The sequence below is a fragment of the Xenopus tropicalis genome, chromosome 3, assembly GCF_000004195.4.
Source record: "Xenopus tropicalis strain Nigerian chromosome 3, UCB_Xtro_10.0, whole genome shotgun sequence".
Lineage (NCBI taxonomy): Eukaryota > Metazoa > Chordata > Amphibia > Anura > Pipidae > Xenopus > Xenopus tropicalis.
In genome coordinates, this window is record NC_030679.2 from 143,833,932 (window position 1) to 143,903,323 (window position 69,392).

At 49.0% G+C, this 69,392-nt stretch overlaps 7 protein-coding genes across 18 annotated transcripts in view; 4 read left to right on the plus strand and 3 right to left on the minus strand.

Annotated features, from left to right (window-relative positions):
• The window catches only part of LOC100145782 (uncharacterized loc100145782), a 7,341-nt gene extending 7,211 nt beyond the window's left edge, over nt 1-130 (plus strand). The window contains 1 exon segment of the mRNA NM_001127146.1: nt 1-130. This exon segment is cut by the window's left edge and continues 234 nt beyond it. The gene's annotated coding sequence lies outside the window, so the exon portion shown is untranslated.
• Nucleotides 131-3,296: 3,166 nt separating this feature from the next.
• Nucleotides 3,297-12,557, plus strand: LOC100493138 (transmembrane 4 L6 family member 4). Of its 2 annotated transcripts, none has more exons than XM_002941236.5 (5): nt 3,297-3,608; nt 5,646-5,711; nt 6,095-6,258; nt 10,247-10,448; nt 12,203-12,557. In XM_002941236.5, exons 1-4 carry the CDS (start codon nt 3,411-3,413, stop codon nt 10,437-10,439), a joined length of 621 nt encoding a protein of 206 aa, XP_002941282.1. In that variant the 5' UTR covers nt 3,297-3,410; the 3' UTR covers nt 10,440-10,448; nt 12,203-12,557. The 2 variants fall into 2 exon arrangements, with proteins under 2 accessions (XP_002941282.1, XP_031755378.1); XM_031899518.1 differs by having other exon boundaries at nt 12,209-12,557.
• A 4,687-nt stretch (nt 12,558-17,244) lies between these two features.
• LOC733758 (uncharacterized loc733758) lies at nt 17,245-29,688 on the plus strand. 6 transcript variants are annotated; one of them, XM_031897999.1, is made up of 5 exons: nt 17,245-17,347; nt 20,390-20,525; nt 26,244-26,294; nt 26,572-26,769; nt 29,027-29,688. In XM_031897999.1, the coding sequence occupies exons 2-5, from the start codon at nt 20,450-20,452 to the stop codon at nt 29,236-29,238; spliced, it is 537 nt and encodes a 178-aa protein (XP_031753859.1). In that variant the 5' UTR covers nt 17,245-17,347; nt 20,390-20,449; the 3' UTR covers nt 29,239-29,688. The 6 variants fall into 6 exon arrangements, with proteins under 6 accessions (XP_031753859.1, XP_031753860.1, XP_031753863.1 ...); XM_031898000.1 differs by lacking the exon at nt 17,245-17,347 and adding an exon at nt 18,166-18,225; XM_031898003.1 differs by lacking the exon at nt 17,245-17,347 and adding an exon at nt 18,209-18,242.
• Nucleotides 29,689-32,308: 2,620 nt separating this feature from the next.
• lamtor4 (late endosomal/lysosomal adaptor, MAPK and MTOR activator 4) lies at nt 32,309-36,240 on the plus strand. Of its 2 annotated transcripts, none has more exons than NM_001114071.1 (4): nt 32,309-32,349; nt 35,345-35,428; nt 35,585-35,699; nt 35,961-36,240. In NM_001114071.1, exons 1-4 carry the CDS (start codon nt 32,347-32,349, stop codon nt 36,056-36,058), a joined length of 300 nt encoding a protein of 99 aa, NP_001107543.1. In that variant the 5' UTR covers nt 32,309-32,346; the 3' UTR covers nt 36,059-36,240. The 2 variants fall into 2 exon arrangements, with proteins under 2 accessions (NP_001107543.1, XP_031753463.1); XM_031897603.1 differs by lacking the exon at nt 32,309-32,349 and adding an exon at nt 32,382-32,590.
• A 1,664-nt stretch (nt 36,241-37,904) lies between these two features.
• On the minus strand, nt 37,905-47,283 carry map11 (microtubule associated protein 11). Of its 2 annotated transcripts, none has more exons than XM_031897676.1 (11): nt 46,833-47,283; nt 45,088-45,183; nt 44,675-44,804; nt 43,857-43,943; nt 43,646-43,766; nt 43,404-43,551; nt 42,631-42,710; nt 41,790-41,953; nt 40,092-40,246; nt 39,312-39,508; nt 37,905-38,949 (listed from the first exon to the last, which is right to left on the minus strand). In XM_031897676.1, exons 1-11 carry the CDS (start codon nt 47,235-47,237, stop codon nt 38,796-38,798), a joined length of 1,737 nt encoding a protein of 578 aa, XP_031753536.1. In that variant the 5' UTR covers nt 47,238-47,283; the 3' UTR covers nt 37,905-38,795. The 2 variants fall into 2 exon arrangements, with proteins under 2 accessions (XP_031753536.1, NP_001121523.1); NM_001128051.1 differs by having other exon boundaries at nt 37,924-38,949; nt 41,784-41,953; nt 46,833-47,248.
• Nucleotides 47,284-54,082: 6,799 nt separating this feature from the next.
• Nucleotides 54,083-69,392, minus strand: part of gal3st4.1 (galactose-3-O-sulfotransferase 4, gene1) — a 22,803-nt gene continuing 7,493 nt past the window's right edge. For 2 of the 4 annotated variants that reach the window (XM_031897789.1, XM_012953368.3), the window contains exons 2-5: nt 61,609-61,705; nt 58,812-58,924; nt 58,224-58,488; nt 56,565-58,072 (exon numbers count right to left, since the gene is read on the minus strand). In XM_031897789.1, the coding sequence (XP_031753649.1) occupies nt 57,119-58,072; nt 58,224-58,488; nt 58,812-58,918 (1,326 nt within the window). In that variant the 5' untranslated portion in view covers nt 58,919-58,924; nt 61,609-61,705 and the 3' untranslated portion in view covers nt 56,565-57,118. 4 annotated transcript variants of the gene reach the window in all.
• LOC116409572 lies at nt 55,767-57,071 on the minus strand. The gene is made up of 3 exons (XM_031898255.1): nt 57,063-57,071; nt 56,265-56,917; nt 55,767-56,096 (listed from the first exon to the last, which is right to left on the minus strand). Exons 1-3 carry the CDS (start codon nt 57,069-57,071, stop codon nt 56,078-56,080), a joined length of 681 nt encoding a protein of 226 aa, XP_031754115.1. The 3' UTR covers nt 55,767-56,077.

A 69,392-nucleotide genomic window follows, 5' to 3' on the forward strand; every position in this document is an offset into this window, starting at 1 on the left:
GAGGCTTATGGGAATGACACCCCCACAAAAGCCATATCTAGGGGACACTTTTCCTTTAAATTCTGTCCTGTGTGTGATGCTGAGAAATGTACTTAAATCAAATGCTAAAATAAACTTTATTTTGACCTCATTGTAAAAGTTTCAATGAAAAGAAAAATGACATTTGTACCCTAAACCCAACTTACTCATTCATCATGATGAATATGAGTATGGCATGGGAAGGAGTGGGGGCAGGGCAGGGGTGGAGCAGGAGCTGGGCAGGGGTGGAGCAAAGCAGGGCAAAGCAGTGGGGCAGGGAGTATGGCAGGGGAAGGAGTAGGGGCAGGGCAGGGGTGGAGCAAAGCAGTGGAGCAGGGAGTATGGTAGGGGGAAGGACATGGGCCAGTGAGAGCACCCATAGCACCCATAGGGAAAGGTGGGGTTCCTCATTATACAATCAAAGGTGGAGTCCCTGCAGTCCCAGGGGGGCCCGGGCTGAGGGGTCTGCTTCTTCCATTACAGCATATAAATCTCTGCTCTGTGCCGGTTCTCAGGTAGGAAAGCAGGGATTTATATGCGAGTGGGCACGGTGGCCAAGTCTGGGCAGAGGGGGGGGGGCCCGATGAACCTTCTCTGCACTGGGCCCCCTCAGAGATTTATTTGCAGGGGGGCTCGGCGCAGAGTAGTTGCGCCACTGACCAAAACAACAAAAAATTTCATGAAATTCAGCCTTCCCCCCTGGCAGTAAACAGGACGTCAGAAAGGAAGGATATAAATCAGCGGCAGCGTCTCTTTAAATCCCAGAAATAAAATACAAAAATGGGATTCAGCGTGAGAAAAGATGCGTGAAATGAGGTGACTCAGGCGGCTCCCTCACCCATAGAAACGGCTGCGTTACGCAGTGACTCACACCCCATTTATATGCACCGGGGAGGGGGGGCTAGAAACCTGTCGTACTGACACCCGCAATGGCACACTCGCTGACTGCCCCCCCCCCCCGCCATATTATTATATGTAAATATCCAGATCCATTATTCTAACTGTCCCCTACAGCCGAAACTGAGCCCCCAGTATTTATAGCAACATACTGCCACCTACTGGCCAAATTGGAACTGCAATAAGGGATAGCAGGGGGAAAAAAAGTGCGTATTAATTAACACATAACAAGATAAAGTGTCATTCTGTGGCTACTAAAGCAAATAAAGTGCTGTCTTGTATAAAAAAGGGCATTGACTCAAGGGATGAGAACATAATTTTGCCCCTTTATAGGTCCCTGGTAAGGCCTCACCCTGAGTATGGGGGGCAGTTTTGGGCTCCAGTCCTTAAGAAGGATATTAATGAGCTGGAGAGAGTGCAGAGACTTCAACTAAACTGGTAAAGGGGATGGAAGATTTAAGCTATGAGGTTAGACTGTCAGGGTTGGGGTTGTTTTCTCTGGAAAAGAGGCGCTTGCGAGGGGACATGATTACTCTGTACAAGTACATTAGGGGGGATTATAGGCAGATGGGGGGGTTCTTTTTTCCCATAAAAACAATCAACGCACCAGAGGTCACCCCTATAGATTAGAGGAACGGAGCTTGGGTATTTTGCTTGTTCTTGAACAAGCATAGTATCCAAGGCTATTGTGATACTAATATCTACAGTTAGTTATTATAACTTATTTTGAATAAACCCAATAGGGCTGTTCTGCCCCCAATAAGGGGTAATTATATCTTAGTTGGGATCAAGTACAGGTACTGTTTTATTATTACAGAGAAAAGGGAATCATTTAACCATTAAATAAACCCAATAGGGCTGTTCTGCCCCCAATAAGGGGTAATTATATCTTAGTTGGGATCAAGTACAGGTACTGTTTTATTATTACAGAGAAAAGGGAATCATTTAACCATTAAATAAACCCAATAGGGCTGTTCTGCCCCAATAAGGGGTAATTATATCTTAGTTGGGATCAAGTACAGGTACAGTTTTATTATTACAGAGAAAAGGGAATCATTTAACCATGAAATAAACCCAATAGGGCTGTTCTGCCCCCAATAAGGGGTAATTATATCTTAGTTGGGATCAAGTACAGGTACTGTTTTATTATTACAGAGAAAAGGGAATCATTTAACCATGAAATAAACCCAATAGGGCTGTTCTGCCCCCAATAAGGGGTAATTATATCTTAGTTGGGATCAAGTACAGGTACTGTTTTATTATTAGAGAGAAAAATCGTTTTTAAAAATTAGAATTATTTGCTTATAATGGTGTCTATGGGAGATGGCCTTTCCGTAATTTGAAACTTTCTGGATAATGGGCTTCCGGATAAGGGATCCCATACCTGTATATGGTTTATGTATGTGTATAGATAGGAAGGAAGGGTTGAACTTGATGGTTCTCAAACCAACTTAACTATGTAACTATGTACATCAATAAACCATTATGGTTATAAATATTTTGTAACCCCTTCTGTGTGGTCCGCAGTGCATTAAATGCAGTCTATAAAATATTGCACGTTGTATAATTGCCTGAGCCTTTGCGCCCATACATGCTCCTATTGCCCCAAGATGGCTTGGCAGAAGTCCTTGCAGGTTGGCCATTACTTACCTTCCTGCCCCTTCTTCTGCTTGTTTCAGAACTCAATCTCCTCGCTCATCTCGTGTGTCCCCCACCTCCTGAGATCTACATTATATGCTTTTTATAACGGGGCAATGTATGGGATGCCTCGGCTTGGTGTGGGCAAAGTCTGCCGCACAGGAATTTGTAGATAAGGAATTCCCTGGGAGGGCTCGGCAACCAGTGCTCCTACATTCCTCTTATATAATAATCAATAAGCACATTTCTGTATGTTCCCACTAAACCTGAAGCCCACCTGTCCCCCCGGCTCAAGCACCTCTCTTCTATCCACTGCTATTCTATAACAATTATCTTACTGATTGGGAGACCCCTCCATTGAGTGTGAGGGAATCTTTCAACCATTTTGCACCACTACCCTTTGCTATTTGCATTGCCCCTATGAGTGGCACGTTGGTGGTGGTGATACCCTTTGGCGTGCAAGGCTGGAACCTCAGATGATGCCCAGAGCCGTGTACTTTTCAATATGGGGCAAAGAGGCAGCTTCCAATGCATGGATCCTTAGGGGGGCAATTTTGCATCCCTGTTCTTGTGTCTGTTCTATTAAGACCATATAGGAGTGCCTGCCCAAGGCTTACACATATGTGGACATATAACTGGGTATTTGTTTACTAAGATGATGAGTTCAAACTTCACCCAGTTCCCGGCTGTGACTCATTATTGCCGTCAGAAAGGAGCTGGAATCTCAGCTTTTACCTTGTCACCTTATCGACACTCTTCTTGCCAGCGGCACTCTCGCTCTGCGCTCTCCTCTTGGCCAGTTATTCCTACATTCTTGATCCCATTTTATTTGGCCTCTCACTTCCAAAGGCTTTTCAATGTCCTGCTTCCCCGCTTGCACCCGGGACTGTTCCAGGTTTATCGGGGTGTCCCTGTACCCCTTCTGCGTCCTCAGCATCCTCTGTAACATCTTCTTGTTCTTCCCGGGATGGAGTGTAGAGGCCATCAATAACCCAGGAGAACATATGACCCCAGAAGTCCTTTATCTTGGGGGTTTCATGGGCAGTGGAGTTCTGGTAAGTGAAAATAGACATTAAAGGAGTGGTTCACCTTTCAATTAATGCCCCATTCCTAGCAACTTTGCAATTGGTTTTCATCATTTGTTTTTTATCGTTTTTGAATCATTTGCCTTTCTCTTCTGCCTCTTTCCAGCTTTCAAATCACTGACCCCGGCAGCCAAAAACCTATGGCTCTGTGAAGCTACAATATTATTATTATTGTTTCTTTTTATTAATTATCTTTCTTTGCAGGCCCTCTGCTATTCATATTCCAATTTCTTGTTTAAACCACTGCCTGGTTGCTAGGGTGAATAAGATCCTAGCAACCAGATAGCTGCTAAACCATATAGAGAGCTGCTAAGCAAAAAGCTTAATATCAATTTCTATATTATGTTAAAAGTTAATGTAAAGGTGAACTACCCCTATAATTTGGGGGGGAATCATCTTTGGTTGTGCCTGCAGTGCCGGATTGGGCTGCCGGGGTACCGGGAAAATCCGATCCCCCCAGGGCGCTCCTATGATCCCCCGACGCAGGTATGTTTCTTTTAGAAGCGCAGAGGGGATCAGAGGGTGTTGGGGGCCTCTGGGGGCCTCTGTGGGGGGAGTGAAGGCAGCAGGGGCCATTGGGGGTGCAGGGGCCCCTGAGGCAGAAGCCCCGGTGGGCCCTGCACCCCCCAGTCCGACCCTGTGTGCCTGACATTCTCTTAGGGGCTTTTAGGGGAGTAGAGTAACAGTTGTTGCATGTACAATGTATATAAAGTGTAACTTTGCCCTCATCCAGTTCTTATTCCAGCTTCTAGTTATAACAGTTGGGTGGAAAGCCCCATGTGGAGGATAGAGGGGATAGAAAATTCCTCCCTGAATTCAAAATGGCAACTGGACCAGTCCCTAAATCAGGGGTCCCCAACCTTTCTTATTCGGGAGCCACAGTCAAATATAAAAAGACTTGGGGAGCAACACAAGCACCATAAAAGTTCATGGAGGAGCCAAAAAAGGGCTGTGATTGGCTATTAGGGGCCTCTATGCACCCTATCAGCTTACAGGGGCTTTATTTGGTAGGAAATCTTGTTTTTATTCAACCAAAACTACTACTATTCAAAAATAACTCCCTGGTTTGGGGGCACTGAGAGCAACACCCAAGGGGTTGGGGAGCAACATGTTGCCCCTGGTTGGGGATCCCTGCCCTAAATGAACATTGTACTAATATCAGTAGCCCTGTATTTTCTCATCCAACCCTTTCTGGACACTACATATCTGTCCCTACAGTTCCGCTGCTTAGGGAGAGATATTACACACGGTGGTTCACCTTTGAGTTAACCTTTAATATGTCATAGGATGTCCTATTCCTAGCAACTTTGCAATTGGTCTTCATAATTTATTTCTTAGAGTCTTAATTATTTGCCTTCCTATTCTACATGTTTCCAGTTTTCAAAAACCTATTGCTCTGTAAGCTTACAATTTTATTATAATTGTTCCTTTTTATTCCTTATCTTTCTATTCAGGCTCTCTCCTATTCATTTTCCAAGCTCTCTTTCAAACCGCTGCCTGGTTTCTAATGTAAACCAGGTCCTAGCAACCTAGATTCCAAACTGGAGAGCAGCTGAACAAAAAAAAAAAACAAAAACCAGTTGCAAATTGGCTCAGAATATCATTCTCTCCATCATACTAAAAGTTAATATAAAGGTGAACTACCCCCTCATATAAACTACCCCAGATACACTGTATATAGCTCAACTGAGTCTTGCCCATGGCTATCCCTGCTGCATTGTGCCCGGTGAACACTTCTACAGGATATCAAGGTTAGTGACCATAAACACAGGGAAAACGTGGGCTTAGTAACCCCAGTGGGGCAAGTAAGCACAATGGTTTGGGCACAGAGACCCCCACAAGAAATATTATTGATCTAAGAGAAGTCCTTCTTGCCCAGGTGATGGTCCCACCTATTCTGGCCAATGCCCTGCTTCTGCCCTATTCCCCATAAACTGCCATTGGATGATGCTTTGGATTTGAGATTACCATTGGTTTTATGCTGACAGCCTCTTGTTTTCTCCATAGGTCCTGATTGCTGCAATCTATAACCACTGCATAGGGAAGCCTGGGAAATATAGCAGTCGGTTTATGGTAAGGCAGTCAACGTACACATAATGCATGTAAAGTCCCTAATCTGGCTATAAATCCACTTGAGCAAAGGTCATGTAATCAGCAATAACCCTAAGAACTTTGATTGCAGGCAAAGATATTCTTCTCCTTAAACAACAAGTCCTTTGTGGCTATGTTGCTCTTACCGCTACTCATGGAGGGATAGTTTTGCCTTTAGTATTTCTGATGTCTTGGTGTCACACACATGCATAAATACTTGGGCAACACTTGCACAATGGAAAAGACAAGCCTTACGACTTGGTGAACCCAGAATGTATATGAAAAGTATATTTTATCTACCTTGCCTCCTATCAGTACAACCCTGGTGCTCACCTATAGTCTCCATCATCCCCTTCTCTCCACAGATGTTCCTCTCTATCATAATCTCGGCCCTTGGGGTGTGTGGCGCTCTCTATGGTCTTGTTGTCTCGGCCCTGGGTCTGGCCAATGGTCCTCGCTGCCTCTACCTGTTTATAAGTGGACGGGTTCAGTGGACAATCCCCTTCAAATTGCCTCTGGAATTTTTAAAGTGAGTGCTTTATGTCTTGCTACTCGCCCAGTGAGTAGCAATTAGCCCTATGTTCTTCCTTGAAACTCACATAGATTACAAATTCCCTAAGAGATTATTTACAAATCAACCAATTAAAGTTCGGTTTTATGGATCTTCTTCTTTTATGTTGGGGAGTGCATAAAAAAATCCCAACATTGGGGGTTCTTCAAGTGACTGTTGACCAGTGAGTTGTCAAACTTTTTCAGTTTAAGCCCAACTTGAAGGTCCATCCTTTGGCCAAGACCTCCTGTGAAGGCCTAACCTTGGCTCATAAAATGATTATAGATTTAGGAAAATATTGGTGTAGGTTTTTCAGTTGTAACATCAAGACAACAAATACATATTCACCCCACCTCACATTAACTGACCATTAAGCTGGTATCTAGGAGAACAAATGCCCATTCTGCCCAGTTCTCAACACAACTGGCCTTCAAGCCTGTGACCAGTGAGTTGTGTTACGAGTGGGAGATGGGAAGGCGAGTCCTTGAGGTAGGGGCTGTTACAGGATGGAGCAGGCATAGACTAGACAGGACGGGACAGAGGGGGCATAGACTAGACAGGACGGGACGGAGGGGGCATAGACTAGACAGGACGGGACGGAGGGGGCATAGACAGGACGGGACAGAGGGGGGCATAGACTAGACAGGACGGGACAGAGGGGGGCATAGACTAGACAGGACGGGACAGAGGGGGGCATAGACTAGACAGGATGGGACGGAGCAGGCATAGACTAGACTAGACGGGACAGAGCAGGCATAGACTAGACTAGACGGGACAGAGCAGGCATAGACTAGACTAGACGGGACAGAGCAGGCATAGACTAGACTAGACAGGACGGAGCAGGCATAGACTAGACAGGACGGGACGGAGCGGGCATAGACTAGACGGGACGGAGCAGGCATAGACTAGACTAGACGGGACAGAGCAGGCATAGACTAGACTAGACGGGACAGAGCAGGCATAGACTAGACTAGACAGGACAGAGCAGGCATAGACTAGACGGGACGGAGCAGGCATAGACTAGACAGGACGGGACGGAGCGGGCATAGACTAGACAGGACGGGACGGAGCGAGCATAGACTAGACAGGACAGGACGGAGCGGGCATAGACTAGACAGGACGGGACGGAGCGGGCATAGACTAGACAGGACGGAGCGGGCATAGACTAGACAGGACGGGACGGAGCGGGCATAAACTAGACAGGACAGGACGGAGCGGGCATAGACTAGACAGGACAGAGCGGGTATTGACTAGACAGGACGGAGCGGGCATAGACTAGACAGGACAGAGCGGGCATAGACTAGACAGAGCGGGCATTGACTAGACAGGACGGAGCGGGCATAGACTAGACAGGACAAAGCGGGCATAGACTAGACAGGACAGAGCGGGCATAGACTAGACAGGACAGGACAGAGCGGGCATAGACTAGACAGGACAGAGCAGGCATAGACTAGACAGGACAGGACAGAGCGGGCATAGACTAGACAGGACAAGACAGAGCGGGCATAGACTAGACAGGACAGAGCAGGCATAGACTAGACAGGACAGGACAGAGCGGGCATAGACTAGACAGGACAGAGCGGGCATAGACTAGACAGGACAGGACAGAGCGGGCATAGACTAGACAGGACAGAGCAGGCATAGACTAGACAGGACAGGACAGAGCGGGCATAGACTAGACAGGACAGGACAGAGCGGGCATAGACTAGACAGGACAGAGCAGGCATAGACTAGACTAGACAGGACGGAGCGGGCATAGACTAGACTAGACAGGATGGAGTGGGCATAGACTAGACAGGACAGGACAGAGCGGGCATAGACTAGACAGGACGGAGCGGGCATAGACTAGACAGGACAGGACAGAGCGGGCATAGACTAGACAGGACAGAGCAGGCATAGACTAGACTAGACAGGACGGAGCGGGCATAGACTAGACAGGACAGGACAGAGCGGGCATAGACTAGACAGGACAGAGCAGGCATAGACTAGACTAGACAGGACGGAGCGGGCATAGACTAGACTAGACAGGATGGAGTGGGCATAGACTAGACAGGACAGGACAGAGCGGGCATAGACTAGACAGGACGGAGCGGGCATAGACTAGACAGGACAGGACAGAGCGGGCATAGACTAGACAGGACAGGACAGAGCGGGCATAGACTAGACAGGACAGAGCAGGCATAGACTAGACTAGACAGGACGGAGCGGGCATAGACTAGACTAGACAGGATGGAGTGGGCATAGACTAGACAGAACAGGACGGGACAGGACAGGCATAGACAAAGATCAGGAGTGAGGAGTGAGGAGTGAGGAGCAAGGGACAAGAACAGGAAACACAAACTAGGGACAAGCCACAGTGCTTAATGTTTACCAATGTTCAGGCAAAGTGTGTGAGGAGGGCTGGGCTTAAATAGGGCAGAGTCAGCCCTGATTGGCTGACACCACCTAGCCAATAAGGCTGCTGGGGTGAGGGCACAAATCCCAGAATACAGGTGAATTGAAACACCAAGCAATTACCTCTTGTTGGCTACTCTCCTGGCTCAATGGTTAGGGAGAACAGCCAACAACCAGAGGGTCCTGGGATCAAAGCCTAACAAGTTGTCAAACATTTCCAGTTCAAGACCCACTTAAAGGTTGATTCTTTGATCAAAAGTTGGGCTTTCACATGTATCTAGGAGAACAAATGCCCATTCTCCCCAGTTCTCATTACAACTGGCCTTCAGGCCTGTGACCAGGGAGCTGTCAAACATTTTTAGTTCAAGCCTCACTTGAAGGTTGATTCTTTGACCAAAACATCTCTTGAAGGCTCAACCTTAGCTCAAAAAATGATTATTAGAGATACAGGGAAATATTGGTGTAGGTCATTCAGTCATAGAGTCAAGACAACAAATACATATTCACCCCACCTCACATTAACTGACCATTAAGCTGGGCTTTCACATGTACAGTATCCTGGAGAACAAATGCCCATTCTCCCCAGTTCTCAACACAACTGGCCTTCAAGCCTGTGACCAGTGAGTTGTCAAACATTTTCAGTTCAAGCCCCGCTTGAAGGTCCATTCTTTGACCAAAATCTCTCTTGAAAGCTCAACCTTAGCTCAAAAAATGATTATTAGAGATACAGGAAAATATTGGTGTAGGTCATTCAGTCATAGGATTAAGACAGCAAATACATATTCACCCCATCTCAAAATAACTGGCCATTAAGCTGGGCTTTCACATGTACCTAGGAGAACAAATCCATATTCTGCCAAGTTCTCAGCACAACTCGCCTTCAGGCCTGTGACCAGTGAGTTGTCAAACTTTTTCAGTTCAAGCCCCACTTGAAGGTCAATTCTTTGACCAAAACCTCTCTTGAAGGTTCAACCTTAGCTCAAAAAATGATTATTAGAGATACAGGGATATATTGGTGAAGGTCATTGTCATAGAATTAAGACAACAAGTACATATTCACCCCACCTCACATTAACTGACCATTAAGCTGGGCTTTCACATGTATCTAGGAGAACAAATGCCCATTCTCCCCAGTTCTCATTACAACTGGCCTTCAGGCCTGTGACCAGGGAGTTGTCAAACATTTTCAGTTTAAGCCCCACTTGAAGGTCAATTCTTTGACCAAAACCTCTCTTGAAGGCTCAACCTTAGCTCAAAAAATGATTATTAGAGATACAGGAAAGTATTGGTCCTTTAGTCATAGAGTCAAGACAACAAACAACCTTTAAGCTGGGGTTTAACATGTATCTAGGAGAACAAATGGCCATTCTGCCCAGTTCTCACCCTAAATTGCCTTCAGGCTGAACCTTCAAGCACCACAGAGGTTCTAGTCCTACAGTTCGGTGACCACTGCTATAGACTATGAACATGCAATGCCATAAATCCCCTCCATGTGTCGTAGGAATGATTAGCCCTGGGCAACCCTCATTCCTTGCTCCTCATTTGTGTATTTTGTTCCAATTTCTCTCCCCAGTTTAGAAAGAAGTTACCTCTTCAACAGGAAAGCCTGGGATCGGTGCGTAGAACCCACTGGGGTGGTTGAATTTAACGTCATTTTCTTTTCCACAATCCTGGCCTCCAGCTGCATCCAGATAGTGCTGTGTTCCATTCAGATGCTGAACGGGCTGTTTGGCTGCATCTTCACCCCGCGCCTCACCAAATTCTAAAACATAAATGTAAGTGTGGGCTGTATATAACCATCTTTGGTATTATTATTACATATCATATGCAAACCTACACAAATGCTAAAGCTAGACGTACATTTTTAAATTAGGAGCGTACCAAACCCAACATTTTTGGATTCTACCAAATCCTCCAAAAAGCGATTCGGCCAAATTGTCATGTTCATTTGTCTTTGGACAAGTTTGAGTTTGGATTAGTTAGATACAATGTTTTGCATTTTCAGAACACAAGGTAAGGCAACGTTTCATACAGAAGTCCTTTTACTATGGATACTGGTCATTGTGTCGAGTGAACGGGTTTAAAAAAAATAAAAACAGACAGTAATGGGACAGATTCATTTACTATGTGCAGGGCAAAGTGGAAAAAATGATCCGCCAAGTTTTTTTGCATTTTGTCTCCTGCCCATAATGTTGGTTTCCCCTGATGAATACAGTGCTGCTGGTCTTTGGCAGTGCTGCATTCACTAACCTGAAAGCCATTCAGATGAACCAGCCCTAGAGTGAGCTATAGAGCACAGCCAGACCCCAGTCAGAATTTAGTGCTCTTGCACTTTCATCAGGGGTATAGGCTATTGACCTGTATTGTCTCATCAGAACTCAGTAGAAGACTAAGGGGACATCTAGAATCGAATTAAGAGATAAGTTTTCCTTATTTAATTGAATTAGGTTGTTGGCTGGTATCTGTACATACATGGGCAGTCTGCCGGCCAATTTGTCTTCTGAAACACCTTATTAATATGTTGATACGTCATCAGTTTTACAGCCATTCATCCTTATATCACTTCTAAGTTCAAGTGTAGTTTCTGTTCTTGAAATGGGTGGGCCACATAGGGAGGAAAGCCACCTATGGGTGGACAGAGAGACACTTGGTCTTCTGGCCTGAGCAATGTTTTGCACCAAGGGCCAGGCACCATAAGATCATGGTGATTTGAAGCACCAGTAACCACGGCACTGTGCGCACTTTATTCTCAAGCACTTTAGTGGCACTTGCTCTTTTACCCCAGATTATTAGGCATTGGGAGTAGCAGAAATATTTTATTACTGGCCAAAAGGCTGGGGCGGAGCCCTGTCACTTTTTATTATTATTATTATTATTTTTTTTTTTAATAGTCAACTTTTATTGATTTTGTTATAAACAAGGGGTATGATAGAAAGAGGGAAGGAAGAAAGGGAGGAGGGGGGTAAATAGGGAATGGAGAGGGTATCATGGTGCTGGTGCACTCCTGTTTTATCTTTTACTTCTGATGTGTTTTTATTCCAAGGATCTAGTGCAATAGGCACTTATGGGTCTACAGGATGGTCCAGGGGGGATGTATGGTCATTAGGCTCCTTCCCCCCTGAAAACTGCCTACGCTGTGGGCGCACAAGACTGTAGACCATTACAGGGGTTGACGGAAGCCATTACCCATTAAGCTTCGGCTGGAGGGTGAGGAAAAGGGATCCCCCTAGCTATACGGTGAAGGGGATCTAAAGACTATTGCCCCTACTAGCCTTTTGGTTGGGGGGGGTCAGGGATAAAATGGTCCTCCTTAGTCTTCAACTGCTTTGTGCCTTTTGGCCGGGTAGTCAGGATACCTGGACTCTATTGCTTCGAAGTTGCGCCATTGCACCCTTGCAATTTACGTGTGTTTCACGCACTGTTATTGTCAATGGGTGATTTTGAAGCACCTCCTCCGACTTCAATAAAAAAAGCTGAATTTTAAGTTTCCCGCAGCTAATTTGTTTCTAAAATATTTTATTTTTTCCAGGTCTAGTCTCAGTTTTCTTTGGATTATTAATACGTGACCTGGACTCTGCGGTTCTACATTCTACAGAACTAGCTGCTCCTAAACAGATAAATATAATGCCTCCTGGGGGCCATTTCCAACAGAGAGGAGCCAGTTCCGCCATTTTGTGCAGACTTGCAGGAAGCCAATCCCAACAGAGAGGATCATGGGAGTTGTGGCCTTTCCAGAGTTCCAATATCGAGCAGAGAGGCCTCTGGGGGTAACGTCCTTCGCAGATTCTTACCACAAAGCCATATCCAGGGGACACTTTTCTTTGCGTTCTGTCCTGTGTGTGATGTTAAGAAACTGAATAAATTTTAAACCTTATTTAAAAAGCCATAAATAGCGAATACATGTATTTCAAATACGCAGAGACGACATAGCCGTATTCACAGACGCTTGGTTAGAGATACATTTGGCTGCATTTTGGCCGCCACCTATAGTGCCCAGCCATGCCCCTTGCTTGAGCACCGCTTTTATGAGGACAAATTCAAGCTGTTAAGGAGATATCTGTATGGGGTACCTTTGGCACGGAGGAGTACATGACTGAACACCTACTATTCCATTGCTACATGGTAAATTAGCGGTTAATTTAGGCAATTAAACCCAATGCAGCAGGTGTTGCATGTCTCAGCAAAAGGACAAGGGCAAAAGAAGTTGGATCTGCCCCCTGAAGATCTCTAAAGGTGCCCATACACGTGAAGATCTGCTCACCTGGCGTCAAGTGAGCGGATATTCTCCCGATATCCCCCACCTACGGGTGGGCAATATCGGGTGAATTCAGGCTAAATCAGTCATTTGGCTCTGGGGCCAAACGATCGAATTAGAACGCAGGTGATAGGCACAATCGTTTTTTTGGACCCCATCAACGGCCGATGCGGCCCCCAATCCGACTAAATTTTTAACCTGCCCAACCGATATCTGCCGATTTCAGGCCAGATATCGGTCGGGCAGGCCTGTCTTTTGTGCCCCTACATGGCTGGATAAGCTGCTGAATCAGTCTAAGGGACCAATAACGGTGGCTACAACCGGCCCGTGTATGGCCACCTTAACCCCAGGTTTAGTCCTTTAGCATACCTTCCAACTGTCCCGCTTTACGCGGGACAGTCCCGATTTTGTCACACTGTCCCGCTGTCCCGGATTCGCTCGTAAATGTCCCGCGGTGCAGAAGAAGCGGCTCCTGTGACGTCACGGGAAGAAGAAGAGCCGGGGACGCAGACAGAGGAAGCAGGCGGGAGGAGCGGGGGAGCCGCAGGAAGCAGGGGGAAGCTGAGGAGAATGTTGTGGAGGACGCTGGAAGGGGGCTGGAGGAAGGTAAGGGGCAGCTGGGGGATGCTGAGGAGGACATTGCAGGGGAGCTGAAGGATGTTGGGGAGGACGCTGGAAGGGGGCTGGAGGAAGGTAAGGGGCAGCTGGGGGATGCTGAGGAGGACATTGCAGGGGAGCTGAAGGATGTTGGGGAGGACGCTGGAAGGGGGCTGGAGGAAGGTAAGGGGCAGCTGGGGGATGCTGAGGAGGACATTGCAGGGGAGCTGAAGGATGTTGGGGAGGACGCTGGAAGGGGGCTGGAGGAAGGTAAGGGGCAGCTGGGGGATGCTGAGGAGGACATTGCAGGGGAGCTGAAGGATGTTGTGGAGGACGCTGGAAGGGGGCTGGAGGAAGGTAAGGGGCAGCTGGGGGATGCTGAGGAGGACATTGCAGGGGAGCTGAAGGATGTTGGGGAGGACGCTGGAAGGGGGCTGGAGGAAGGTAAGGGGCAGCTGGGGGATGCTGAGGAGGACATTGCAGGGGAGCTGAAGGATGTTGGGGAGGACGCTGGAAGGGGGCTGGAGGAAGTTAAGGGGCAGCTGGGGGATGCTGAGGAGGACATTGCAGGGGAGCTGAAGGATGTTGGGGAGGACGCTGGAAGGGGGCTGGAGGAAGTTAAGGGGCAGCTGGGGGACGCTGAGGAGGACATTGCAGGGGAGCTGAAGGATGTTGGGGAGGATGCTGGAAGGGGGCTGGAGGAAGTTAAGGGGCAGCTGGGGGACGCTGAGGAGGACATTGCAGGGGAGCTGAAGGATGTTGGGGAGGACGCTGGAAGGGGGCTGGAGGAAGTTAAGGGGCAGCTGGGGGAAGCTGGAGGATACTAGGGGGGAGCTGAAGGATGTTGGGGAGGACACTGGGAGGGAGCTGGAGGATGCTGGGATGGAACTGGAGGATGCTGGGAGGAAGCTGGAAGATGTTGGGTGGATGCAGGGGGGAGCTGGAGGATGTTGGGTGGATGCTGGGGAGAGCCATAAAGTGGGCGTGGCCTGAAAAATTTTGACAGATGTTTTTGTCCCTCCTTCTACTTTTCAAATGTTGGGAGGTATGCTTTACACCGTTTTATCCGCTATTATCCTTGTACAGACAGACCAATAGCATGTAGAGCTGCCAAGGGGTTCTTCATTTTCAAATTAACCTAGAAGGGGTTCTTCTCCTTTGAGCTAATGTTTAGTATGAGAGAGTGATTCTGAGACAATTTGCAATTGGTCTTCATGTTTTATTATTTGTGGTTTTTGAATTATTTAGCTTTTTGTTCAGCAGCTCTGCAGTTTGGCATTTTAGCAACTATCAGGTTGCTAGGGTCCAAATTAACTTAGCAACCAGGGAATGGTTTAAATGAGAGACTGGTATATGAATAGGAGAGGATCAGAATAGAAAAATAATTTATAAAAAGTAACAATAACAATAAAACTGAAGCAACAAAGCAATATTTAAAAGCTTCAAAGTGTTAAATGATTTAAAAAAAAAAACATACAAAATAAATAATAAAGACCAATGGAACAGTTGGTTAGAATTGGCCAATCTATAACATACTAAAAGTTAACTTAAAGATATAGATTGAGCCATTCTTAGCAACTTTTCAATTGGTTTTCATTTTTAATTTGGTATAGTTTCAAATTATTTGCTATGATTTTACTTACCTATGATTACTTACCTTTTTATTCAGGGCTCTACTATTGATATTCCAATATTGCAACTGCTTGGTTGCTAGGGTAATTTGAACCCTAGAAACCAGGCAGCTGCTCAAATTCCAAGCTGGAGAGCTGCTGAACAAAATAGTTAAACAACTTCACATAATAAAAAATGAAGACCAATTGCAAATTATCTCAGAATATCTCTCTCTACGTCATACTGAACGTTACAGTAACTCCTTTAGGATGGGTAAGGGTGAGGGTGGATTCAGACAGTTGCAGATGGGGGGAACCGGGCATAAAGAGGGGAGTAAAACGACATGTGGGGCATAGGCTAGAGAAATATTACCCAGGTGGCAACCCTACCAGCATGGGGGTTATGTCTTTTTTTTCCTTATAAAAACAAATGACTGCTTCCAAAAACAGTTGTGCAACTTTCACTACAGCTACAAATCTATCCCACAAAGCTTACTAGAGGGACAGTATGGCAACCCCCGCAGTATATATATTGATTATACAGGTGCTTACCTAGTTATAAGCTGATAACCCTAACTGAACTGACACTCCAAGTTGTCGCCTCATTTCTATAGGCTGAAGACACACTGAGCTACTAAGTAGCAGCTACTTGTCACTAGTGATGAGCGAATCTGTTCCGTTTCGCTTCGCAGAAAAATTTGCAAATCTTTCCACAGATCCGCGAAACGGCGAAAATGTTGTGCGGCAAAAAAAATTGTCGCCAGCGGCTATTCGTTTGTCGCCCGCGGCTATTCGTTTGTCGCCCGCGGCTATTCGTTTGTCACCCGTGGCTATTTGTTTGTCGCCCGTGGCTATTCGTTCGTCACCCGCGGCTATTATTTTGTCTCCCGCGGCTATTTGTTTGTCGCCCGCGGCTATTCGTTTGTCGCCCGTGGCTATTCGTTTGTCGCCCGTGGCTATTCGTTTGTCGCCCGTGGCTATTATATTTTCTTTCCACAGATCCGCCAAACGGCGAAAATGTCGTGCGGCAAAAAAAATTGTCGGCCACGGCTATTCGTTTGTCGCCTGTAGCTATTCGTTTGTTACCCGTGGCTATTATTTTGTCTCCCGCGCCTATTCGTTTGTCGCCCGTGGCTATTCGTTTGTCGCCCGTGGCTATTCGTTTGTCGCCTGTGGCAATAATTTTGTCGCCTGCGGCTATTATTTTGTCCCCCGCAGCTATTATTTTGTCTCCCGTGGCTATTCGTTTGTCGCCCGCGGCTATTCGTTTGTCGCCCGCGGCTATTCGTTTGTCGCCCGCGGCTATTATAATATCTTTCCACAGATCCACGAAACGGCGAAAATGTCGTGCGGCAAAAAAAAATTGTCACCTGTGGCTATTCGTTTGTCGCCCGCGGCTATAATTTTGTCGCCTGTGGCTATAATTTTGTCTCCCGCGGCTATTATTTCGTCGCCCGTGGCTATTCTTTTTTGAGGCCGGCACCAATTTTTGGACATGTGCCGATTTTTTCCGTGGCAAATTTTTTCATCCGTTTCGAGAAACTATCCGGCAATGGCGAAACGCGTAAATTCGCCGTGAATCCATGCCTGCCTGTCACAGCTACTTAATGCCAGAAAATCCCCTGCCATAGACAATACTGAGAATTGCCTCTGCTAAAACACACATAGAGACAATTATCAGTAAATGATCAGCATTGTCTGTTTTAGTAGCTGTGAGTAGTAGCTGCTACAAGTAGCTCTGTGTGTCTTCCCTCTAAAAAATAGAAATAATGAGTGTGTGTGAGGGCATCTATGTATCCATGTGGCCCTATATTACCCGTTAGTTGTGCTTTCCTGTATGTATGCTGGAGGAACACACTTCCGGCCCATAGACTTTGGAATGAATTGATAACAGGGTGTTAGAAGATGAGATTGCACGCTGAGTCTCTTTCTGTAGCTGTGAGGTACAAGATTAGTAGAAAGCATAAAGAAGCCGACTCTAGCAAGCTGTATTCCTGTCTCTGGGATTAAAACTGAATTCTCACAGGACTGAGTGACACAGGCCATGTTTTTGGTATCTCCAATGTAATTGGTTGCACAACTCAAAATAAAGGAAGTGGGCAGCCATCTTGGTAAAGGAGAGTTACAGATCAGATTGGCAGTTTGAGAACAGATAAAGAGGGGTAAGAAGCCCTCAGCAAAATCACACACATTATAGAGGCAGCCATACTGAGTAAGTAGTGCATGTAAGGAAAATAGTAAGAAAGCATCTGTCACAAACTGATGGTCACTTGGTGTGGGACATATTCAGCCATCTGAGGCAAATGTTTATACATATTCCATTGGATCTTGGATTGGATTGGGCCTTTCAGCTATTACTGGCCCAGCGTACAGGTGAATCCTGCCTCAGCAGCCAGGGCCTCACAGACATTATGGACCTTATTACTTCCCTGTAGTAGTTTTAATCCCAACTGAACAGAAGGGCCTAGAAACATTGGAGCATAATGGTGTCACCAGGGGCATGGCTAGATGGACTGGCCCACCTATTCTGTCACAGTGGCACAGATCCTATCCCCCCATTGTAAGCAGCAGTCCTGCCCTGCTTTATGGCTGAGATTCTAGCTATCTGTATAACAGAGCATTCTGTCACAGTGGCACAGATCCTATCCCCCCCATTGTAAGCAGCAGTCCTGCCCTGCTTTATGGCTGAGATTCTAGCTATCTGTATAACAGAGCATTCTGTCACAGTGGCACAGATCCTATCTGACCCCCCCATTGTAAGCAGCAGTCCTGCCCTGCTTTATGGCTGAGATTCTAGCTATCTGTATAACAGAGCATTCTGTCACAGTGGCACAGATCCTATCTGATCCCCCCCATTGTAAGCAGCAGTCCTGCCCTGCTTTATGGCTGAGATTCTAGCTATCTGTATAACAGAGCATTCTGTCACAGTGGCACAGATCCTATCTGATCCCCCCATTGTAAGCAGCAGTCCTGCCCTGCTTTATGGCTGAGATTCTAGCTATCTGTATAACAGAGCATTCTGGAGGGAGGAGAGAACAAAGGGTCATGTGATACGAACAACAGGGAGGAGACAGGGGAGCAAAACTGCAGGTGAAACTTTGTTGCATGTCAGTAATGGGTTTTTGTGTAGATATATAGATATTTATACTTTATATGTAAGGCTTGCCAACTTATCCATCAATTAGAATTTCATTAGATGCATGCTGCAGTCTACACTGGTGTCTGTGCTGCCTTACAATATCAGCTTAATAAATTGTGAACCAGTAAGTATGAGGATAATCAGCTCTGGGGACAAATGTAAATGTTGGGCAGAATTAACCCAATGAGGGGCTGCAGAGATTTTCATTATTCCAGCTTTATCAGTCCTTCTATTAAAGGGTCACTATTCCCTTTACGTTTGCCTGAGTTAGTGTGATTAGTACAAGAAGACTGCATATAGTGCATTTTCTATGGTATCTCTCTGTACAGGCTATGAGCAAACTTAGGGGGCTGTTCCTGCTGAATTGTGCTTAGTACAGGGGAATCCCTATGCTGCCATAATTTTATGGTATCTCTCTGTACAGGCTATGAGCACACTTAGGGGGCTGTTCCTGCTGAATTGTGCTTAGTACAGGGGAATCCCTATGTGCCATAGTTTTATGGTATCTCTCTGTACAGGCTATGGGCAAACTTAGGGGGCTGTTCCTGCTGAATTGTGCTTAGTACAGGGGAATCCCTATGCTGCCATAATTTTATGGTATCTCTCTGTACAGGCTATGGGCAAACTTAGGGGGCTGTTCCTGCTGAATTGTGCTTAGTACAGGGGAATCCCTATGCTGCCATAGTTTTATGGTATCACTCTGTACAGGCTATGAGCAAACTTAGGGGGCTGTTCCTGCTGAATTGTGCTTAGTACAGGGGAATCCCTATGCTGCCATAATTTTATGGTATCTCTCTGTACAGGCTATGAGCACACTTAGGGGGCTGTTCCTGCTGAATTGTGCTTAGTACAGGGGAATCCCTATGTGCCATAGTTTTATGGTATCACTCTGTACAGGCTATGAGCAAACTTAGGGGGCTGTTCCTGCTGAATTGTGCTTAGTACAGGGGAATCCCTATGTGCCATAGTTTTATGGTATCTCTCTGTACAGGCTATGAGCAAACTTAGGGGGCTGTTCCTGCTGAATTGTGCTTAGTACAGGGGAATCCCTATGTGCCATAGTTTTATGGTATCTCTCTGTACAAGCTATGAGCAAACTTAGGGGGCTGTTCCTGCTGAATTGTGCTTAGTACAGGGGAATCCCTATGTGCCATAGTTTTATGGTATCTCTCTGTACAAGCTTGGTTTGGGTTTGGGGGAAAATGAAGATATGCTGGTGGACAATTACTTTGGCCCAAATCATTTGATAATGCCCATGGTGGTTGTCAGTTGGCCTGATCATTTTGTCCATTACTCTCTATAGAGAAGCAGGGAATCTCCCTAATAGCGTTACTCTCCCTAAGCTTATCTGTATTAGCGTATTGAAGTATACTGTAAGCATAGGGAGAGCGATTCTAATGTGGGAAAAAAAGTATCAAGAAGGGCTGGTTCTATTTACATCAGCAGGGCCAATCCCATTGCTGCTCAGCACACATGCAAAAAATGGCTTTGGGGCAGGGAAAAAATACTTCATTCTGATTCGTAGTGCTGTCCGAATAACAATTAAGTGACTTTAGCACAAGAGAGAGAAAAGAATAAGCCCATGGGATAATGCCAAGGGACAGCAAAAAAGGGCTTGTACCAAACAGCTAATTGCATGCCATCTCTAGCGTCCTCTACAGGCCAAGGCCTGAATTACAGCCCGCAGTCGTGCCTCACTTTACACGAAAGCCCCCGCTTATCTGTCTCTCTATCTCTGTGACTCCTGCCTTCATTTGTGCTTATCACATGCACGGAAGTGAAGTGACAGATCAGATGCAGCTTCTGTGGTCTGTCGGTTTGTGTGCTAATAAAGCGAGGGGAGGGAGGGTCACATACCATGAGCTGGCAGTGGGGTAAGTCTCTATATACCGATCCAGTACAAGTAGAAAGTATATGGGCCTAGGTGCAAAAGTGCTCATTCTTCAGCAATAGGAAAGGGAAACCCGTCAATAGGATTTATATAGCATGTTAGCCTTATGTGTTCTGTGCCACACTGGGCGTGAAACGCGTAAAGGGCAAACTGGGCATGAAGCACCAAAGGCTTAGTCCCAGCGCTGATATACTGTATAACATGGTTTCTGTACTGCTGTGTAGGGCCTTAAAGATTCCAGACTCGACATTCCTGCCCAATAGGCACCTACCCTGCCAGGAACCATGGGTGAGCCAGACGATTCCCATGTCCCACTGCTGAGAGCTATGCAGGATCGGTTTGTGCCAAAGTCCCTGTCAAGTAAGTAACCAGGAACTGTTGTACATAACTGTATATCACTTCATACATATATATATAACTAAATATTAGTCCATCTCTGCCTTACTGTGTATCTCCCCCCATATCTGCCTCCCTGTGTGCCTGATGGGCCCCCTTACTGTGTATCTCCCTCCATATCTGCCTCCCTGTGTGCCTGATGGGCCCCCTTACTGTGTATCTCCCTCCATATCTGCCTCCCTGTGTGCCTGATGGGCCCCCTTACTGTGTATCTCCCTCCATATCTGCCTCCCTGTGTGCCTGATGGGCCCCTTTACTGTGTATCTCCCTCCATATCTGCCTCCCTGTGTGCCCGATGGGCCCCTTTACTGTGTATCTCCCTCCATATCTGCCTCCCTGTGTGCCTGATGGGCCCCTTACTGTGTATGTCCCCCCATATCTGCCTCCCTGTGTGCCTGATGGGCCCCCTTACTGTGTATCTCCCCCCATATCTGCCTCCCTGTGTGCCTGATGGGCCCCCTTACTGTGTATCTCCCCCCATATCTGCCTCCCTGTGTGCCTGATGGGCCCCTTACTGTGTATGTCCCCCCATATCTGCCTCCCTGTGTGCCTGATGGGCCCCCTTACTGTGTATCTCCCTCCATATCTGCCTCCCTGTGTGCCTGATGGGCCCCTTACTGTGTATCTCCCTCCAAATCTGCCTCCCTGTGTGCCTGATGGGCCCCCTTACTGTGTATGTCCCCCCATATCTGCCTCCCTGTGTGCCTGATGGGCCCCCTTACTGTGTATCTCCCCCCATATCTGCCTTCCTGTGTGCCTGATGGGCCCCCTTACTGTGTATCTCCCTCCGTATCTGCCTCCCTGTGTGCCTGATGGGCCCCATACTGTGTATCTCCCTCCGTATCTCCCTCCCTGTGTGCCTGATGGGCCTCCATACTGTGTATCTCCCCCATATCTGCCTCCTGTGTGCCTGATGGGCCCCCTTACTGTGTATCTCCCCCCATATCTGCCTCCCTGTGTGCCTGATGGCCCCCTTACTGTGTATCTCCCCCCATATCTGCCTCCCTGTGTGCCTGATGGGCCCCCTTACTGTGTATCTCCCCCCATATCTGCCTCCCTGTGTGCCTGATGGGCCCCCTTACTGTGTATCTCCCTCCGTATCTGCCTCCCTGTGTGCCTGATGGGCCCCCTTACTGTGTATCTCCCTCCGTATCTGCCTCCCTGTGTGCCTGATGGGTCCCCTTACTGTGTATCTCCCCCCATATCTGCCTCCCTGTGTGCCTGATGTGTCCCCTTACTGTGTATCTCCCCCTATCTCCCCCATATCTGCCTCCCTGTGTGCCTGATGGGTCCCCTTACTGTGTATCTCCCCCCATATCTGCCTCCCTGTGTGCCTGATGGGTCCCCTTACTGTGTATCTCCCCCCATATCTGCCTCCCTGTGTGCCTGATGGGCCCCCTTACTGTGTATCTCCCCCCATATCTGCCTCCCTGTGTGCCTGATGGGCCCCTTACTGTGTATGTCCCCCCATATCTGCCTCCCTGTGTGCCTGATGGGCCCCCTTACTGTGTATCTCCCTCCATATCTGCCTCCCTGTGTGCCTGATGGGCCCCCTTACTGTGTATCTCCCTCCAAATCTGCCTCCCTGTGTGCCTGATGGGCCCCTTACTGTGTATGTCCCCCCATATCTGCCTCCCTGTGTGCCTGATGGGCCCCCTTACTGTGTATCTCCCCCCATATCTGCCTTCCTGTGTGCCTGATGGGCCCCCTTACTGTGTATCTCCCTCCATATCTGCCTCCCTGTGTGCCTGATGGGCCCCATACTGTGTATCTCCCTCCGTATCTGCCTCCCTGTGTGCCTGATGGGCCCCCATACTGTGTATCTCCCTCCGTATCTCCCTCCCTGTGTGCCTGATGGGCCTCCATACTGTGTATCTCCCCCCATATCTGCCTTCCTGTGTGCCTGATGGGCCCCCTTACTGTGTATCTCCCCCCATATCTGCCTCCCTGTGTGCCTGATGGGCCCCCTTACTGTGTATCTCCCCCCATATCTGCCTCCCTGTGTGCCTGATGGGCCCCCTTACTGTGTATCTCCCCCCATATCTGCCTCCCTGTGTGCCTGATGGGCCCCCTTACTGTGTATCTCCCTCCGTATCTGCCTCCCTGTGTGCCTGATGGGCCCCCTTACTGTGTATCTCCCTCCGTATCTGCCTCCCTGTGTGCCTGATGGGTCCCCTTACTGTGTATCTCCCCCCATATCTGCCTCCCTGTGTGCCTGATGTGTCCCCTTACTGTGTATCTCCCCCCATATCTGCCTCCCTGTGTGCCTGATGGGTCCCCTTACTGTGTATCTCCCCCCATATCTGCCTCCCTGTGTGCCTGATGGGTCCCCTTACTGTGTATCTCCCCCCATATCTGCCTCCCTGTGTGCCTGATGGGCCCCTTACTGTGTATCTCCCCCCATATCTGCCTCCCTGTGTGCCTGATGGGCCCCCTTACTGTGTATCTCCCCCCATATCTGCCTCCCTGTGTGCCTGATGGGCCCCCTTACTGTGTATCTCCCCCCATATCTGCCTCCCTGTGTGCCTGATGGGCCCCCTTACTGTGTATCTCCCTCCATATCTGCCTCCCTGTGTGCCTGATGGGCCCCCATACTGTGTATCTCCCTCCGTATCTGCCTCCCTGTGTGCCTGATGGGCCCCCTTACTGTGTATCTCCCTCCATATCTGCCTCCCTGTGTGCCTGATGGGCCCCCTTACTGTGTATCTCCCTCCATATCTGCCTCCCTGTGTGCCTGATGGGCCCCCTTACTGTGTATCTCCCCCCATATCTGCCTCCCTGTGTGCCTGATGGGTCCCCTTACTGTGTATCTCCCTCCATATCTGCCTCCCTGTGTGCCTGATGGGCCCCCTTACTGTGTATCTCCCCCCATATCTGCCTCCCTGTGTGCCTGATGGGCCCCCTTACTGTGTATCTCCCCCCATATCTGCCTCCCTGTGTGCCTGATGGGCCCCCTTACTGTGTATCTCCCCCCATATCTGCCTCCCTGTGTGCCTGATGGGTCCCCTTACTGTGTATCTCCCTCCATATCTGCCTCCCTGTGTGCCTGATGGGCCCCCTTACTGTGTATCTCCCCCCATATCTGCCTCCCTGTGTGCCTGATGGGCCCCCTTACTGTGTATCTCCCCCCATATCTGCCTCCCTGTGTGCCTGATGGGCCCCCTTACTGTGTATCTCCCTCCGTATCTGCCTCCCTGTGTGCCTGATGGGTCCCCTTACTGTGTATCTCCCCCCATATCTGCCTCCCTGTGTGCCTGATGTGTCCCCTTACTGTGTATCTCCCCCCATATCTGCCTCCCTGTGTGCCTGATGGGTCCCCTTACTGTGTATCTCCCCCCATATCTGCCTCCCTGTGTGCCTGATGGGTCCCCTTACTGTGTATCTCCCCCCATATCTGCCTCCCTGTGTGCCTGATGGGCCCCTTACTGTGTATCTCCCCCCATATCTGCCTCCCTGTGTGCCTGATGGGCCCCCTTACTGTGTATCTCCCCCCATATCTGCCTCCCTGTGTGCCTGATGGGCCCCCTTACTGTGTATCTCCCTCCATATCTGCCTCCCTGTGTGCCTGATGGGCCCCCATACTGTGTATCTCCCTCCATATCTGCCTCCCTGTGTGCCTGATGGGCCCCCATACTGTGTATCTCCCTCCGTATCTGCCTCCCTGTGTGCCTGATGGGCCCCCTTACTGTGTATCTCCCTCCATATCTGCCTCCCTGTGTGCCTGATGGGCCCCCTTACTGTGTATCTCCCTCCATATCTGCCTCCCTGTGTGCCTGATGGGCCCCCTTACTGTGTATCTCCCCCCATATCTGCCTCCCTGTGTGCCTGATGGGTCCCCTTACTGTGTATCTCCCTCCATATCTGCCTCCCTGTGTGCCTGATGGGCCCCCTTACTGTGTATCTCCCCCCATATCTGCCTCCCTGTGTGCCTGATGGGCCCCCTTACTGTGTATCTTCCCCTCATATCTGCCTCCCTGTGTGCCTGATGGGCCCCCTTACTGTGTATCTCCCTCCGTATCTGCCTCCCTGTGTGCCTGATGGGTCCCCTTACTGTGTATCTCCCTCCGTATCTGCCTCCCTGTGTGCCTGATGGGTCCCCTTACTGTGTATCTCCCTCCGTATCTGCCTCCCTGTGTGCCTGATGGGCCCCCTTACTGTGTATCTCCCCCCATATCTGCCTCCCTGTGTGCCTGATGGGTCCCCTTACTGTGTATCTCCCTCCGTATCTGCCTCCCTGTGTGCCTGATGGGCCCCTTACTGTGTATCTCCCCCCATATCTGCCTCCCTGTGTGCCTGATGGGCCCCATACTGTGTATCTCCCTCCGTATCTGCCTCCCTGTGTGCCTGATGGGCCCCTTACTGTGTATCTCCCCCCATATCTGCCTCCCTGTGTGCCTGATGGGCCCCCTTACTGTGTATCTCCCCCCATATCTGCCTCCCTGTGTGCCTGATGGGCCCCCTTACTGTGTATCTCCCCCCATATCTGCCTCCCTGTGTGCCTGATGGGCCCCCTTACTGTGTATCTCCCCCATATCTGCCTCCCTGTGTGCCCGATGGGCCCCCTTACTGTGTATCTCCCCCCATATCTGCCTCCCTGTGTGCCTGATGGGCCCCCTTACTGTGTATCTCCCCCCGTATCTGCCTCCCTGTGTGCCTGATGGGCCCCCTTACTGTGTATCTCCCCCCATATCTGCCTCCCTGTGTGCCTGATGGGCCCCCTTACTGTGTATCTCCCCCCATATCTGCCTCCCTGTGTGCCTGATGGGCCCCCTTACTGTGTATCTCCCCCATATCTGCCTCCCTGTGTGCCCGATGGGCCCCCTTACTGTGTATCTCCCCCCATATCTGCCTCCCTGTGTGCCTGATGGGCCCCCTTACTGTGTATCTCCCCCCATATCTGCCTCCCTGTGTGCCTGATGGGCCCCCTTACTGTGTATCTCCCCCCATATCTGCCTCCCTGTGTGCCTGATGGGCCCCCTTACTGTGTATCTCCCCCATATCTGCCTCCCTTTGACTGTCACCTTGGGGGACCTATAGCGGTTGGTGTGGGGCTTCCTGGGGGGAGATTTGGGGTAAATGCTGATCTGGATATTTCTGTACTGAAGCTGAGTGTCTATTATAACAAGGTTTCCATATATCGCTACCAATGTTATGTTGGAGGGAGGGAGACTGACCAAATTCCTCTGTTTGACCACAAACTAAGACTGGGCTAGACCAACACTCCTTCTCACCAAGCAGAAACAGACATTTCTGATTAGCAGAATGTGGTTTGAAGTCTCACACTATACAGGAGTTAGCTCTCACCCCCGGCAACACGAATAGAGATTGAGGCTGATATAGGAACAGCCACTATCAGGCTAAAGAGGGCTGGCAAGTGGTTCCTACGAGTCAAAAGCAGAGGACCATGGGATCCTTTCAATCTGAGGAATCACGTATGTCTGTGTAAGAAACAATATGACCAAGAGCCTGGACTGGGGGTAATGCCAGGAACACCAGTTACAACTGCTAATTAAGGGGAAATTTTTTGTGCTGAAAAACTCGGCTTATACTCGAGTTTATACGGTGCCAATTTTTTTGTTCACCGATAATGCAGAAGAAAGGGCACACTAAGCCAATGCCGATGTTAAACACCATGTTGCCATGCAAGCGCTTAACCATTCACGGATGTCTCTTTCCCCACAGTTGCAGGCAAGTCGCTCCTTACAGCCATTCATATCGCCAATATTGCTATCGGTAAGCGTTCCTATTTCCTCTTCCCCTTCTTTCCGGCCTAAAGAACGAGGCTACTTTAAGGGGGCGTGTCAATGATATTTAGGGGAGGGATATGAAGTAGTGGTCTGTGATTGGCCGTATTTTACATCAGTTAGGGGACAGTCCTGTCTTGTTTTCAAGCTAGGCTGTCCGGTTTAACACCAAACCCTAGCTGAGATTCACTGCCCATTGCTCCTAGCAGAGCTACCCACAGCCCTCCTGTCTCTCTATTGACGTTTCCCTGTCTCTCTGCCTACAGGTGCTTTTTATATAAATGACTGCCCAGGGCAGTATCTTATCCCTTACTATCTCATTATTACGGGTGCAGTCTCTCTACTGCTTCTCTTTCTCACGTGCCTCCCCTGCGGTGATGGAAGGGAGCCCCCTAGGACTAGCTGGGGTGTCCTGTGTACACAGGGAGTCTTAATGATGTTCCTCTTCATCTTCTTCATTGCTGGTAAGTAAGTGTGCATGTAGGGGTGCAGGGAGTCACAGAGCCAGAAAGTGATGGTACCAGCAGGAAGGGAGTGCAGGGAGTCACAGAGCCAGGAAGTGATGCTACCAGCAGGAAGGGAGCGAAGGGAGTCACAGAGCCAGAAAGTGATGCTACCAGCAGGAAGGGAGCGCAGGGAGTCACAGAGCCAGAAAGTGATGCTACCGGCAGGAAGGGAGCGCAGGGAGTCACAGAGCCAGAAAGTGATGGTACCAGCAGGAAGGGAGCGCAGGGAGTCACAGAGCCAGAAAGTGATGCTACCGGCAGGAAGGGAGCGCAGGGAGTCACAGAGCCAGAAAGTGATGGTACCAGCAGGAAGGGAGCGCAGGGAGTCACAGAGCCAGAAAGTGATGCTACCGGCAGGAAGGGAGCGCAGGGAGTCACAGAGCCAGAAAGTGATGGTACCAGCAGGAAGGGAGCGAAGGGAGTCACAGAGCCAGAAAGTGATGCTACCAGCAGGAAGGGAGCGCAGGGAGTCACAGAGCCAGGAAGTGATGCTACCGGCAGGAAGGGAGCGCAGGGAGTCACAGAGCCAGGAAGTGATGCTACCGGCAGGAAGGGAGCGCAGGGAGTCACAGAGCCAGGAAGTGATGCTACCGGCAGGAAGGGAATGCAGGGAGTCACAGAGCCAGGAAGTGATGCTACCGGCAGGAAGGGAGCGCAGGGAGTCACAGAGCCAGGAAGTGATGCTACCGGCAGGAAGGGAATGCAGGGAGTCACAGAGCCAGGAAGTGATGCTACCGGCAGGAAGGGAGCGCAGGGAGTCACAGAGCCAGGAAGTGATGCTACCGGCAGGAAGGGAGCGCAGGGAGTCACAGAGCCAGGAAGTGATGCTACCGGCAGGAAGGGAGCGCAGGGAGTCACAGAGCCAGGAAGTGATGCTACCGGCAGGAAGGGAGCGCAGGGAGTCACAGAGCCAGGAAGTGATGCTATAAGTGTTTAGCAGCAGGAAGGGAGCGCAGGGAGTCACAGAGCCAGGAAGTGATGCTACCGGCAGGAAGGGAGCGCAGGGAGTCACAGAGCCAGGAAGTGATGCTACCGGCAGGAAGGGAGCGCAGGGAGTCACAGAGCCAGGAAGTGATGCTACCGGCAGGAAGGGAGCGCAGGGAGTCACAGAGCCAGGAAGTGATGCTACCGGCAGGAAGGGAGCGCAGGGAGTCACAGAGCCAGGAAGTGATGCTATAAGTGTTTAGCAGCAGGAAGGGAGCGCAGGGAGTCACAGAGCCAGGAAGTGATGCTACCGGCAGGAAGGGAGCGCAGGGAGTCACAGAGCCAGGAAGTGATGCTACCGGCAGGAAGGGAGCGCAGGGAGTCACAGAGCCAGGAAGTGATGCTACCGGCAGGAAGGGAGCACAGGGAGTCACAGAGCCAGGAAGTGATGCTACCGGCAGGAAAGGAGTGCAGGGAGTCACAGAGCCAGGAAGTGATGCTAGCAGCAGGAAGGGAGCGCAGGGAGTCACAGAGCCAGGAAGTGATGCTACCGGCAGGAAGGGAGCACAGGGAGTCACAGAGCCAGGAAGTGATGCTACCGGCAGGAAAGGAGTGCAGGGAGTCACAGAGCCAGGAAGTGATGCTAGCAGCAGGAAGGGAGCGCAGGGAGTCACAGAGCCAGGAAGTGATGCTAGCAGCAGGAAGGGAGCGCAGGGAGTCACAGAGCCAGGAAGTGATGCTACCGGCAGGAAGGGAGCACAGGGAGTCACAGAGCCAGGAAGTGATGCTACCGGCAGGAAAGGAGTGCAGGGAGTCACTGAGCCAGGAAGTGATGCTAGCAGCAGGAAGGGAGCGCAGGGAGTCACAGAGCCAGGAAGTGATGCTACCGGCAGGAAGGGAGCACAGGGAGTCACAGAGCCAGGAAGTGATGCTACCGGCAGGAAGGGAGCGCAGGGAGTCACAGAGCCAGGAAGTGATGCTACCGGCAGGAAAGGAGTGCAGGGAGTCACAGAGCCAGGAAGTGATGCTAGCAGCAGGAAGGGAGCGCAGGGAGTCACAGAGCCAGGAAGTGATGCTACCGGCAGGAAGGGAGCGCAGGGAGTCACAGAGCCAGGAAGTGATGCTACCGGCAGGAAGGGAGCGCAGGGAGTCACAGAGCCAGGAAGTGATGCTACCAGCAGGAAAGGAGTGCAGGGAGTCACAGAGCCAGGAAGTGATGCTACCTATGAGAAGGAAGTAGTGTTGAGTGAATGGGTTAATATGCAATTAATCAGACTACTCTCTTCCTCAGGCAATGTGTGGGTATATTCTCTGTATCAGGAACCTTGGGACTCTCCAGAATCCCCCAAACGATGTAACCGCGTCCTGTACCTGTACGCCTTCTGGGTCATCACAGCAGTGTACATCTTTGCCGGCGTTGTGGTTATCCTTTATATGTGCGCCCTGTTCTGCCTCGCTCTAGTGGGGGCCTATGTTGCTGCCAGAACCCATGCAGATGCATAACTAAATCAGGTGCTGATTGGATGTGGCCTTTACACCCCTCTGGGGTAACTCAGCATCATCATATCTTTATCCTTTATATCGTTTTAGTCATGTTATATCTGAAATACTCAGCAGCCAGAAATGCAGGACTGTTACTCTTGCAACAAAAGTGTTAAATGGGGGGAGCGCTCAAACTGTAAAATGAATGGAATCTATGGCGAATCCAGATTTATTCAACATCGCACTGTATATTACACTTATTGTTAGTATCAGGTTGGCCTTAACCTTGTTTCTTATCTGTAAATGTTACGGAGACTTTCACCTTATCTGTTCCACTTAATTACTTTAGTGCACTGTTGCACTTACTTTAGTGCAGCCACGGCTCAGGGAGGGCCCTTATCTACCCTGTTAGACGCTCCAGGCGGATTCGTATTTGCTGGCAATGAAATAATAAATCTGAATTCCATCGGGTATGCTTCTTTTATTATACTAAATACTATTTATACTTACTGAAAGGCAGCACTTTTAGATAGGGTCCCTCTATTGTGGAACAAAAAATGGCCAAATGAAATGGTCTCTGCTGTGGGAACTAAAAGGAAACACATACATATATTCAGGGTCATATTTATATAGGCACCCAAGGGACTGTGCCCAGGGCAGCAGCTTTGGGTGCCTATATAATCAACAAACCTGCCCCAGCCGCTGCCAGACCTACCAGTGGAAATCCAGCGGCCACCTAAATACTTCCCTGCATATATTCATGGGTACCAAGGCACAGAGGCGCAAGCTGGGATTGGCCAGAACACTAGAGGCCTCTCAGGCCTATCAGAGAACTCCAGGCAGGCCGAGGCTAAGATTCCTATCGATATCACTAATAGTCAGAGGTAAAGACTGGCAGTGGTGTTTCTAGAGTATGAGGACATTCACATGGCTAGACCCACCTATAGCCAATAAGAGTATAAGGACGTTCAAATGGCTAGACCCAACTATAGCCAATCAGAGTATAAGGACATTCAAATGGATAGACCCACCTATAGCCAATCAGAGTATGAGGACATTCACATGGCTAGACCAACCTATAGCCAATCAGAGTATGAGGACAATTCACATGGCTAGACCAACCTATAGCCAATCAGAGTATCAGGACATTCACATGGCTAGACCCACCTATAGCCAGTCAGAGTATGAAGACATTCGCATGGCTAGACCCACCTATAGCCAATCAGAGTATGAGGACATTCGCATGGCTAGACCCACCTATAGCCAATCAGAGTATGAAGACATTCACATGACTAGACCAACCTATAGCCAATCAGAGTATAAGGACATTCACATGACTAGACCAACCTATAGCCAATCAGAGTATGAGGACATTCACATGGCTAGACCCACCTATAGCCAATCAGAGTATGAGGACATTCACATGGCTAGACCCACCTATAGCCAATCAGAGTATGAGAACATTCACATGGCTAGACCCACCTATAGCCAATGAGAGTATGAAGACATTCTCATGGCTAGACCCACCTATAGCCAATCAGAGTATGAGAACATTTACATGGCTAGACCCACCTATAGCCAATCAGAGTATGAAGACATTCGCATGGCTAGACCCACCTATAGCCAATCAGAGTATGAGGACATTCACATGGCTAGACCCACCTATAGCCAATCAGAGTATGAGGACATTCACATGGCTAGACCCACCTATAGCCAATCAGAGTATGAGAACATTTACATGGCTAGACCCACCTATAGCCAATCAGAGTATGAAGACATTCGCATGGCTAGACCCACCTATAGCCAATCAGAGTATAAGGACATTCACATGACTAGACCCACCTATAGCCAATCAGAGTATGAGGACATTCAGCAAGCCAAATAAGGCTGTAGCCAATCGGTGCATTTAATGTTTACAGGGCTAGATCAACCTGTAGCCAATCAGAGCAGTAGACTATTTGACTATGATCTATGGGTTCCGGTATACAGCTTGTTGCCACTCACTGGGCTAAATCAAAATGTATGTTTGCTGTACACAGATGCCATGGACTATCCTGGATGGTGCTGTTCCCATATAGGAAGCTTCTGGGCCGTATAAACGTTTCCTACTCCCTACTGACACATGGGTGCAACTCATGAGTAACAAGTTTTATGATTAGGCGCTTTGGGTTCCTAGCAGATGGGCGATTCCTTTATGATCTGCAATAGGAATGCCCAGTGTTGGCTGCACCGGATTTTATAGCACAGCCAAGCCTTAAAGGAGTGGCTCCTCTTCCTGACGTGCATAGAGGTGATATTGTTTGGGGGTGTTCCTGGCTCTCTATAATTACTCCCAGGCAGCAGCGGCCTAACACTGCTTGGCTCTGTCATGTTACCCCACTGGGCAACAGCCATAACAAAATGGGGAGGTGGGGAGGAGCTCTTTCATGTACAGACACACGGACTGGCTGAGAGGGGGACGAGGAAGGGTAATGAGAAATGAGAAAGAATTAGAAATAATTGGTCAGAATGATCATTTCATATATACTTATGTGCAGCAGTGTGGCACAGCCACATGTAATCTATATACAGTGTGTGTGTTTATATATATATATATATATATATCTCCCCCTCACACATTTCTCACATTATTGTGTCTGAGGAGAAAATCTTTCACCAAACTCTCTATAAACACTACAACACATAATATTTCTAGACTAAAAATGCTTAGAACGTCACTGGCCGCTTCCAGTTATTACAACACTCTTACAAAGACATTTCACAACTAATGTGGCAAGGCGCTTTGGCGCTGGTTTTGAGCATGTGAAGGTCCCGCCTTATCGTTGCTAAGCGGTATCACTGACGTCCTATTCGCCGGCAGAAGAAAAGTAAAGCCAATCAAACTAACAATAGCGCCCCTGAATTTTAGATTGACATGCAGTTGAACCAATCGGAAAAAAGCATAAGATCATGTGAGTAAGCACCCCTGCCAAACAAAGAGGCGTGCTATAGTTTTACATGACAAAACCAGCTAGCGAATCGCTGTGGTTAGACGTGTGATTGATGGCTGCTAGAACCAGTAGCAAGGGTGGAAAGGCGATGCCGGAAGAAGGAGCGTACTAGCGGTGCTGCCGGAGGGAAGTTGCAGAGATGGTGAGTGGTTGATTGTATGAAGGGAAGAGCGGGGTGTGTGAGGCTTATGGGGGCGGCTGCAATCGGCACTAATGTTCTGCAATGTGGGGCTGTATGTATGGCGCCAGTGTCAGACTGCAGGGGCTTGGGATCAGTAGGTTGCTGCACTACATCAGCCTCCGGGACTTCAGCGCTTCGGGATACGCCCCCCCCGCACGGCTTGTCCGGGACTCGAACCCAATAGCAGCCAATCAGAAGCTTGGTATTATTATTTCTAAACTCCTAACCTTGATTGGCTGCGGTGTGTTAGTTGAATCAGGAAATCTTCGCCCCTATAAGGCAATATTGTGTGTGTGTGTGTGTAGGGCCGCCATCAGAAATCACGGGGCCCCTCACAATAAACTTTTCTGGGCCCCCCTCCTCCCAATGGCCCCTCCGCCAGTGACCACTCCCATCAGTACAAAGGACACACATACATTGGTAGCCAGCCCAGGGCCCCCTAAAACATTGCTGCCCCCCCCCAGTGTCCTCATACTATGACCCACCCCGCTGATTCCTGCTCCCCTACTTCCTCCAGTTTCCCCAACCATCCTCCAGCTCCCCCCCAGCATCCTCCAACTCCCCCCCTAGCATCCTCCAGCTCCCCCCTAGCATCCTCCAGCTCCCCCCAGCATCCTCCAGCTCCCCCCAGCATCCTCCAACTCCCCCCCTAGCATCCTCCAGCTCCCCCCAGCATCCTCCAACTCCCCCCCTAGCATCCTCCAGCTCCCCGCCTAGCATCCTCCAGCTCCCCCCTAGCATCCTCCAGCTCCCCCCCTAGCATCCTCCAGCTCCCCCCAACCATCCTCCAGCTCCCCCCCAGCATCCTCCAGCTCCCCCCCTAGCATCCTCCAACTCCCCCCCCTAGCATCCTCCAGCTCCCCCCAGCATCCTCCAGCTCCCCCCCAGCATCCTCCAACTCCCCCCCTAGCATCCTCCAACTCCCCCCCTAGCATCCTCCAACTCCCCCCCTAGCATCCTCCAACTCCCCCCTAGCATCCTCCAACTCCCCCCAACCATCCTCCAGCTCCCCCCCAACCATCCTCCAGCTCCCCCCCAACCATCCTCCAACTCCCCCCCCCCTAGCATCCTCCAGCTCCCCCCCAGCATCCTCCAACTTCCCCCCTAGCATCCTTCAGCTCCCTCCCAGCATCCTCCAACTCCCCCCTAGCATCCTTCAGCTCCCTCCCAGCATCCTCCAACTCCCCCCCTAGCATCCTTCAGCTCCCTCCCAGCATCCTCCAACTCCCCCCCCTAGCATCCTTCAGCTCCCTCCCAGCATCCTCCAACTCCCCCCCCCCTAGCATCCTTCAGCTCCCTCCCAGCATCCTCCAACTCCCCCCCTAGCATCCTTCAGCTCCCTCCCAGCATCCTCCAACTCCCCCCCCTAGCATCCTTCAGCTCCCTCCCAGCATCCTCCAGCTCCACCCTAGCATCTTCCCCAGCTTCCCCCCCCTCATTCACAGTGCCCCCTAATGCTATGCTGGCCAGGGCCCCCATACACAGTGCCCCCTAATGCTATGCTGGCCAGGACCCCCCATACACAGTGCCCCCTAATGCTATGCTGGCCAGGGCCCCCCATACACAGTGCCCCCTAATGCTATGCTGGCCAGGGCCCCCCATACACAGTGCCCCTAATGCTATGCTGGCCAGGGCCCCCATACACAGTGCCCCCTAATGCTATGCTGGCCAGGGCCCCATACACAGTGCCCCCTAATGCTATGCTGGCCAGGGCCTCACATACAGTGCCCCATAAGGCTGTGCTGGCCAGGGCCCCCCATACACAGTGCCCCCTAATGCTATGCTGGCCAGGGCCCCCCATACACCAGTGCCCCTAAGGCTATGCTGGCCAGGGCCCCCCATACACAGTGCCCCCTAATGCTATGCTGGCCAGGGCCCCCCATACACAGTGCCCCTAATGCTATGCTGGCCAGGGCCCCCCATACACAGTGCCCCCTAATGCTATGCTGGCCAGGGCCCCCCATACACAGTGCCCCCTAAGGCTATGCTGGCCAGGGCCCCCCATACACAGTGCCCCCTAAGGCTGTGCTGGCCAGGGCCCCCCATACATAGTGCCCCCAATTTCCCCAATACACAGTGCCCCTAACGCTATGCTGGCCAGGGCCCCCCATACACAGTGCCCCCTAACGCTTTGCTGGCCAGGGCATCCCATTGACAGTGCCCCGTAACGCTATGCTGACCAGGGCCCCAGTTGCCCCATAGACAGTGCCCCCAGTTGCCCCATAGACAGTGCCCCCAATTGCCCCCATAGACAGTGCCTCCAATAGCCCCCATAGACAGTGCCTCCAATAGCCCCCATAGACTTTGCCCCCATAAACAGTGCCCCCAATTGCCCCATAGAAAGTGCCCTCCGAAGTCAGCGTCTTCTTCTGCAGCTTCTTCTTCAGCGACGACTTCGGGCTCCTCGAGACAGGCCCTTTTATAAGGTTAGGTACTGATGTCACACATGTACGCATGGGGCGCGACCAATCGGATGACAGGGCCCGTAAGAAATTAAATGGGGCACGAGCCAGTCAGAAAACTGTAGCACGGCCGGGCCGCCCTTTAAAAGTGAAGATTGGCCAGGTACTGTGCCCCCCTGATGGCGGCCCTAATAACAGTAATGATCCAGGCCTTCAAAGTTGCCCCCAGCAGCTCCCCATCTTGGATCTGGTTAGGCACCTTGTGTGTGCCAGTGGCACTGCACGTGCTCCGTGGGCTCTGGGCTGCTGCTTAGGGGTCGTGGGGAATCATCACACTATTAAGCTGGTGCTACAGCACTATCAAGTCTGATGCAGACTGCACTGATTTCTATGCCGCCATGTAATGTGAATCTGAATTCATTACTAAATCGCGAAGTGACAGCAGGGCAAACTTGGTGCCTTTATTAATGTTTAAAGAAGCTGTTAGTGGGGTTTAGGGGGTAACTTGCATACATTGGGGTACAGTAACCAGTCTTTCTCCTGTTCCTCCTCAGACCTCCACCATGACGCAGGGCCTGGAGCGGATCCCAGACCAGATGGGGTATCTGGTAATGAGCGAGGATGGAGGGGTGCTGGCGGTAAGGCAATATAACCCTTTGATGTTGTTAAACTACTACTCCCACCGCCACACACTGTCAGGGCATTCTGGGAGTTATCTGATTTATCATTTTCTCTCCTCGTGCCATGTTACCATGACAACCACTGAAATGGGGGACCTTTTTGTGTCCTTACAGAGCGCCGGTGATTTGGAGAATGACGAACGCCTGGCGGGAGTGATCAGGGAGATGGTGGCCGTAGCGTGCTCCTTCCGGGATCTCGGGGACCAGCAGCCATTCAAACGCATGAGTAGTAAGAACGGGGGGGGGAGCGATAGGAGAGATGGGCACACAGCGGGGCATGTACTGGGGTACACTATAATGTCTGCTCAGGGATTTCCTGACTCCGCCCCATCCCTCCCAACCAACCAAAACTGGTGTTTCTATAAGGGGCGGGTATGGGCTGGGGTAAACAGAGCAGTATGGGAGAATTTGCCCTAATCGAGGGGCTGGGGGAGTCCTGATGGAGCTTTGAAGTCCAACTCATTCCTTTGCCCCCCTTTTCCCCTCGCAGTCGTATTTGGGGAGCACACGTTTCTCGTCACCATTTCCGGACAGAAGATCTACGTGGTGAAGCGGCAGAACGTGGTGCGGGAGCCAATCAGTGTCTAGCAAAGCCTCACCCTCCATTCTCGTGCCCAATATGAAGTGACTGTACTACACGGCCTATTTAATGACCCCCCCACTGTTGCCCTAGCAACCTTTTCCGCAGGATCGAATGTTCCAGCTCTCTGCTGCGGGTTACACGGGGGGCTTCCCATCCCCTAATAAATATATATATTGTTGGTACTGCCTGGGTCGGGCCTGCCTCTCTCATTCCTTAGGGTCGCATTAAAGGACAAGTCAAACCCAAAATGCCCTTTTATATGTGCAGTGCTTTAATGGCTGCTGTGCTCTGTCCCGTCTACTTCAGCTTCAGCTCCCCCCTGGTCCCCCATAACCTATCCCTATGGGGAATACCTGACACCACACCCCCTTGTTTCTTTTTAGAGTAGAAATGGTTTTTGTAAAGAAAACGTGGGGATGATAGTATGTTCCAAAGGGCGTATCCCTTTAAATTCACCTTGTTGGATGTGGGAATCCCAGGCTGCCCCACCCAAGATGGTGGAACAATGAATGGGGGATGCTCTCTCCTACCAACATGGCACCTATGGATTTAATACAGGAAATAAGCCCCTGCCAGTTTTTTGCCGATGTGGTGTAAATAGGACTCCTCCCACATCCAACCCACTGTATAATGACGAGGAGCAGCCATGCAGGGCCGCCCACAGGGGGGAGTTTTCCCAGGCACGGGCGATCCTCGTTCTTTAAAGGGGGCCCGGTCGTGATACAGTTTTACTAGCTCGGGCCCCCTTTAAAGAATTACGGGCCCTGATTGGTTGCGTGTGACGTCAGTAAGCACGGGGCGCAACCGGATAAAAGTGTGGGATGCAGCTGAAGGATGGAGGAAGCAGGAGGTCGCTGGGGGGAGCTACAGGAAGCTGTAGGTCGCTGGGGGGAGCCACAGGAAGCTGTAGGTTGCTGGGGGGTGGGGGGACCTGGAGGATGTTGGGGAGGATGCTAAGGGGGGAACCTGAAGGATACTGCGGGGGGGGGGAGCTGTGGAGGGAGGACGCTGGAGGATGTTAGGGAGGATGCTGGGGGGAGGACCTCCAGCGTCCTTCCCCCCAGCATCCATCCTAGCATGTTAAGGAGAATGCTGGGGGAGCTGGAGGATGTTTGGGGGAGGACGCTGGAGGATGTTGGGGAGGATGCTGGGGGGAGCCACAGGAAACTGTAGGTCGCTGGGGGAGGGGGGAGCTGGAGGATGCTAAGTTGGGAACCTGGAGGATAATGAGGGGGGAGCTGGAGGGAGGATGCTGGAGGATGTTAAGAGGGATCCTGGGGGGAGCTGGAGGATGTTGGGATGGATGCTGGGGGGGGGAGCGGGAGGATGCTGGTGGAAGGACGCTGGAGGATGCTAAGGTGAGGTGGGAACCTGGAGGATACTGAGGGGGGATGCGGGGGGGGAGCTGGAGGGAGGATGCTGGAGGATATTAGGGAGGATGCTGGGATGGATGCTGGAGGATGTTAGGGAGGATCCTGGGGGGAGCTAAAGGATGCTGGGGGGAGGACGCTGGAGGATGTTGGGAAGGATGCTGGAGGACATGTGGGGGAGCAGGAAGCAGCGGGGAGTGGGCTATAGTATGAGGACACTGGGGGAGGACCATCAATGTTTTAGGGGGCCCTGGACTGGCTAGCAATGTTTTAGGGGGTCGCTGCCCTAGCACCAATGCAAAATGTAATCCCTGGCTACCAAAGCCTGTGTGTCCTTCCTACTGATGGGAGGGGGCAGGGTGTGGGAGGAGGGGGCCCAGAAAACTTTGTTGTGAGGGGCCCCGTGATTTCTGATGGCGGCCCTGCAGCCATGGATATAGTATACACAGTGGGGCAGAAAGAGAGACTTCACTGACGCTCGTTTCCTTTAAACCTCTGTATTTTTTTTTTGCCTTTGTTCAAAATAAATTAGAGACATTTATTAAAACATAAAGTGCGCGGCCGTAACACAGGGCAACACATAAGAAACAACATATAAAAACTTATAAAACTCCCAGTGTCTGCGGTTTGTGGGTCACAGAAAGCGCTCAAGTATCGGCAGGAAAGGTGGAGTGGTCAAGTGCGGGGGGGTGGGGGGCTCCTCTGCCCCCCGATATTGGCAAATGGTACAATACGTGCAGCAGTAATTCAAGTTTCAGGCGAGGATATTCCAGTTACAGCCCAATATATATATATATATAATATCAGTAACTCGACCCGGTGCGACAGGAGCGACGTGGCCCCCCACTTTCCATAATAAGGATTATTCAGTAGTCATTGTAATAGGGGGGTGTATCCTTTGGTCACGGACATAAATACCTTTACTTACCCCCCTATGTCTATTATTACAGCAGGACAGTGGCCAATGACTCAGGGGCATTATCCTATGTATGGTGGGCGGGTATTATCCTATGTATGGCAGCTCCCACCGAGTGATCCTGAGCATCGGCCTTTCCATCTCTTCTTATAAATTAAAATACTTGAACCTCTTTTGGTTACGTACCCAATGAAATGTCAAAAAATGTAAACATTATTATGGAAAGGAAAGAAAAAAATAGCTTGTAAGAGAAAGGGGGAGTGGCCAAGGGTTGGGCTAACAGCAGCCCCGCCTCCCTTTCTCTTATTCCCCCGGTGTATACATCAGTAGTATATAAGAATCCCGACTGCTGGCCCATCCTCCTCCTCAGTCCTAGGTGCCCCAGTCCGTACCCCAAATTCTCTGTTCCAGTCCGGTCTCCCATTGGCTCGTCTCCGCCCCGGTGAATGCTGGGTGTCACTGAACGGGGTGCACGACTAGTACCTTGCATTGGCGTTTTGCAATTTTATCCAATGACAGCGCTGCTCTCTCTGGGGGCAGATAGAGGGGTCTGCCCAGGGGGGAACCTACCGGGGGCGTTATTGCACGGCGCTCCATTACACTGCCAGTCCTATGGGGGCAAAGACACAAACTGTTAGTATGATGTAGACAGAGCTATTCTAACACAATTTGCAATTGGTCTTCATTTTTTATTATTGGTTGTATTGTTTTACTTTTTATTCAACGGCTCTCCAGTTTGGAATTTCAGCAGCTATCTGGTTGCTAGGGTCCAATTTACCTTAGTAACCAGGGAGTGGTTTTAGAGAGTGAGTGCAAATAAAGATAAGATAATAAAAAGTAACAATAGAAGAAGGCGGCAAATAATTGAAAAACCATAAAAGATAAAAAAAAAATAAAGACCAATTGAAAAGTTGCTTTAGAATTGGCCGTTCTATAAGATACTGAGTTTGGATTGGCCCCTTAATATCTCACCGAATCAGCTGACCGCGGGTAGGCTGCTGGTGAGAGAAGGACTGGGACCGTCCCAGAACCCCGCTCTGCTGCTGCCTCTCCAGATCCCTGAGGGCTGGGCTGCTGGGGCTGCTCCGACGGGACACGGGCCGGGCGTCTGGGGGGGGCTGGGAGGCACTGGCAGTGAACTGAAGCTTTAACTTCATGTGTTGGCTCAGCTGATAGGGGAAAGCACAGGCGTCAGAGACAGCCCCCCAGCCATAGCCACCTCCCTGCTGTACCCCCCCCATCTCCCTGCTGTACCCCCCCATCTCCCTGCTGTACCCCCCATCTCCCTGCTGTACCCCCCCATCTCCCTGCTGTACCCCCCCATCTCCCTGCTGTACCCCCCCACCTCCCTGCTGTACCCCCCCATCTCCCTGCTGTACCCCCCCCCACCTCCCTGCTTTACCCCCCCACCTCCCTGCTGTACCCCCCCACCTCCCTGCTGTACCCCCCCATCTCCCTGCTGTACCCCCCACCTCCCTGCTGTACCCCCCCATCTCCCTGCTGTACCCCCCTCATCTCCCTGCTGTACCCCCCTCATCTCCCTGCTGTACCCCCCACCTCCCTGCTGTACCCCCCCCAATCTCCCTGCTGTACCCCCCCATCTCCCTGCTGTACCCCCCCCATCTCCCTGCTGTACCCCCCCATCTCCCTGCTGTACCCCTTCACCTCACTGCTGTACCCCTTCACCTCCCTGCTGTACCCCTTCACCTCCCTGCTGTACCCCCCCACCTCCCTGCTGTACCCCCATCTCACCTCGAACAGGCCAGCTCTGAGAGCCATGAACGTGACCCCCACTGTGACCGAGCTGCCCTTACGGCAAAATCCCAGGCTGTTGATTGGAGTGTGACACACCACAGCTTCCTGAACCGCTTTGGTCAAGCGCCGGTCCTCCTCTGAGGTACCCCTGCCTACGGAGAGACGGAGATACCCTTAGCCCTAACCCCTGCCTACGGAGAGACGGAGATACCCTTAGCCCTAACCCCTGCCTACGGAGAGACGGAGATACCCTCAGCTCTAACCCCTGCCTACGGAGAGACGGAGATACCCTCAGCTCTAACCCCTGCCTACGGAGAGACGGAGATACCCTCAGCTCTAACCCCTGCCTACGGAGAGACGGAGATACCCTCAGCCCTAACCCCTGCCTACGGAGATACCCTTAGCCCTAACCCCTGCCTACGGAGAGACAGAGATACCCTCAGCCCTAACCCCTGCCTACGGAGAGACGGAGATACCCTCAGCCCTAACCCCTGCCTACGGAGAGACGGAGATACCCTCAGCCCTAACCCCTGCCTACGGAGAGACGGAGATACCCTCAGCCCTAACCCCTGCCTACGGAGAGACGGAGATACCCTCAGCCCTAACCCCTGCCTACGGAGAGACGGAGATACCCTCAGCCCTAACCCCTGCCTACGGAGAGACGGAGATACCCTCAGCCCTACACTTCCCTGGGTGTCAGCTCCTTGCCCGAGTCACGCCTATTCTATACACTGCCCTCAGTACCCCTCTATCCAAATGGGTCAGTCCCATAATGCCTATTCTATACACTGCCCTCAGTACCCCTCTATCCAAATGGGTCAGTCCCATAATGCCTATTCTATACACTGCCCTCAGTACCCCTCTATCCAAATGGGTCAGTCCCATAATGCCTATTCTATATACTGCCCTCGGTACCCCTCTATCCAAATGGGTCACTACCATAATGCCTATTCTATACACTGCCCTCGGTACCCCTCTATCCAAATGGGTCAGTCCCATAATGCCTATTCTATACACTGCCCTCAGTACCCCTCTATCCAAATGGGTCAGTCCCATAATGCCTATTCTATACACTGCCCTCAGTACCCCTCTATCCAAATGGGTCAGTCCCATAATGCCTATTCTATATACTGCCCTCGGTACCCCTCTATCCAAATGGGTCACTACCATAATGCCTATTCTATACACTGCCCTCGGTACCCCTCTATCCAAATGGGTCAGTCCCATAATGCCTATTCTATACACTGCCCTCGGTACCCCTCTATCCAAATGGGTCAGTCCCATAATGCCTATTCTATACACTGCCCTCAGTACCCCTCTATCCAAATGGGTCAGTCCCATAATGCCTATTCTATACACTGCCCTCAGTACCCCTCTATCCAAATGGGTCAGTCCCATAATGCCTATTCTATATACTGCCCTCGGTACCCCTCTATCCAAATGGGTCACTACCATAATGCCTATTCTATACACTGCCCTCGGTACCCCTCTATCCAAATGGGTCAGTCCCATAATGCCTATTCTATACACTGCCCTCGGTACCCCTCTATCCAAATGGGTCAGTCCCATAATGCCTATTGGGTCACTCCCATAATGCCTATTCTATACACTGCCCTCAGTCCCCTTCCACCCAAATCTCCTTCCTGCCAAGCTGGTTGTATCCGCCCTCTTTCCCACAATGCCTCTCACCCGCACCAGTTGTGTTGGTGTCGGGAGTCCATACGAGCCTGACGGCCAGGAAGTCCTGCAGGTCGTTGAGCAGCGTGTAGGTGACCCGGAAAGGTTTGTGCATCTGGACGGGGGAGTCACAGCAGGCAGTCATCACAAAGCGAGGCCTCTCCAGCCTGATGCTCGGGAGCCTGGGATCAGAAGAAGAAAACTGACACTTAGGCCTATGGGCATTTGTATTGTGTGGCATCTCCCAGTACCACGTGTGGGCAGTGCCGGCATTTACCAGCCCAGTAGAATTAAGCTCCCCCCCCAGACTAAGACTTTGCTCATTCCCATGCAGAAATAACTGCCCTATTAGAAACAACAACACACCCCATGCACCAAACCCACGGCAGTTAGACTGACCCCCCCAATAATATCATTCCGCCAATAGGCAAAGCACTGGCTCTTTCAGATCCACACTCTCATATCATTCCAGTTGGCGCCACACAGTTACCTGCTTCCTCCAAACACCTCTAATTGCTTTACCTGTAACATAAAGGAACGTGGTCCTCATACGGTTCTATATTCCAGCTGGGTCCCAGTTCATACCAGTTATTGCTCTGTGAGGCTCCAGTTTGATTGTTATTGTTACTTTTTATTAGTTATTTTTCAACTAAGGCCCTCTCCTGTTGATATATCAGTCTCTCAATCAAACCACTCCCTGGTTGCTAAGGTAATTTGGTTCCTTGCAACCAGATACCTGCAGATGTGCAGATGGAAACAATGGGAATGCTGATAACCCTGCGCTAAAAGGTGCATTAGCTTAACCTTCATGGCAAGGGTATAGGGGAAAGCATGGGGTACGGCTGCGATATGGACTTACTTGTAATGGGTGTAAATGCCAGATGTCAGGGGTTTCGGAGTCGACCAATGAACGATAGCCACCAGGGGAACCTCCAGACCCTGAGGAAGTGAGAGAGAGATGAGAGAGTAGCAGTGGCGTCTTTGTTACACCGGGCCCCAGGGCCGCCATCAGAAATCATGGGGCCCCTCACAACAACATTTTCTGAGCCCCCCTCCCATCAGTACAAAGGACACACAGACATAAAAAGTATCAGGGCCCCCCCCCCCATACACAGTGCCCCCCTAATGCTATGCTGGGCAGGGCCCCAAAGACAGTGCCCCCCCCAAGTTTTCTTTGGCTTCTTCTTCAGCGGCTGCTCCGGCGACTACTGACGTCACACGTACGCACAGGGCACGACCAATCGGATTGGGTGACTGGGCGCCTAATAGATTAAAGGGGGCCCGAGCTAGTCAGAAAACTGTATCATGGCCGGGCCCCCTTTAAAAGTGAAGATTGCCCGGGCCAGGGATGACTGTCCCCCCTGTGCCCCCCTGCAAAGAAATCTTTTAAGAGAGCCCGGCACTAACAGTCCCTCCTCCCATGCCCGCACCACTCCTAAAAAAAAAGTAGAAGAGGGTCCGAGGAGGGGGGGACTACAATACAGCAGACCCCGCAGTCCGGGCCTGCTGTATAGGTAGTTAGGCCACTGGCCACAGTCCAATTGGTCGCATAAAGGTCAAAGTTTTTTACAGTAAACACCCAACCAATCCAGTTGTCATAAGCGATATGCAGCCTTTCCCATGAGCACTCACCTCCTTAGCATCCTCGGGGGGGCGCTCACCAGCCTGGAGCTGGAACAGGAAGTTGTGCTCCTCCAGGGAGCCGAGCCTGCTGGGAAGTTGGGAGGAGGCGCTGTGCAGGCGCAGGAAGGAGGCCATGGTGATATCCCCCGACTGGTGACTAAGAGACAGGACAAGTGAGCGTGCAATCATCTCCCCCCAGGGACACCCCCTCCCCACCAATCAGAAATGGGCTCCCCCGTCCCATCTCTCACCACACGTTGTCCACCAGGAGCACGGATCCGTCGGGCATGACGGGCAGGTAATTGGCGTTGAAGTTAGGGAGGATGCGCACGTCGCAGATGCTGAGTTCATCCTGAGAAGATGTGTTGAGCACTAATTGGGGCGAGAGAGATGGGGGGGGGGGGGTGAGACAGCACATTAACCCTACCCCAACTGCCCCGCCCCTCTCTCCTCCCCGCTCACCTTTTACAGCAGTGAAGTGCTTCCCGGCCACGTTGATCTGACGGCACCTGAGGGTGGGAGGTGGGAGCACGGTGAGGAGGGTACTCACTGAGAAAGAGAGAAGGGAGAGGTCACTGAGAGGGAGGGAGGGGCATCACACAAACAGCGGATAAGGAGAAAGGGGTAAAGGGGAGGAGCCTAACCATAAACAGCTCATATGTAAAACCCTGCTTCATCTAAATAAACCATTTTCATATAAATATACTTTTTTAGCAGTATGTGCCATTGGGTAATCCTAAATAGGAAACTGCCATTTTAGGTACTAAGGGCCGCCCCCTGGGATCATAGGAGTCACAGTGCACACAAACAAGCCAAGGCACACATACATGCTAGGCCCCATCATCCAATGAATGGGCAGAGTTCTGCCTTTTACTCCCACACTACTTCCTGTTACAGTTACAGCTGCATCACTTCCTGTCAGGTGATCACGCAGCCCAGCACAAAATGGCGGCTCAAGGGAAAGGATGTAAAAGGGCAATATTTACTGATATATATATTCCAGTTTGGGGAGATTCTTTAATAGGTCACTTAACATAATATAAACTATCTGTTGGTTACGTATTCATTCTGGGGGTGTAGTTCTCCTTTAAAGGAGGGTCCCACTAAATACTGGTCACTTGAGTGTAATATATCTCCAAACCCCACCCCCTGGTCCCACTAGACCACACCCCTAACAAGATAAAGGTAAATAATGAGCAGGAAAGGAATAGAGAGAATGAAACACTAAGGGGGGGGGGGGCAGGAAGGTAAATAATAAAGCAATATAAAGGGGGGGTCACCTTGAGCCTTAAAGGTGCCTTGTTCCTCTCGGAAGATTTGGCCCGGGGCTGAATTCTGTAACAAGGACCGATATCCAAAGGTTCTGACCCGCGATTGTTCTGTGTCCCGTTTCCACACTGTCACCACTATCTGCCACACAGACACAGTGCAATTAGTATTAGTAACTAATATCTGCCCCTCCGGCCTGCGGCTGAGTATTGTCTCATCATCAGGGGGTCACTGACCCCAGCAACCAGAATTCAGATGAACTATAAGGTTACAGCTATATTCTGTATTCTCCTATTCAGCCCCTGCGATAGCCATCTTAATTTTTCATTTCAATACGGCTTCCTGGTTGCTATGGTACTTAACCACTAGCGACATATGACAGTTTAGATTCCAAGCCTGATAAAAAAAAACCTCTGGTGCTTACTTTGGCTTTGACTGTCCCAGGTGGGAGACGATCTAAAGAGACAGACAGGGGGAAGATAACCTCATCGCTGGAGACCACGGGATCTGTAACAGGAGTCTGTTTGGAGAAAGATGCCAAGAACTTAGTGTGGACATACAGCTGGGGGGGCTATGACAGCTGGGAGGGTAGGAGTCCTGCCAGATGTGAGGTTGAAGGGGGCTGGGAGCCCTGACAGTTGGGGTTGAAGGGGGCTGGGAGCCCTGACAGTTGGGGTTGAAGGGGGCTGGGAGCCCTGACAGTTGGGGTTGAAGGGGGCTGGGAGCCCTGACAGTTGGGGTTGAAGGGGGCTGGGAGCCCTGACAGTTGGGGTTGAAGGGGGCTGGGAGTTTTGACAGCACAGGGGGTGTCAATGATACCTGGGGAGGTGTCAGGCAGAGGCAAAGGGGCGGGAAGTTGGGAGCACCAATAGCTGGGGGGAAATGGGGGGGGCCCGGACAACTTTGGGGTAGGATTCAGATTACTGATAGTAGGAGGGTTGGAATGAGCCCTGACGGCTGTGGAGAAACAAGTGTGATAGATGGGTTATATGGTGTGTAGGCACTGACAGCATGGGGGATAGGAAGCTGGGGGAGAGGGGTGGGGGCAGTGACAGCTGGGGGAGAGAGTGACAGCTGGGGGAGAGGGGGGAGCAGTGACAGCTGGGGGAGAGAGGTTGGGGCAGTGACAGCCAGGAGAGAGGGGTGGGGGCAGTGACAGCTGGGGGAGAGAGGTTGGGGCAGTGACAGCCGGGAGAGAGGGGTGGGGGCAGTGACAGCTGGGGGAGAAGGGTGGGGGCAGTGACAGCTGGGGGAAAGGGGTGATAGCTGGGGGAGAGGGGGGAAGTTCTAATAGCAGAGGAGGGAGGGGCCTGACAGCTGGGGGAGAGGGGGGAGCAGTGACAGCTGGGGGAGAGGGGGGAGCAGTGACAGCTGGGGGAGAGGGGGGAGCAGTGACAGCTGGGGGAGAGGGGTGACAGCTGGGGGAGAGGGGGGAAGTTCTAATAGCAGAGGAGGGAGGGGCCTGACAGCTGGGGGAGAGGAGTGGGGGCAGTGACAGCTGGGGGAGAGGGGGGAGCAGTGACAGCTGGGGGAGAGGGGGAGCAGTGACAGCTGGGGGAGAGGGGGGAGCAGTGACAGCTGGGGGAGAGGGGGGAGCAGTGACAGCTGGGGGAGGGGGGGAGCAGTGACAGCTGGGGGAGAGGGGTGGGGGCAATGACAGCTGGGGGAGAGGGGTGGGGCAGTGACAGCTGGGGGAGAGGGGGGAGCAGTGACAGCTGGGGGAGAGGGGTGGGGGCAATGACAGCTGGGGGAGAGGGGTGGGGGCAATGACAGCTGGGGGAGAGGGGTGACAGCTGGGGGGGAGAGGGGTGACAGCTGGGGGGGAGAGGGGTGACAGCTGGGGGGGAGAGGGGTGACAGCTGGGGGGGAGAGGGGTGACAGCTGGGAGGGAGAAGGGTGACAGCTGGGGGGGAGAGGGGTGACAGCTGGGGGGGGAGGGGTGACAGCTGGGAGGGAGAAGGGTGACAGCTGGGGGGGAGAGGGGTGACAGCTGGGGGGGGAGGGGTGACAGCTGGGGGAGAGGGGGTGACAGCTGGGGGAGAGGGGTGACAGCTGGGGGGAGAAGGGTGACAGCTGGGGGGGAGGGGTGACAGTTGGGGGAGAAAGCGCTGACAGCTGGGGGGACCATAAGGTAGAAGTGAGGGGCAGCCCAGGATACGGTGTAATTACCCCAGAGGGCGCTGCCCCAGGCGGGGGCTGTTGCTGGCTCACAATAGCCTTACACCCCCGGTACCCGGCCGGGCTCTCCTCACTCTCCTCTTCCTCCTCCTCCGCTTCCTCCTCCCCGGGACACACACTGGCCAAGGCCGAAAGAGAAGCCGCCAGCGGGGCCCACGAAAAGGCCTCAGACCCCGGACTTTCCTGAGAAGCCTCCCCCACCGCAGAGGCCTCTGTCCCCGCCCTTTCCTGGGGCCTCTCCCCGGCGCTCCGGAGCCGCAGTACCAGCAGGAAGCGCAGCGTCTCCCCGAGGTACAGGTGGTTCCGCCGGGGTAATGCCCGGTACCGAACCGGCAGATCTGAGGGCAGGAGGGGGCAGGCCGGGAAGATCATCGAGTAGTCGCACTGCGACTCCATAATGGCACCGCTCAGGGGAGAGCAAGGGAGCGCCGAGCCGGGAGTAGGGAGGGAAGGAACGCCGAGTGAGGGAGTGTCACCTAGCAACAAGGCCACTGCAGCAAATCCCGTAACCTAGCAACCGGGGTACCACTGCAGGATGCTGCCTTGTGACCTGGCAACTTGGGCACCGGTGCAGTCAGCATCATGGGCAATAACCTTCTTCTCTGATATATGGCAGAACCATTGGCCCAGGCAGGAATAGTGAGGGTTATAAGCACATAATGGGTTGGGTCATTTCCCTATGGGACCAAACTGTAAATTGTATCCTTATAAACTGTGCTTAGTTATGTCATCGGTTATAAACGGAGCTTAGTGATGTCATTTCTGTCACATGACTCACTAACACTTGTGTATTATAGTAAATAAACTACCCCCTGTTGTAAAATATGAGGATATTAGAGGTCATCTCGGAGTTCCATGACCTGTATTATATGGTCATGGAACTCCTCGGGGACTTATAATATCCCTATATGTTACAATAGGGGGTACTTTATTCACTATATATTATAAGGAACTCCTCGGGGGCTTATAATATCCCTATATGTTACAATAGGGGGTACTTTATTCACTATATATTATAAGGAACTCCTCGGGGACTTATAATATCCCTATATGTTACAATAGGGGGCACTTTATTCACTATATATTATAAGGAACTCCTCTGTGACTTATAATATCCCTATATGTTACAATAGGGGGCACTTTATTCACTATATATTATAAGGAACTCCTCTGTGACTTATAATATCCCTATATGTTACAATAGGGGGCACTTTATTCACTATATATTATAAGGAACTCCTCTGTGACTATAATATCCCTATATGTTACAATAGGGGGCACTTTATTCACTATATATATATATAGATAGATATAGATATTTAACTTCCCCTTTATTGCTACCAAAAATGTATTCTCCTTTGGGACGTTCCTTGCCCTGCTCCAAGGTCTCAGTCTATAGGGAATCCCCCTAACTCTCCTATACAGACCCCTCACTTGTATTTAAAGTTCTTCCCCTGTTAAGCGGTCTTTCTGCCCCACAGCAATGCCCCCCTTTAGTGGTTCTGGGCATATGCTGATAGCTTCTAGAGAGGAATTTGCCCCAGCTGGTTTTCTAAATGCCACTGCCTGAAGTTTACTTTAACCATCCTTTTTAATTGTATATGTCAGTGATTTGCTGCTCAGTGTTTGTAAATGGTCACAATGGGCCATAAGCTAGTAACATGGGCACTGATGAGGTTGATGGGCCATAAGCTAGTAACATGGGCACTGATGAGGTTGATGGGCAATAAGCTAGTAACATGGGCACTGATGAGGTTGATGGGCCATAAGCTAGTAACATGGGCACTGATGAGGTTGATGGGCCATAAGCTAGTAACATGGGCACTGATGAGGTTGATGGGCCATAAGCTAGTAACATGGGCACTGATGAGGTTGATGGGCCATAAGCTAGTAACATGGGCACTGAGAGGTTGATGGCCATAAGCTAGTAACATGGGCACTGATGAGGTTGATGGGCCATAAGCTAGTAACATGGGCACTGATGAGGTTGATGGGCCATAAGCTAGTAACATGGGCACTGATGAGGTCGATGGGCCATAACCTAGTAACATGGGCACTGATGAGGTTGATGGGCCATAACCTAGTAACATGGGCACTGATGAGGTCGATGGGCCATAAGCTAGTAACATGGGCACTGATGAGGTTGATGGGCCATAAGCTAGTAACATGGGCACTGATGAGGTTGATGGGCCATAAGCTAGTAACATGGGCACTGATGAGGTTGATGGTCCATAAGCTAGTAACATGGGCACTGATGAGGTTGATGGTCCATAAGCTAGTAACATGGGCACTGATGAGGTTGATGAGCCATAAGCTAGTAACATGGGCACTGATGAGGTTGATGAGCCATAAGCTAGTAACATGGGCACTGATGAGGTTGATGGGCCATAAGCTAGTAACATGGGCACTGATGAGGTTGATGAGCCATAAGCTAGTAACATGGGCACTGATGAGGTTGATGAGCCATAACCTAGTAACATAGGGATCAATGCAGGCCAATGGGCCATAACCTAGTAACATAGGGATCAATGCAGGCCAATGGGCCATAACCTAGTAACATAGGGATCAATGCAGGCCAATGGGCCATAACCTAGTAACATAGGGATCAATGCAGGCCAATGGGCCATAACCTAGTAACATAGGGATCAATGCAGGCCAATGGGCCATAACCTAGTAACATAGGGATCAATGCAGGCCAATGGGCCATAACCTAGTAACATAGGGATCAATGCAGGCCAATGGGCCATAACCTAGTAACACAGGCATGAGTGCAGAGCAGAAAGCTGTAACTGATCAGTAAATTCAGGAGACAAAGTGTGGGGCTTTAGCTTGGCAAATTGATACAGTTCTTCCTCAAAATGGCACACCCACTGGCACGGCTCCATATTACCCCCAAGTTATAGTAGCCACCCCAGCATCATCTCCTCCCAATCCCATACCATAGTCTCTTGTGTAGATACACTATGGGCTGCTCCCCTGAGATCAGTGTCCAGAGCTGAGAGTAACAAGCGATGCCAATAATCACTATTGTATTGTTTCAGTCCAACAGCAGGTGGCGCTGTGTTGCCCCTTTGGTGCCCATATGAGTTCCAGGCGCTGTAGGACTGTTCCACCTCTCGTTGTGTCGCTGACGCTCTGCTAAATAATGAACATAGATTGAAGGTGATTGGACAAGCCCTGCTGCCTCATTCTGGCTACTGCTTAGCCGCCCCGACCCATAGCCTCTGTGGCCTGAATGTGTGGCCTGTTCCTGTATAAGAGAGCACATGGTTCCCTTGCCCAGTAGAGGATGCTGGGAGTTGCAGTGCCCCAACCCCCTCCAGTGGCGTAACTATAGAGAAAGCAGACCCTGCGTTCACAGGGGGAGGGGCCTGGGGCACATGAGGGGTCAGTGGGGCGGGGTTAGGGTTGCCACCTCTGCTAGGTTTTTTCGCTGGGCAGGGGGTGGGTGGTGACATCACGGGGGTGGGGAAGAGGCAGGGCCGTGATGTCACTGAGGGGAAGAGGCAGGAAGTGATGTCACTGGGCGGGGCTATGACACTATTGGCCATTAATCTGAATGAGTCCTGCCTGGTTTTCCTAATTTGGAAAACCGGGCAGGAGGTTTTCACCTGGGCCTAGTGATGTCATATTGCAACCCCGGCCAATTCTGATGTCATAAGAGTGGGCCCGGGACACATGTAATAATAATGGTTATTAATGGAGACATATTGGATAAATAAAAAAACCCTAATCCTGTAGGCAATTATGAATGTGGCTAATGATTAATCCTATCTGTAACAATGGCCCCTTTATTGGGGCTCCCTATAGATCCTCTCAGGTCCCTGTCTGTGTTTTAATGAAGGGTGGGCGTGTCCTAACGGTCCCTGCCAGAAGCACAGTAGGAGGGGGAGAGCCAATCACAGCCCTGCACTCACACAAGCACAGACAGGCTTCAGTTCCCTATCAGGTCAGGTCAGGCCACATATGGCCCTACAGTATAGCAAGTCTTATTGTTTGTATCTAACGGGGTACCCCTGGAACTATAGCGGGGTGACTGTTACCCCAATGTTTCTATATATCTGTAACCTTGTTATGGGCTAAGGGGGCCCAGCCTGAAGGCCAGTTAGGGGGGGGATTTGGGGTGAGTGCTTATTTGTGCCCTGGGTACCCCTGGAACTATAGCAGGGTGACTGTTACCCCAATGTTTCTATATATCTGTAACCTTGTTATGGGCTAAGGGGGCCCAGCCTGAAGGCCAGTTAGGGGGGGATTTGGGGTGAGTGCTTATTTGTGCCCTGGGTACCCCTGGAACTATAGCAGGGTGACTGTTACCCCAATGTTTCTATATATCTGTAACCTTGTTATGGGCTAAGGGGGCCCAGCCTGAAGGCCAGTTAGGGGGGGATTTGGGGTGAGTGCTTATTTGTGCCCTGGGTACCCCTGGAACTATAGCGGGGTGACTGTTACCCCAATGTTTCTATATATCTGTAACCTTGTTATGGGCTAAGGGGGCCCAGCCTGAAGGCCAGTTAGGGGGGGATTTGGGGTGAGTGCTTATTTGTGCCCTGGGTACCCCTGGAACTATAGCAGGGTGACTGTTACCCCAATGTTTCTATATATCTGTAACCTTGTTATGGGCTAAGGGGGCCCAGCCTGAAGGCCAGTTAGGGGGGGATTTGGGGTGAGTGCTTATTTGTGCCCTGGGTACCCCTGGAACTATAGCGGGGTGACTGTTACCCCAATGTTTCTATATATCTGTAACCTTGTTATGGGCTAAGGGGGCCCAGCCTGAAGGCCAGTTAGGGGGGGATTTGGGGTGAGTGCTTATTTGTGCCCTGGGTACCCCTGGAACTATAGCGGGGTGACTGTTACCCCAATGTTTCTATATATCTGTAACCTTGTTATGGGCTAAGGGGGCCCAGCCTGAAGGCCAGTTAGGGGGGGATTTGGGGTGAGTGCTTATTTGTGCCCTGGGTACCCCTGGAACTATAGCGGGGTGACTGTTACCCCAATGTTTCTATATATCTGTAACCTTGTTATGGGCTAAGGGGGCCCAGCCTGAAGGCCAGTTAGGATCTGAACTTGCTTGATGCTCCATAGTAACAGGACAGTGACCCTTACCAAGCAATTCCATTGGCCGCCAGTACGGCTCCGCCCAATCTGTGGGGGCCACGGGGCAGATCTCAGGATACAGATACAGGTGAAGCAGAGAAACCAGGTCATGAATTCCAGGTATGCAAATAATGTGATGCAGCGGCCGGACTTGTAGCCCCACTTGAGTGGCCTGAGGGCTCCCCAGCTGTGTATTCCTATAGAGCTGAGTAGCGGGGTATTTACTCGCACATTTAGTAAAACTCTAACCTTCGTCATTTTTATTTAATTTAAAATTTGAGTAAACTCGAGTCCATGGAGCATAAGTCCATGCTGATGGTGAGATCTCCTTTCCTCCCCACCCCCAATGTATCACTCATTCCCCCTCTCTGGGTAGGGAATCCCATAACCTGACTGCCCTTACAGTAAGGAACCCCTTCCTATGCTGATGGTGAGATCTCCTTTCCTCCCCACCCCCAATGTATCACTCATTCCCCCTCTCTGGGTAGGGAATCCCATAACCTGACTGCCCTTACAGTAAGGAACCCCTTCCTATGCTGATGGTGAGATCTCCTTTCCTCCCCACCCCCAATGTATCACTCATTCCCCCTCTCTTGGTAGGGAATCCCATAACCTGACTGCCCTTACAGTAAGGAACCCCTTCCTATGCTGATGGTGAGATCCCCTTTCCTCCCCACCCCCAATGTATCACTCATTCCCCCTCTCTTGGTAGGGAATCCCATAGCCTGACTGCCCTTACAGTAAGGAACCCCTCCCTATGCTGATGGTGAGATCCCCTTTCCTCCCCACCCCCAATGTATCACTCATTCCCCCTCTCTTGGTAGGGAACCCCATAACCTGACTGCCCTTACAGTAAGGAACCCCTTCCTATGCTGATGGTGAGATCTCCTTTCCTCCCCACCCCCAATGTATCACTCATTCCCCCTCTCTTGGTAGGGAATCCCATAGCCTGACTGCTCTTACAGTAAGGAACCCCTTCCTATGCTGATGGTGAGATCCCCTTTCCTCCCCACCCCCAATGTATCACTCATTCCTCCTCTCTTGGTAGGGAATCCCATAACCTGACTGCCCTTACAGTAAGGAACCCCTTCCTATGCTGATGGTGAGATCTCCTTTCCTCCCCACCCCCAATGTATCACTCATTCCCCCTCTCTTGGTAGGGAATCCCATAACCTGACTGCCCTTACAGTAAGGAACCCCTTCCTATGCTGATGGTGAGATCTCCTTTCCTCCCCACCCCCAATGTATCACTCATTCCCCCTCTCTTGGTAGGGAACCCCATAACCTGACTGCCCTTACAGTAAGGAACCCTTCCTATGCTGATGGTGAGATCTCCTTTCCTCCCCACCCCCCAATGTATCACTCATTCCCCTCTCTTGGTAGGGAATCCCATAGCCTGACTGCCCTTACAGTAAGGAACCCCTTCCTATGCTGATGGTGAGATCTCCTTTCCTCCCCACCCCCAATGTATCACTCATTCCCCCTCTCTTGGTAGGGAACCACATAGCCTGACTGCCCTTACAGTAAGGAACCCCTTCCTATGCTGATGGTGAGATCTCCTTTCCTCCCCACCCCCAATGAATCACTCATTCCCCCTCTCTTGGTAGGGAATCCCATAGCCTGACTGCCCTTACAGTAAGGAACCCCTTCCTATGCTGATGTTGAGATCCCCTTTCCTCCCCACCCCCAATGAAACACTCATTCCCCCTCTCTTGGTAGGGAATCCCATAACCTGACTGCCCTTACAGTAAGGAACCCCTTCCTATGCTGATGGTGAGATCTCCTTTCCTCCCCACCCCCAATGAATCACTCATCCCCCCTCTCTTGGTAGGGAATCCCATAACCTGACTGCCCTTACAGTAAGGAACCCCTTCCTATGCTGATGGTGAGATCTCCTTTCCTCCCCACCCCCAATGAATCACTCATCCCCCCTCTCTTGGTAGGGAATCCCATAACCTGACTGCCCTTACAGTAAGGAACCCCTTCCTATGCTGATGGTGAGATCTCCTTTCCTCCCCACCCCGAACTCAAATACCAATAATTTGTGAGTTAACAAGCTCAAAAGAACCTCAAACAGTTTGAATTTGCCTCCCATTGGCTTCTACACCAACTCACAAGCTTCTAGATTAAATGAGGCGAGCCAAGAGTAGCTTTATAAATAAGTGTATATACAGTTTATTTAATACATAAATAAATTAAATAGTGCATGATACGGGGAGTTACAGTTGTGCCGGGGCAATCAGATCATCATGTACAAAACAAATGAATCTAATGGGACCAATGAAATGGACAGGAATATTTATCTCATCCTCAGTCTGAATGGGGGGGGTATTGGGGTTGGAGAAGTTGAGGAAGCGCAAATCCAACCCCCCAGTCAGTTGCAGTTGGGCTGCGTGATGCGTATTTAACACATTGGCTGCAATTGCGTCAGGTTCAACTCCTGCCAGTAACCACAATGGAGTCACGGGAGAAAACACTGGCATGATGGGTAAAAAACCTGAATTGGAGGTCATAAATTAACCCTCAGATCTGTGTGGCCGAGGTAGGTATCATACAGACTGATAACAGCTGAGGTAGGTATTAATAATATGTGTAATGTAAAGTGAATAAATGTGCTATACAGGTATGGGACCTGTTATCCAGAATGCTCAGGACCTGGGGTTTTCAGGATAAGGGATCTTTCCCTAACTTGGATCTCCATACCTTAATCTACTAAAAATCATTTAACCATTAAATAAACCCAATAGGGCTGTTCTGCCCCCAATAAGGGGTAATTATATCTTAGTTGGGATCAAGTACAGGTACTGTTTTATTATTACAGAGAAAAGGGAATCATTTAACCATTAAATAAACCCAATAGGGCTGTTCTGCCCCCAATAAGGGGTAATTATATCTTAGTTGGGATCAAGTACAGGTACTGTTTTATTATTACAGAGAAAAGGGAATCATTTAACCATTAAATAAACCCAATAGGGCTGTTCTGCCCCCAATAAGGGGTAATTATATCTTAGTTGGGATCAAGTACAGGTACTGTTTTATTATTACAGAGAAAAGGGAATCATTTAACCATTAAATAAACCCAATAGGGCTGTTCTGCCCCAATAAGGGGTAATTATATCTTAGTTGGGATCAAGTACAGGTACTGTTTTATTATTACAGAGAAAAGGGAATCATTTAACCATGAAATAAACCCAATAGGGCTGTTCTGCCCCCAATAAGGGTAATTATATCTTAGTTGGGATCAAGTACAGGTACTGTTTTATTATTACAGAGAAAAGGGAATCATTTAACCATTAAATAAACCCAATAGGGCTGTTCTGCCCCAATAAGGGGTAATTATATCTTAGTTGGGATCAAGTACAGGTACTGTTTTATTATTACAGAGAAAAGGGAATCATTTAACCATTAAATAAACCCAATAGGGCTGTTCTGCCCCCCAATAAGGGGTAATTATATCTTAGTTGGGATCAAGTACAGGTACTGTTTTATTATTACAGAGAAAAGGGAATCATTTAACCATGAAATAAACCCAATAGGGCTGTTCTGCCCCCAATAAGGGGTAATTATATCTTAGTTGGGATCAAGTACAGGTACTGTTTTTATTATTACAGAGAAAAGGGAATCATTTAACCATGAAATAAACCAATAGGGCTGTTTCTGCCCCAATAAGGGGTAATTATATCTTAGTTGGGATCAAGTACAGGTACTGTTTTATTATTACAGAGAAAAGGGAATCATTTAACCATGAAATAAACCCAATAGGGCTGTTCTGCCCCCCAATAAGGGGTAATTATATCTTAGTTGGGATCAAGTACAGGTACTGTTTTATTATTACAGAGAAAAGGGAATCATTTAACCATTAAATAAACCCAATAGGGCTGTTCTGCCCCAATAAGGGGTAATTATAACATTTGTAACACTGCCTCTCAGTCTCTGCAGTCTGTAGACATTTAAGGGACCAATGCTTTATATATTGGAGTCAGCTTACATCTAGCCAACTTGCTTCTTCTAGGACAAGTAGTCTATTGACATCTAGCCAAACTCTGGCTTGGTTTCTAAAGTCAGTTGACATTTAAGCCAGCCACTGGCGAATTCTGTGAAGTGTGGTCACATATAGCCAACCTTAGGCTTTCCCCTTGGGTCTACTGACCATTTAGCCACTTCTGGCTTATTCCATGCAACCACTTCTGGCTAAATACCTGGAGGCACTTCTGACTTATTCTCTTAAGGCACTTCTGGCTAATTTCCTTGAGGCACTTCTGGTTTATTCCCTGAAGTCACTTCTGGCTTATTCCCTGCAACCACTTCTGGTTTATTCCCTGAAGTCACTTCTGGCTTATTCCCTGCAACCACTTCTGGCTTATTCCCTGCAACCACTTCTGGCTTATTCCCTGCAACCACTTCTGGCTTATTCCCTGCAACCACTTCTGGCTTATTCCCTGCAACCACTTCTGGCTTATTCCCTGCAACCACTTCTGGCTTATTCCCTGCAACCACTTCTGGCTTATTCCCTGCAACCACTTCTGGCTTATTCCCTGCAACCACTTCTGGCTTATTCCCTGCAACCACTTCTGGCTTATTCCCTGCAACCACTTCTGGTTTATTCCCTGCAACCACTTCTGGCTTATTCCTGCAACCACTTCTGGCTTATTCCCTGCAACCACTTCTGGTTTATTCCCTGCAACCACTTCTGGCTTATTCCCTGCAACCACTTCTGGCTTATTCCCTGCAACCACTTCTGGCTTATTCCCTGCAACCACTTCTGGCTTATTCCCTGCAACCACTTCTGGCTTATTCCCTGCAACCACTTCTGGTTTATTCCCTGCAACCACTTCTGGCTTATTCCCTGCAACCACTTCTGGCTTATTCCCTGCAACCACTTCTGGTTTATTCCCTGCAACCACTTCTGGCTTATTCCCTGCAACCACTTCTGGTTTATTCCCTGCAACCACTTCTGATGCATTCCATGCAACCACTTCTGGCTAAATACCTGGAGGCACTTCTGGCTTATTCTCTTAAGGCACTTCTGGCTTATTCTCTTAAGGCACTTCTGGCTTATTCTCTACAACCACATCTGACTTATTCCCTGCAACCACTTCTGGTTTATTCCATGCAACCACTTCTGACGCATTCCATGCAACCACTTCTGGCTAAATACCTGGAGGCACTTCTGACTTATTCTCTTAAGGCACTTCTGGCTTATTCCCTGCAACCACTTCTGGCTTATTCTCTGCAACCATGTCTGGCTTATTCCTTGGAGACACTGCTAGTTTATTCACTGGAGCTGCCTCTGGTTTTTTCCCTCGGATCTTCTTTGACCTTTTCTTGGCTTCTAGCTCCTTTTCCTTGGCCCTGTACCGTGCATCTTCTGGGAACTGCCAGTCATCCAAAAGGTACTTGTATTGCACCTCTGGAGTTATCATTTGGACACATCTGGCCTTGGTGCTGGGCCTGAGATCATGTCTTACTTTCCAACCTAAGATCTTCTCATCCGTAGGCTGATATGGCTTTATCTCCTCATCCTGTATTTCATCAGCTTTTAAAGGCTTCAAGCCTTCCAGACACAACTCAGCCAGCTGTTGTCTGCGTTCTCTTAACCTCCTCAATTCCATGTCCATCCTTTCCCTACCAAATCGCTCCACTTTTTCCCAGAAAGTGCGGTTGAAATAGACATAAAGATACCAGTCCAGGGAATTCCAAGCCCGTAACCTCTCAATGTCCTCTTGTTCTAGTTGCGTGGGGGTCTCCCGAGCATTGAGTTTGAATGTCAATATATCATCAAGCTCCCAGCACAGTTCTTCCTTGAGAAGGATAACTGATTCATCAAAGTGCTCGGCAAATAGGACAAGGTTGAAGGCATCTTCCACCGCCCTTACTCCCTCACTTGCCATTTCCTCTGTGAAAGGCTCATCAGGGTCCATCCCAAGATCGAACCACAGAAGGTTGCGGGCGTAATGATGAGATTCGTTGTTGGGTCGATAATAAAGAGAAGTGTTGTAGATAAACGCCTTCAGGTTTGGTGCCTCTTTAAAGGTGGGACAGTACGTTCGGTAGTAAGAGAAAGCCGACTCGGCCATGGCAGCTGGATCCCGTAGAATGGTAAAGTAGAAGGAGTCTGAAGGCATGACCTTGCCAACCTGGAAAGAGAAAACTATTTTCAATGATCTTGTCTTAAGACCACAATCATTGAATTGTATTTCCTAAATGCATTTATAGTATTAGACCAGTATTGGCCATTTTATAGCCCCGCCCCACTTGCGTTGATCCTACAAGGGAAAGAGCCATTACCTCTGAAATGTTGAGGCGCATATGATGGCAGAGGATATCGTAGGGCGCCCGGCTGGCATTGTTGAACCCTTTCACCCAGCTGGCGTTGAAATAACTGGAGTAGTTAAAGTCCCGTTCGTAGGGCAAAGCGAAGTTCAGGGAGTTCCTGTCGCCATAGCGGTGCAAGATGTTCAGGATGGAGCTCCCCGCTGTCTTGTGGGTCTTCAGGAACATTATGTGATTCTTTGCCCGGCAAGTATCCTCTGAAGCATTGCCGAGAAGCCTCCTGTCAACAACAATACAGTGTGAGAGCAGAAAAAGAACCCCAACTGGTTGAATTGAGGGTGCTCAACAGCAGAACATGGGGCTTATTTATGAAAGGAGTGCATAGGGCCAATTCACTGTGGGTTTTTTTTTTACCCATAATGCAAAATAAACTGTCTCAAAAATGCCTTGAAGGATGATTATCACCCTAATGGCCCCGGATTAATTGTCTCCTCTGTACTGACATAGGTGGTCTGTTGTAGGTGGCCAAGTCCAACAGAAGGTATTGTACCCACGTGTGAGAGCAGTATGTGAACAGGTGGAGTCGGACAATAGGCCACTTACCTTTGCTGGGTGTTGGTGCCCAGAAGCCAAACAGAAACCCCGAGAGTCAGTAGAACAAAAAGCCAGAGCCTCTGGGTTATTTGCCTGCAGAACCGGACTAACTTCATTGTTTCCTAGGGAGAAAGTGCTGAGTGTGGGTCACTTGAGTTCATTGAGCAACTTATAACATGAACGGGCCAATTATATGTTGGAGGGCCTCATCCAATCAAATGGTTATGTCTAAAGGTGCCCATACACCTTCAGATCCGCCCGCTTGGCGATGCTGTTTGCTATGCGTCCAAACAGCTAAACATTCGCTAAAAGTCGCCGAGATGGTGCAGAAGCCAATGGCAGAGGCCCCTCCCTTTCACTTTAGAGGTTTCGGATTTCTGACACTGGTTTTTGAGTGATGATTTGAAAAATTTGAGTTTTTCGCCCCAACAATTTGAAAAATTTGCAGTTTCTGCAACTTTTTCCGGCACGGATTTTTTTTTTGTACATTTCGGAGAGTCGGGGAAATGAGTTAAAAATAAAAATATGACAAATGTTAGAGTTTTACTAAATCTGCACCTTAGTCTATTAATACTCATTTAGGGGCACACTGACTAACATTTCTCTTTTTTTTTTTTTATTTATAAAAATTAATTTACGTTACATTTACTAAAAAGTCTGAACTGGAAAAGTCAGGGCCATGGCATAGTGAAGGCCATAGGGGAGGCCATGGGGGAGGCCATGGGGGAGGCCATAGGGAAGGGCATAGGGGAGGCCATGGGGGAGGCCATAGGGAAGGGCATAGGGGAGGCCATGGGAGAGGCCATAGGGAAGACCATAAAGAAGGCCATAGGGGAGGCCATAGGGAAGGGTATAGTGAAGGCCATAGGGGAGGCCATAGGTGAGGCCATAGTGAAGAGCATAGTGAAGGGCATAGAGAAAAACATAGGGAAAGCCATGGGGGAGGCCATAGGGAAGGGCATAGTGAAGGCTTTAGGGGAGGCCATAGGGATGGGTATAGTGAAGGCCATAGGGAAGGGCATAGGGAAGGCCATGGGGGAAGCCATAGGGAAGGGCATAGAGAAAAGCATAGGGAAGGCCATGGGGGAGGCTATAGGGGAGGGCATAGTGAAGGCCATAGGGGAGGCCATAGGGAAGGGCATTGTGAAGGCCATAGGGGAGGCCATAGGGAAGGGCATAGTGAAGGCCATGGGGGAGGCCATAGGGAAGGGCATAGAGAAAAGCATAGGGAAGGCCATGAGGGAGGCCATAGGGAAGGGCATAGGGGAGGCCATGGGAGAGGCCATAGGGAAGACCATAAGGAAGGGCATAGGGAAGGCCATAGGGAAGGGTATAGTGAAGGCCATAGGGGAGGCCATAGGTGAGGCCATAGTGAAGAGCATAGTGAAGGGCATAGAGAAAAACATAGGGAAAGCCATGGGGGAGGCCATAGGGAAGGGCATAGTGAAGGCTTTAGGGGAGGCCATAGGGATGGGTATAGTGAAGGCCATAGGGAAGGGCATAGGGAAGGCCATGGGGGAAGCCATAGGGAAGGGCATAGAGAAAAGCATAGGGAAGGCCATGGGGGAGGCTATAGGGGAGGGCATAGTGAAGGCCATAGGGGAGGCCATAGGGAAGGTCATTGTGAAGGCCATAGGGGAGGCCATAGGGAAGGGCATAGTGAAGGCCATGGGGGAGGCCATAGGGAAGGGCATAGAGAAAAGCATAGGGAAGGCCATGAGGGAGGCCATAGGGAAGGGCATAGGGGAGGCCATGGGAGAGGCCATAGGGAAGACCATAAGGAAGGGCATAGGGAAGGCCATAGGGAAGGGTATAGTGAAGGCCATAGGGGAGGCCATAGGTGAGGCCATAGTGAAGAGCATAGTGAAGGGCATAGAGAAAAACATAGGGAAAGCCATGGGGGAGGCCATAGGGAAGGGCATAGTGAAGGCTTTAGGGGAGGCCATAGGGATGGGTATAGTGAAGGCCATAGGGAAGGGCATAGAGAAAAGCATAGGGAAGGCCATGGGGGAGGCTATAGGGGAGGGCATAGTGAAGGCCATAGGGGAGGCCATAGGGAAGGGCATTGTGAAGGCCATAGGGGAGGCCATAGGGAAGGGCATTGCGAAGGCCATAGGGGAGGCCATAGGGAAGGGCATAGTGAAGGCCATGGCGGAGGCCATAGGGAAGGGCATAGAGAAAAGCATAGGGAAGGCAATGGGGGAGGCTATAGGGGAGGGCATAGTGAAGGGCATGGGGAGGCTATAGGGGAGGCCATAGGGAAGGGCATAGGGGAGGCCATAGGGAAGGGCATAGGGGAGGCCATGGGAGAGGCCATAAGGAAGACCATAAGGAAGGGCATAGGGAAGGCCATAGGGGAGGCCACAGGGAAGGCCATAGGGGAGGCCATGTAGAGAAGGGGTATGAGATCCATCATGGCCATGTGGACCAAGAGATTTGGTCATGGTCGGACCTGGGGTGCATGGCCCACTGGGGCTGGCACCACAGGGGCCCCACACCCCCCCAAGGGACCCCAGCAGTGTTCCCCATCACCCCCTGTGCATATTTAGGCGCATCGAGAGAGAGGGGGTCCTGTGGGCCACTGTCCCTCCAGCCCAGCCCGACCCTGGGTTTGGTGCAGACCAAGTGGCATGGTGGGGAGGGGGGCCCAAAAGCCAAGTAGTATTGCCTTGTATGCCCAACAAAGTGCTCTGATGGATGGCATTGAAGGTGCAAAGTACAGGGCCACAAATAGAACAGAACCCTGGAATGAATCCCTGCCTTGAGGAGATGGAGCAGTACGGGAACCCAGAAGGATCATTCTCACCTCCAAGCTACGCAGCTCCCTCGTAGATGTCTCAGGGGGTCTCTCCTCCTCTCACCCTCAGCGTAATCTCCTTACCGAGCGAGGCCGGCACGTCTCCCTGAAACCCAAAGCAAATGGAAGTGAATTGGGGCACCGAGAAATGGAGGTATCTGCACCCTTTCTGCTCCCAGCTGTTGGTGCTGGGGGGGCAATTAAGTGACAGATATCACTGAGCCCCCTACTCAGCTCATGTCAGTAACATTGTGTCAGGGCGAGCAGCATAAAAGGGAGTGTGTGTCTTTATTAAAGGGGTTGTTTACTTTCTGGTTAACGTTTAATGTTATAGAATGGTCTATTCTTAGCAAGTTTTCAATTCTTCATTTTTTGTTATAGTTTTTTTAATGATTTCATTTTCAGTTCAGGAGCTCTCCAGTTTGGAGTTTCAGCAGCTGGTTGCTAGGGTCCGAGTTACCTTAGCAACGGGGGAGCGGTTTGGATGAGAGACGGGTATATGAATAGGAGAGGGGGCGAATAGAAGAGAAAGTTACAAAAAGTAACAATAAAACTGGAGCCTCACAGAGCAATAGGTTTTTGGCTGCCGGGGTCAGTGACCCCCATTTGAAAGCAGCAAACAGAAGAAGTAGGGAAATAATTCAAAAACTATAACAAATAAATAATAAAGACCAATTGAAGAGCAGGAACATTTCTGTGTGGGCACCTAAGTTGGTTCTATGGCCTGTATATCAGTCCCAGCTCATAATGGCGCACTGTATCTTTAAACTGATCACGTGACCACCAGAGTGCACCCAGGTGGAAATCCCTCGTAAATTACCCATAATGAGTTCAATGGGCCTGACCTTGAAAGGCTGACAGTAAAGTTCAGCTTGAGCAGCGAGACTGTTTGTTTTTGGATTAAAGCTCCGAAGGGTCTCGTGGCAACGAAAACCATAAATCATGGCCGACGTTGGGCAAGTACATTGGGCGCAAAGGCAAGTCGGAGAGATGTAGAATGTACTATATGGGCATGGAGATGGGCCGCTCTGGCCAGCGTAGGGTTGCCACTAGTGATGCGCCAATCTGGCCCATTTCGCTTTGCCGAAAATCTCACCAAACGGGGAAAAAAAAATCAGCGAAACGCATTTGACACGCAACATTTTCAAGGGGAACTTAAACACATTATTGTTTTCTATTTTACCCATTTTTAAGGGGAAGTTAAACAGATGATTATTTTATATTTCACACACTTTCAAGGGCAACTTAAACACATTATTGTTTTCTATTTTACCCATTTTTAAGGGGAAGTTAAACAGATGATCATTTTCTATTTCACACACTTTCAAGGGCAACTTAAACACATTATTGTTTTCTATTTCACAAACTTTCAAGGGCAACTTAAACACATTATCGTTTTCTATTTCACACACTTTCAAGGGCAACTTAAACACATTATTATTTTCTATTTCACACACTTTCAAGGGCAACTTAAACACATTATCGTTTTCTATTTCACACACTTTCAAGGGCAACTTAAACACATTATTATTTTCTATTTCACACACTTTCAAGGGCAACTTAAACACATTATTATTTTCTATTTCACACACTTTCAAGGGCAACTTAAACACATTATTATTTTCTATTTCACACACTTTCAAGGGCAACTTAAACACATTATTGTTTTCTATTTCACACACTTTCAAGGGCAACTTAAACACATTATTGTTTTCTATTTCACACACTTTCAAGGGCAACTTAAACACATAAGCAATATATTAAACTTTCACCAAAGTTTGGCATGAAAATAACACAAAATTCAAAATTTTTGTACGATCAACTTACAAATGATCATGACTATTAATAAATACATTGTCGGTCAAATTTTTTAATCAAGAAACTCTCAGCAGTTTGTGACTTTTAGTAAATCTGCCCATTAATGTCTAAATCAGAGATTCTTTGGGTCGGAACCCAAAAATGGCTTCCAAGTGGGTCTCCTTAACTCCCCCCCTCCTTTAACAAACGGGTACTTTACGGTGCACAATTGGTTCTAGAGCAATTTTAGAAAGTAACGGTGTAATAAAGGCAAAACTGACTGATTCTTTAGTCATGGGAACCAGGAAACCAGTGCAATAAAAGGGTAAGTGTGGGGATCGCGGCGCGTGGATATGGGGCTGGTACTGAGAGCGAAACCAGGCATTATGGGTAAAACGTAACATCATTAATTCTTAATAAAAAGGGAGGCGGTCTGTGTAATTACGTGCTAATTACATACACAATATTGTCATTAAATGTAATTATAGTGATTACATGGAGGGAGTACTCCACACAGAAAATTACACAATTAGTAGTGTGAATGGATCTGCACTCATATTCTGCCCAGAGAAACTTCACTCATTTATTAACTCATTGTAAAGGGCAATGTGACTACAGGGGTCATAAAAGTAAGTTCTAAATGAAGCCCTGATGGGCAGGGTTGTGCTATTTGTACATGAAAAGAGAACTGGCAGATTTGAGAACTGGGGGATAGAAAAATGGCAGATGGTAGAATGGTGGATAGAGAAATGGCAGATAGTGGAATGGTAGGTAAAGAAATGGCAGATTGTGGAATGGTGGATAGAGAAATGGCAGATGGTAGAATGGTGGATAGAGAACTGGCGTATAGATAACTGACAGATAGATAAATGGCAGATAGTGGAATGGTGGATAGAGAACTTGCAGATAGAGAAATGGCAGATAGTGGAATAGTGGATAGAGAACTGGCAGATATTGGGATGGTGGATAGAAACCTGGCTGATATAGAAATGGCAGATAGTGGAATGGTGGATAGAGAACCTGCAGATAAAGAAATTGCAGATATTGGAATGGTGGATAGAGAAATGGTGGATAGAGAAATGGCAGATAGTGGAATGGTGGATAGAGACCTGGCAGATATAGAAATGGCAGATAGTGGAATGGTGGAAAGAGAAATAGCAGATAGTGGGATGGTGGATAGAGAAATGGCAGCTAGTGGAATGGTGGATAGAGAAATGGCAGATAGTGGAATGGTGGATAGAGACCTGGCAGATATCGAAATGGCAGATAGTGGAATGGTGAAAAGAGAAATAGCAGATAGTGGGATGGTGGATAGAGAAATGGCAGATAGTGGAATGGTGGATAGAGAAATGGCAGATAGTGGAATGGTGGATAGAGACCTGGCAGATATTGAAATGGCAGATAGTGGAATGGTGAAAAGAAAAATAGCAGATAGTGGGATGGTGGATAGAGAAATGGCAGCTAGTGGAATGGTGGATAGAGAAATGGCAGATAGTGGAATGGTGGATAGAGAACTGGCAGATAGTGAAATGGTGAAAAGAGAAATAGCAGATAGTGGGATGGTGGACAGAGAAATGGCAGCTAGTGGAATAGTGGATAGAGAACTGGCAGATAGAGAAATGGCAGATAGAGCACATATTGTACAGTGCTGCGGAATATGTTGGCGCTTTATAAATAAATGTTAATGTAATGTAATGTAAATAGAGAAATGCTAGGATACACAGTACATCACTAACTGTTGCACCTACCAGATACAGACAATAGACCTCCACCTGTGTTCCTCCAACAAAGCATCAGATGCTCCCGGGCAGCAGCGAGACATGTGTATGGGTGTGAGAATGTTAATTACTACTTAAATAGGTAACTAGTGACTTCATTGTTAGAAGCTTATCTCAGATAGGTAACCCAGTAGCCTCGTAAATTCCACCTCTCGCAGAAACACAACACAAGCCCAGTAGTGCTAGGCGGATCCTCCTGGTTTTCTAATATTTCCCAATATATCGTTTTTATTATCAGCAGGGACTTATCTTAAGAACAAAGGTCTCCTCATAGATACAGTAGTCCTCACTCACCTCATACGAGCCAATAGGAAATATCATCGGGCTAATTCAATCGTCTGTCAACGAGCCAATGCGGTCCCTGATCCTAAAGGAAAGTCAAACCTGGCCAATCAAGATCTGCCCCATTTTGGACCAGATATTGGTCAGGTAGGCTCGTCATGGGTGCCCATAAACAGGCAGATATCCTCCTTGTTTTCTAATATTTCCCAATTTATCTTTTTTATTATCAGAAGGGACTTATCTTTAGAACAAAGGTCTTCTCATAGATACAGTAGTCCTCACTCACCTCATACGACCCAATAGGAAATATCATTACAAAGCCCTGACAATAAAAGTGGCCATACACGGTGTGATCCGCTCGTTTGGGCTAATTCAATTGTCAGTAAACGAGCCAATGCGGTCCCCAATCCAAAAGGAAATTCAAACCTGGCCAATCAAGATCTTCCCAATTTTGGACAGATATTGGTCAGGTAGGCTCATCATGGGTGCCCATAAACGGGCAGATAAGCTGTCGAATCGGTCTGAAGGACCCCAAGCCCAAAGGACCTTTACACAATGGGGTGTAAACAAATGTCACCGGGGATGTTGCCCATAGCAACCAAACAGATCTTTGCATTTGTATATGACTGCTGATTGGTTGATATAAGCAGCATCACCGGTGATGTTTGTCTCCAGTGTTAATAAAGATGCCCAACATGTAGTAAGTATTAAGGATGCACCGAATCCAGGATCCAGTTTGGGATTCGCCCAAGATTAGGCCTTTCTCAGAAGGATTCAGAGTTGGACGAATCCACGCTCCTGGTTGAACCAAAACTGAATCATAAAATGATGTGACTTTTTGTCACATAAACACAGAAGTTGAACATTTTTTCAACCCTTCCTTATTCAGCTCAGTATTCGGGGTTCCGACAAATCCCAAAATAATGTAGAGTGTAAGCTCTTTTGGGCAGGGCTCCCTTCCCCTCCTGTATCAGTTATTGATTGCTTTATATGTTACTCCTTGTAGAGTGTAAGCTCTTTTGGGCAGGGCTCTCTTCCCCTCTTGTATCGGTTACTGATTGCTTTATATGTTACTCTGTATGTCCAATGTATGGAACCCACTTATTGTACAGCGCTGCGGGATATGTTGGCGCTTTATAAATAAATGTTAATAAAGTGTTAATAATAGATAGATAGATAGATAGATAGAGAGAGAGAGAGTTAGATACAGAGAGATAGCTAGATAGATAGATAGATAGATAGATGGATAGATAGATAGATAAATAGATAGATAGATAAATAGATAGATAGATAGATAGATAGATAGAGTTAGATACAGAGAGATAGCTAGATAGATAGATAGATAGATAGATGGATAGATAGATAGATAAATAGATAGATAGATAAATAGATAGATAGATACAGAGAGTTAGATACAGAGAGATAGCCAGATAGATAGATAGATAGATAGATAGATGGATAGATAGATAGATAAATAGATAGATAGATAAATAGATAGATAGATACAGAGAGTTAGATACAGAGAGATAGCCAGATAGATAGATAGATAGATACAGAGAGTTAGATACAGAGAGATAGATAGATAGATAGATAGATAGATAGATAGATACAGAGAGATAGCCAGATAGATAGATAGATAGATAGATAGATACAGAGAGTTAGATACAGAGAGATAGATAGATAGATAGATAGATACAGAGAGTTAGATAGATAGATAGATAGATAGATAGATAGATAGATAGATACAGAGAGATAGATAGATACAGAGAGATAGATAGATAGATATAGATAGATAGATGGATAGATAGATAGATAGATATAGATAGATAGATGGATAGATAGATAGATAGATAGATAGATAGATACAGAGAGTTAGATACAGAGAGATAACCAGATAGATAGATAGATAGATAGATAGATAGATAGATAGATACAGAGAGTTAGATACAGAGAGATAACCAGATAGATAGATAGATAGATAGATAGATAGATACAGAGAGATAGATAGATAGATAGATAGATAGATAGATACAGAGAGATAGCCAGATAGATAGATAGATAGATAGATAGATAGATAGAGTTAGATACAGAGAGATAGCCAGATAGATAGATAGATAGATACAGAGAGATAGACAGATATATAGATAGATACAGAGAGTTAGATACAGAGAGATAGCCAGATAGATAGATGATAGATAGATAGATAGATAGATAGATGATAGATAGATAGATAGCCAGATAGATAGATAGATAGCCAGATAGATAGATAGATAGATAGATAGATAGATAGATAGATAGATGAAGAGAGTTAGATACAGAGAAATAGATAGATAGATAGATAGAGTTAGATACAGAGAGATAGCCAGATAGATAGATAGATAGATAGATAGATACAGAGAGTTAGATACAGATAGATAGATAGATAGATACAGAGAGATAGCCAGATAGATAGATAGATAGATGATAGATAGATAGATAGATAGATAGATGATAGATAGATGATAGATAGATAGATAGATAGATAGATAGATAGATAGATAGATAGATACAGAGAGTTAGATACAGAGAGATATCCAGATAGATAGATAGATAGATAGATACAGAGAGTTAGATACAGAGAGATAGATAGATAGATAGATAGATAGATAGATAGAGAGAGAGAGAGAGAGAGAGAGAGAGTTAGATACAGAGAGATAGACAGATAGATAGATAGATGAAGAGCGTTAGATACAGAGAAATAGATAGATAGATAGATAGATAGATAGATAGATGAGAGAGAGAGAGTTAGATACAGAGAGATAGCCAGATAGATAGATAGATGAAGAGCGTTAGATACAGAGAAATAGATAGATAGATAGATAGATAGATAGATAGATGAGAGAGAGAGAGTTAGATACAGAGAGATAGACAGATAGATAGATAGATGAAGAGCGTTAGATACAGAGAAATAGATAGATAGATAGATAGATAGATAGAGAGAGAGAGAGAGAGAGAGAGAGAGAGTTAGATACAGAGAGATAGACAGATAGATAGATAGATGAAGAGCGTTAGATACAGAGAAATAGATAGATAGATAGATAGATAGATAGATAGATGAGAGAGAGAGAGTTAGATACAGAGAGATAGACAGATAGATAGATAGATGAAGAGCGTTAGATACAGAGAAATAGATAGATAGATAGATAGATAGATGAGAGAGAGAGAGTTAGATACAGAGAGATAGCCAGATAGATAGATGATAGATATTGTAAGCTCTTTTTGTAGAGTGTAAGCTCTTTTGGGCAGGGCTCCCTTCCCCTCCTGTATCGGTTACTGATTGCTTTATATGTTACTCTGTATGTCCAATGTATGTAACCCACTTATTGTACAGCGCTGCGGGGTATGTTGGCGCTTTATAAATAAACGTTAATAATAATAATAATAATAATAATAATGGATTCGGCCCATCCCTAGTAAGGATACAATAGCTTGGGACTGAAAGATGGCAGCCATGACTCAATATGATCCAATAATAATAGGAGTATGGGATCTATTATCCATGCAACTAGTATTTCCCCATATCTAGGCTTCCTGCCTAACAGGTTTGGGTAGTTCCCATCAATAGCAGCCCTAACATATTAGTATAAATAGCAAATAACCAGTTTCCCAAGTCTATAGCCCACCCTCTGTCCTCTTCATATGGGGCATTAAGGATATTTAGAATTTCTCAATGCCAAATTCTCTCTCTGTCTAATACGCCCTTTGCTGTCCCTAATGTACCACAGAGGTAGTTATTATAAGATATATATATTATATAATAAAGAAAGCACAATAATAAGCAGTATAGGTTTGTATTCCGCCCCCCAAACCCAGAAATTATATATATACATGTATTACCCATGTATATGTTGATAGTTCTTGTTTATTAAAGGTGGTTTCTATTCAATGCAGTCTATT

Coding starts and splice junctions, on each gene's coding strand:
- map11 (NM_001128051.1), bottom strand. CDS start 47,237: ATGGAGTCGCAGTGCGACTACTCGATGATCTTCCCGGCCTGCCCCCTC. Junction 44,805..45,087: donor CTGGGACAGTCAAAGCCAAA/GTAAGCACCAGA, acceptor TCTGTGTGGCAG/ATAGTGGTGACAGTGTGGAA. Junction 39,509..40,091: donor TCAGAGCTGGCCTGTTCGAG/GTGAGATGGGGG, acceptor TTCCCCTATCAG/CTGAGCCAACACATGAAGTT.
- lamtor4 (NM_001114071.1), top strand. Junction 35,429..35,584: donor AGGATGGAGGGGTGCTGGCG/GTAAGGCAATAT, acceptor GTGTCCTTACAG/AGCGCCGGTGATTTGGAGAA. Junction 35,700..35,960: donor GCCATTCAAACGCATGAGTA/GTAAGAACGGGG, acceptor TTCCCCTCGCAG/TCGTATTTGGGGAGCACACG.
- LOC733758 (XM_031897999.1), top strand. CDS start 20,450: ATGGGTGAGCCAGACGATTCCCATGTCCCACTGCTGAGAGCTATGCAG. Junction 20,526..26,243: donor TGTGCCAAAGTCCCTGTCAA/GTAAGTAACCAG, acceptor CTTTCCCCACAG/TTGCAGGCAAGTCGCTCCTT. Junction 26,295..26,571: donor TATCGCCAATATTGCTATCG/GTAAGCGTTCCT, acceptor CTCTGCCTACAG/GTGCTTTTTATATAAATGAC.
- LOC100493138 (XM_002941236.5), top strand. CDS start 3,411: ATGTCCTGCTTCCCCGCTTGCACCCGGGACTGTTCCAGGTTTATCGGG. Junction 3,609..5,645: donor TCATGGGCAGTGGAGTTCTG/GTAAGTGAAAAT, acceptor TTTTCTCCATAG/GTCCTGATTGCTGCAATCTA. Junction 6,259..10,246: donor TTGCCTCTGGAATTTTTAAA/GTGAGTGCTTTA, acceptor TTCTCTCCCCAG/TTTAGAAAGAAGTTACCTCT.